The sequence below is a fragment of the Eschrichtius robustus genome, chromosome 20 (genome assembly GCF_028021215.1).
Source record: "Eschrichtius robustus isolate mEscRob2 chromosome 20, mEscRob2.pri, whole genome shotgun sequence".
NCBI classification, from domain to species: Eukaryota; Metazoa; Chordata; class Mammalia; order Artiodactyla; family Eschrichtiidae; genus Eschrichtius; species Eschrichtius robustus.
In genome coordinates this window covers 26,449,041-26,516,301 of record NC_090843.1, presented here as the reverse complement: position 1 = coordinate 26,516,301, position 67,261 = coordinate 26,449,041, and the positions used below count along the sequence as shown (strand labels likewise).

At 44.4% G+C, this 67,261-nt stretch overlaps 2 protein-coding genes across 6 annotated transcripts in view; one reads left to right on the top strand and one right to left on the bottom strand.

The window, feature by feature from the left end:
- CBX1 (chromobox 1) overlaps window positions 1–287 on the bottom strand; it is a 21,951-nt gene extending 21,664 nt beyond the window's left edge. Inside the window, exon 1 of the mRNA XM_068529622.1 lies at window positions 129–287. The gene's annotated coding sequence lies outside the window, so the exon portion shown is untranslated. The remainder of the gene's footprint in view (window positions 1–128) is intronic.
- A 9,515-nt stretch (window positions 288–9,802) lies between these two features.
- On the top strand, window positions 9,803–36,639 carry SNX11 (sorting nexin 11). Of its 5 annotated transcripts, XM_068531085.1 has the most exons (11): window positions 9,818–9,884; window positions 11,701–11,877; window positions 12,000–12,049; window positions 13,013–13,067; window positions 13,515–13,601; window positions 13,897–13,997; window positions 15,571–15,666; window positions 15,899–16,111; window positions 18,024–18,268; window positions 22,560–22,634; window positions 24,563–24,620. In XM_068531085.1, exons 2-10 carry the CDS (start codon window positions 11,797–11,799, stop codon window positions 22,607–22,609), a joined length of 978 nt encoding a protein of 325 aa, XP_068387186.1. In that variant the 5' UTR covers window positions 9,818–9,884; window positions 11,701–11,796; the 3' UTR covers window positions 22,610–22,634; window positions 24,563–24,620. The 5 variants fall into 5 exon arrangements, with proteins under 5 accessions (XP_068387188.1, XP_068387186.1, XP_068387190.1 ...); XM_068531089.1 differs by lacking the exons at window positions 11,701–11,877; window positions 24,563–24,620 and adding an exon at window positions 36,425–36,639; XM_068531087.1 differs by lacking the exons at window positions 11,701–11,877; window positions 12,000–12,049; window positions 24,563–24,620 and adding an exon at window positions 36,425–36,639 and having other exon boundaries at window positions 9,803–9,884.
- The last annotated feature ends 30,622 nt before the right edge of the window (window positions 36,640–67,261 follow it).

Below are 67,261 nucleotides of genomic sequence, written 5' to 3'. Positions count from 1 at the left end.
GCGCGGGATTCGGGCGCGCTCCCCGCTCCCGACCTCCGCCGCGAGCGCGCGGCCCCTCATCCAGGGCTCCCGCCGCCGCCGCCGCCGCGCGCCTCCCCCCCGCTTCCCCGCCTCTAGCGGCTCTTCACCTCAGAGCAGCGCCCACGAGCCCGAGAGGAATCGGTGCCGCGCTTCTGGCGCGTCTTGTCGGGCCGGCCAGGGGAGTGGCGACCAGAAAAGCAACAAGCCGGTTGACCGCGGTTGAGCCCCTCACTGAAGCGGCGTACCGCAGGCCCCGGCCAACAACCCTCCCCTCAGCCGAACAAAAGAGCCTCGCACTCTGCGCTGCCCGCCGGCCGCATCGCGCAGGCGCGACGACCCGCCGCACAGCGCTGTGGGACTCGGAGTCCGTCCCAGACTACAAGACCCGAAGTGCTGCGCGCCTTCCACGGTGCCACGCACAGTTTGCGAGGGTTTCGAGTTTTACTTAGTTCTTCAATAGCTAGTGCCGCCGAAGCGTCTGCAGTTTAAGAAGCTGCAACCTAGAAAATTAAAACGTGTGGTTTTACAAGCGAGTCTCATGCTTGGTGTGAAAAATCAACCACTTCTGGACAGTTCACATCCTTGAAAATTTTGAATCTTATAACAGGTTTCTCACCAGATCTCTGTAAGGCTCCTACTTCTCGGCGTTGAGATTACAGTACTTCCCTTTCGAGGCCTTCCCTGACCCCTTAGGCTAGGTTAGGTCCGCCTGGTAGGTGTCATCATGGTATCTCATTGGCTGCACCAATGGGTGGCTTTAGTGCCAAAACCCCCATTATCCATGAACACCTCTCCCTCACCCAGCCTCCCCAAAGAAACACAGAAATAGGCAAAAAAACATGTTTCTTATTCTTTGAGACAAGTGTTCTAGTTCTTTTAATATCAACTAGATTGCTGTCCCCAAACCTGCTCATGTGGAAATTTGGTCTCATCATAATATTCACCCCACTTTATTGTCATGTCTGTCTTCTCTCTTGGACTCAAAACACCACTCCAGTAAGGGCAGAAACCTTGGCCCAGGACAGCCCCTAGCATACAGTAGTCAATCCCTAGCATTACAGTAGTCAATCAACATTTGTTGACTAAATGATTAAATGAATTAATATGTTCTTCTCCTACCTGACAGAAAATGTAGGTGATCAAGAGTTCCTTCATCTCTTTTCTTCACATCAGATTTGTAGGGTTTTTCGATCTCCCCCCTTACTCTACTTTTCCTTATCCAATCAGGAACTAAATAGAACTTCTACCACCAAGGTGATGTTTTCCCCCTTACCTGGAATTCAAACATCCTCCTAATCAGAGGGAAAGGAAAAAGGCAACTAGTCTACTGCACTCCACCCCAGAATGCAGGAGTCTGCATTTATATAACAGTTTTGCTGAGCCAGGTACTGTGCAGGATTCTGGAGAATTGCCATGTAAGAAACCCAGCCCAGCAATATCATAAAAGAGTTTTGCTAAAAGAGCTGTGAGAGCAGAGAAGAGGCAGTTCTGGAGACATTTTTGGGTTGAGTGTCCATGAAGAGGCAAAAATTCATCTATTTGTTCCCTCCTGAAGTGCCCTATTCTGTTTTTAATAATTTTAATGATGAGAAACTTAGTTGTAATACTATTAGCTACTAGCTAGGAATTTTGTTAAGTCCTTGATTAATGCTATTTAATCCTGACATCAACCCCGGAAGGTGGAATTGCTATTTCCATTTTGCAGAAAAGTCTCAGAGGCTGTGTAACCTGTTCAATGGCATTCAGCAAGAAAGTGTTGGAATCAAGATTTGATGTTATTTCTAACTCCAAAACCATATTTCTGCCTGCATAAAATGCTGTTATCCCCAATTCCTCATACTGAGCTGAATTCTGCTTCCCCATGTAAATGCCACCTATTTCCTTACTTCTGGCTTCTGTAGCAGCACACAGTTCTCTTCTGTTAACCTAATTCCTCTTTCATATTGTACTTCTAGTATTGAAATTCCGCCTTCATGTTCCTTAAGGTCTCTCTTTTCTAAGCTAAATGTCACCATTTTCTTAAACTGTATATCATAGAACAACAGTTTCAGATCTAGCACATCTAGTTTGTTAAATTCTGCCTCTTATAAGCATATTTCAAAGTAGAGGGAGCCATCATGGCCCTGGTGCTCTACATCATTCTTGAATTGAGTCAAAGGTCACCTTCTCTTTTTAGGTAGCAGAGCGACACCGGTTTATGCTAATCTGCAATCAACTAAGAGCTCTCTTGTTAATCATCTGTTCTGGAATTCTGCCAGGGATGGATGTCAAACTCTCAAGCCTCCAAGTTTCTGCACTAACAAAATCTTTTTTGAAAGTCTTTTGGGATTAAATGGATTTAGTTCTTTTCTCTTCCCATAAGAATGATGACATTTTAAACTATTCAGACCTTCAGGGTTTCTTTTCTTTCTAAGGGTAATGGCAACTCAGTCATAATGATCTTGCTCAAGACAACATTCGAAGTGACATTGCTCATGCCTAACAGGAAATATGTCTGTCATATGAAGTTTCCAAAATCACAGGAGTTAGGGGAAAGGAGGAAGTGTGATGTTGCAAAAAAGAACAAGGACTTGGTATCAGGCTGAACTGGATTCAATTCTGTCTCTATTATTTGCCTGCTGTGTAACTTTGGACAAGCCGCTTAACTTCTTGAGCCTCAGCAGCTTCCATGAAAATCTAAAATATGAAAGTATTATTTAAGACCTAACATACAGCATTTCTGTAGGATTAACAGTAATGTGTAAAGGGAATGGCACATAGCTGGCCCTCAGTACACAGTAGTTATTTTAAGTACAGTAGATAGCTGCTTCTGAAATGTGATTTAAGGAGTGGAGGAAGTACAGGACTTATAAAATATTTTCCTCTGCACTGTCTGAAATTCTTTGTTTAATTTTTTCCACAATTTAAAAAATTATGGTAAAATATATAAAACATTAAAAAAAATTAGATACATTCATAATGTGGTGCAACCATTGCCACCATCCGTCTCCATAACTTTTTTCATCGTGTAAAACTGAAACTATACCCATTAAACAATAACTCCTCATTCCTCCTTTCCTCCAGGCCCTGGCAATCACTATTCTGCTTTCTGTCTCATGATTTTGACTACTCTAAGTACTCATATAAGTGGAATCATACAGTATTTGTCTTTTTGTGACTGGGTTATTTCATAAGCATAATGTTCTCAAGATTCATATGGACATATAGTATAGCATACGTCAAAATTTCCTCCTTTTTAAGGCTGAAGAATGTCCCATTTAAAAAAATAATAAATTTATTTATTTTATTTATTTTATTTTTGGCTGCATTGGGTCTTCATTGCTGTACATGGGCTTTCTCTAGTTGCGGCGAGTAGGGCTATTCTTCGTTGCAGTGCACGGGCTTCTCATTGCAGTGCCTTCTCTCGTGGAGCACGGGCTCTAGGCGCGCGGGCTTCAGTAGTTGTGGCTTGTGGGCTCTAGAGCACAGGCTCAGTAGTTGTGGCGCACGGGCTTAGTTGCTCCGCGGCACGTGGGATCTTCCCGGACCAGGGCTTGAACCCGTGTCCCCTGCATTGACAGGCGGATTCTTAACCACTGTGCCACCAGGGAAGCCCCCACCGTTTGTATATATCAAATTTTGCTTATCCATTCATCTGTTGTTAGGCACTTGGGTTGCTTCCAGGTTTTAGGTAAACATGGGTGTACAAATATCTCTTCCAGACCCTGCTTTCAATTATTTTGGTTATACACCCAGAAGTGCAATTGCTGGATCATTGGTAATTCTATTTTTAATTTTTTGAGGAAATCCATAGTTCTCCAGTGGCTGCACCATTTTACATTCCCACCAACTGTGCACAACAGTTCCAATTTCTCCATACCCTCACACGTTTGTTGTCTTGTTTTTTGTTTTGTTTGATAGCAGCCATCCTAATGGGTATGAGATTCTTTGTTTCATTTTGACTACTACTTGAGATTCTATTGTTAAAGATTTTTATTCATTTGGGGTTAACAAGCATTCTCCTTTAAAAGGCAAATATACTTAAGAGCGATCTGTCTCTCTTACCTCCCCTGGTCAGTCTGATTCTCATGTGACTTCCAGGTAGTAACTGAACTCTAATTACCTATACTTCTCAAATCATGCACCCATAGCCCTGACATTGATTGGTTTTTCTCACGTGAGTGAAGGGATCACTGCTTGGAGTGCTGTGATTTGCTAGCATTTCAAGTGCAACAAAGATGGGCCCCATTATCAAGTATTAGAAATTAATGTTGAAAAAATGAGCCAGAGATGGGGCACTGCCTATTTGTGAAACCTATATTTCATTAAAGTTATTTAATGAATTTATTTTAAAACACTTATTGAGTCAAGCTCCAGCAGATCAGGGTACTTTCCTATTTGGCTCACTGCTTTACTTTTAATGCCTAAAATAGTGCCTAGACCGTAGAAAGGGCTCAATAAATGTTTGTTGAATGAGTGGATATATTCTACAGATATATTCTGTGGTTCTCCAAGTATAGTCCACACACTCTGGGAGTGCCTAAGATGGCTTCAGGGAGTCTGCATGGTCAAAACTATTTTCATAATGATATTAAGACATTATTTGCTCTTTTTCATTGTGTTGGTATTTTCACTGATTGTGTAAAAGTGGATGAAACTGCTGGCATATTAGGATGAATCAAGGCAGTGTGGCACCAACTTGTACTATACTTGTTGTTTTTTTTTTTTAATTAATTAATTTATTTATTTTTGGCTGTGTTGGGTCTTCATTGCTGCGCAGGCTTTCTCTAGTTGTGGTGAGCGGGGGCTACTCTTCGCTGTGGTGTGTGGGCTCCTCATTGTGGTGGCTTCTCTTGTGGTGGAGCACAGGCTCTAGGCGTGCGGGCTTCAGTAGTTGCAGCACGCGGGCTCAGTAGTTGTGGCTCGCGGGCTCTAGAGTGCAGGCTTTTAGTAGTTGTGGTGCACAGGCTTAGTTGCTCTGTGGTATGTGGGATCTTCCGGGACCATGGCTCGAACCTGTGTCCCGTGTGTTAGCAGGCAGATTCTTAACAACTGTGCCACCAGGGAAGTCCCTGTACTTGTATTCTTCACTGCCACACCTAGGCAGTAAAAGAATTAAGAAGCCACTTTCACTTAAGACTATCCTTTTTTTAAAAAATTAATTGATTAATTAATTTGGTTGTGCCAGGTTTTAGTTGTGGCAGGCAGGCTCCTTAGTTGCAGCACGTGGGCACCTTAGTTGTGGCAGTCAGTCTCCTTAGTTGTGGCATGCAAACTCTTAGTTGTGGCATGCATGTGGTATCTAATTCCCTGACCAGGGATCGAACCCAGGGCCCCTGCATTGGGAGCACGGAGTCTTATCCACTGCACCACCAGGGAAGTCCCACTTAAGACTATCCTTGATGAAGCAGTACAAATGATTAGTTTTATGAAATCTCTCTCCTAGAGTATGTGTCTTTTAATGTTCTATATGATGAAATGTGACATGTACATAAAGCACTTCTGCGAATTACTGAAGTACACAGTTGTGCAATTGTCTGAGATGTGTGAATTGAACTAGCTGCTTTTTTTCATAGAATACCATTTTGTGGGAAAGAATGACAAAAACTATGGTTATTCGACTTGGGTATTTGAATGAAATGAAACTGTCACTTTAAGGAAAAGAAAGTATTTCTGCCAATGATAAAATTTGAGCTTTCAAGCAAAAATTATAATTTTAGAATATGTGCTGAAGGGGAGCAGAATATGCCACCCCTAAATATGGTACTTTGGCATGTGGATTATTTCGAGCTGAAGGCAGTAACACCCAGCAGACTCAGGAAAAACTTTTACCTGTCCCTAACTACCTAATAGAATTTAGATACAGGGTCTGTATCAGAAAAAGAGCTACGACCAGGGATAACTTTTTTATCTGAAAGACTTACCAGCATGGTTGGGCAAACTTCTAATTACCAAACATCTGCTCTTCTTCTAGTCCTGTGAATTGCCCTCCCCCTTTTGAAGCCCCAGGCCCCTATCCCAGTCTTCAGCTCAGGATGGCATATAAGTCTCAATTGCCTAACTTGCCCTTGGGTCTCATTTTTATGGAGCTCCCCTAAGTACGAAATTGTATTTTCTCCTGTTAATTTATCTTACTTCAATTTAATTAGCGGACCAGCTAAAGAACCTAGAAAAGAAGGGAAAACTTTTCTGATCCTACAGGAAAATGTGGTATCCACCAGTGAGTTTGACGGCTTCACAAGAGGGATGAGATCAGTGATGATTTTAATAAATGTGATTTTTAAAATACTGAATAGGGACTTCCCTGGTGGTCCAGTGGCTAAGACTCCATGCTCCCAATGCAGGGGGCCCGGGCTCGATCCCTGGTCAGGGAAATAGATCCCGCATGCCGCAACTAAAGATCCTCCACGTGGCAACGGAAGATCCCCCATGCCGCAACTAAGACCCGACGCAGCCAAATAAATAAATATTTTTTTAAAAAAGAATCTATCATTTCTTGAGTTTTGCTAGTATCAAATAAGAGTATCCAGAGGCCCTGCTTGGGTCAGCACTGAGCTGCTTTGCTTTAAAGTGGCTCAAGCAGCTCTCGCAGCTCTGGCCATCAAAACGCACTTTTGCCCGGCCATAGCATCTTGCTCTGTCTCCGCTGATGGTCGAGAATTAAGCGCTCCCCCGTGTCACGATGGAAGAAGTGAGGAAGACCGCTGTCCAGATGCAAAGCCCTATCAAGACTGAATGGAATTCCTGCTGTGTCCTTTTCACCTATTTCCAAGGGGACATTAGCAGCTAGCAGCGTAGTGGACGAACACATCTCCAGAGCTCTGGGCAATGTCAAGAGCCCACAGGGACTGAGCTCTTCCAGCCAGAGTGGAGATGCGATCCTGAGGAATGTTAAGGAAATCTATTTCCCCCTTGATGGTGGACCTGCCAGTACCAGCCTTGCAGTTGAAAAAAGCCAGCCTCCAGAGAGAAGAAAAGATCTGTTCTTTTACTGAAAACTTCGGTGTGAGGAAGGGAATTCTTTTTTCCAAACCTGCTTATGGTTTTCTACTGTGAATCTATAGGGTCTAGAGACATCTCTTTCTGCCACGAAAGAGCGCTGAGTCCAGAGCAAGTTTCTGTTCTCCCTGAAATTCTATACTTCTCTTCCTTGGCACCTATGCCCCGCAGCAGGGTTTGTTTGTTTGTTTTTTTACAAATTTTTTATTTTATTTATTTATTTATTTATATTATTTTTTTTGGCTGCATTGGGTCTTCGTTGCAGTGCACGGGCTTCTCATTGTGGTGGCTTCTCTTGTTGCGGAGCATGGACTCCAGGCGTGTGGGCTTCAGTAGTTGTGGCACTTGGGCTCCGTAGTTGTGGCTTGCAGGCTCTAGAGAGCAGGCTCAGTAGTTGTGGTGCACAGGCTTAATTGCTCCGTGGCATGTGGGATCCTCCCAGACCAGGGTTCCAACCCGTGTCCCCTGCACTGGGAGGCGGATTCTTAACCACTGCGCCACCAGGGAAGTCCCTGGTTTTTTTTTAAACTTGTTAAGTGAATCCTGAGCATATAAGATGTTTAAAAGAGCTGCTCAGGGGTGGGGAGCATAGAGGCTCACACCCCCTGCACCGACTGCCCTCCTACTTAGAAATCAGCCACCATCAGTGGGGCCTTCCACATCAAGACTGACCTTGTGGTACCCAATGGGGTTGTCCCACTCTTCCAACTGAATAGAGATTCCAGGAACAGCCTGATGCTTTCTAGCCCTAAGCAGACAATGGCCAACTTCCCTCTTGCCTCTAACAAAAGCAAAATGGAAATGGGGTGGGCAAGACCCACTGAGAGTGGCTGGAGGCTAGACACTCCCTGCATTCTCCAAGTTTGGAAGAATGCTGAAAAGGTCTCTGGCTGGCCCTAATGAATGAGATACTTTCACTCGGAAAATTTGATCCCTCAATTCCAAAAAAGTGATTCCAAATGAAATGGCTGAGCAATCTGAGAAGTAACTTGCAAGTTAGTAAACAAACTGCCCCATCCCAAGCGGGGCCTAGAGTAAGTTCTGTATCCAGAACACTTCTTAGATGAGTTTCATGACTTCCTGGCTGCCCTCCCTCTGAGGAGGAGGACGCTGGCACCCCACACCCCACAGGTGCTCATGCTCACCTGACAGCCTTCTGCAGGGGCCCACCTGACTGCCATCACCACGGAACCTTTCCTGTAGTTCTTCCACTGTTAGTAGCATCTGGGAAATAGTAACTTTCTTTTCAGCACAGAACCATTGGGGCCACCTGTGTGGATACCCATGGCATCTCATACGAATTGGAGGTGAAAGGCATGGCTGGCTCCAAGACTTGGCAGGAGGACCTTCCCTCAGATCGTTCCAGATAAAATGACAAATTTCTCCAAACTCCTTCATCTCTCCAATCTGGTAGACAGCCTGGTGTCCAGTGTGAGCTTGGTACTTACCCCTGGCAACCCGGAGGCCCCTGCCGTCAACGGTCCCCATGCACACCCCACTTGCTCCCATGTAACAGCTCAGAGAGTGACTAATAATATGACATTTTTGGATTAAAAAAGAAGAGTATCCACAATTATCAGAGAAGGCTAAAGATACTTCTCCATTTTCCGGCTATGTATCTGTGCGAGACCAGATTTTCTGCATTTCTTAGTCCAAAACAACAGCATAACAGAGCGAATGGGGAAGCAAATATGAGAATCCAGCTGTCCTCTATTAAGCCAAACATAAGAGATTTGCAAAATTGTAATATAATGCCACTCTACTCAATTTTTTTTTTGGAAAGTGTAGTTATATTTCATAAAACATATTATGTTCACATGTAATGGTTAATTATTAGTTTTAGGAGAATTAATAAATGTTTTTTAATTTCTCAATTTAAATTTCTAATCCGGTGAACATCCCACATAAACAAAAGCTCTTTGGGGTCCTTAATCTTTTGTAAGAATGTAAAAGGATCCTGAGAACAACACGTTTGAGAAAAGCTGCTTTGTGGTACGTGCACCTTACCTTATGAGCTAGCTCCACCTTACAGAAGAGGAAACTAAGACATAAAGATTTAAGACCAGTTTAAGGCCACATGGTCAGTGTAGTGCTGGTTATTGTACCCCGGTCTTCTAACTCCAGAGCTTGTATTTGTGACTATAACTTTTTCCTTGAAATTACCTTTGCTAAAATTATCTTTAAGCAGATAGTTAAAAGACATTTCAACAACATTAAAAAAAAGTCTTCATCATAGTCAACGGATATTTCTTTCTTATTAAGTAGCTGCACGATCCTTCCTTAGGTTTGTATCGCAAGGGAAACTGGTGATTGCTGGAACGTCCTCAGTTCGGTTTTTGTTTGGACAATCTGGTTTTCGAATCTGAGTTGGCGTCCCCATTGGTAACTCCGCCGGGGAACTGGCAGCTACGGGTTCCAGTTCCCCGGGGACTCTCTCCAGACTTCGCGAGGCTTCCACGCTCAGAACCCTCCCACGCTCAGCACCATCTCTGCCCTCAGACCCACTTTAGGACCTCTAGGGACGCTTCCTGGCCGCTGATTGGCTGGGCCTGACAACAATGGGAGGGACGCGGCTCCGGATTGGACGTCAGAGCCCCTTCTCCTCCCTCGCCCGCGTTCACCGAGCAGCGTCCCAAGTGAGAGGGGGATCCGGACTGCAACCAGGGCCTGGGCGGGGTCGAGCGCTCCGCCCCGGGAGCGGGGCTGCCACTAAGAGCCCGGGCCTGCGGGGGCCGGGCGTCCTGGGCACCCGGGATTGGCTTGCCGGCAACCTTCTCCCGTCGTGCACCGGGGCGCCGGCCGCTCACCCGGAAGGAGAAGCCTAGAGTCTTACTGTATGGTGGGGCACTGGCGGTGTCGCTGTGGGGAGTGGGTGCTGCTCTCAGGTGAGGGGGCGTGGGCGGGGCCGCGGGGAGTGGGTGCTGCTCTCAGGTGAGGGGGCGTGGGCGCTACGCCCAAGCTGCGGGCTTGAGAGTCAGCAGTGGCGCTTGGGTTGGCGACCTCGCTGGCCATCCTAGGGAACGAGCAGTCTCACCTCCCGGGATGAAGGCGGGTGCTTACTTGGGATCCAAGGAAGGAAACCCGGCTTTTCCATTTATTTTTAAAGTATAAAGCATCTTTCCTTCCCACTCCCCAAGCTTAGTAGGCAAAGGAGAATAAGGACCACGTGGCCTTTTTGCTCCTAGTTCGTTAGGAATACGGGGTGGGTGTGTGTGTGTGTGTGTGTGTGGCCGGAGTAAAAGAGTTTGGCTACATTTACCCAAACACTAGGACTAGGAGTAATGGCAGGTATTTTACGGGGACACAGAAGGCTCTTGTGCTAGATTGTGGTTGCCTTTGTTACTTAACCTGCAAGTGGAAAGACTGGCAAGTTACACATGAACAAAAGAATGGAGCAAAAAATAGCTGAGAATAGGCAGAGCTTGGTCAGACAGGGGATCTGCTTCTACCACTTGTAGGTGTTCCGGAAGGAGAGCTTTTTGAGTTGCCATCTGGCACCACAGGGCTGAAGAATGAGTAAGAAAGGATGGGAGTCTCGGTGGCTCAATATAAAAGTTATCACCTGATTTGTTTTTTTAAGATGGCTCTTTAAGTAGTTTAAATGGGAGTGAAAATGGTGGAGCTAAAGCCTTGAACTGTTGCCTTGAATTGTTGAGACATAGGAAAGCTTTACAAGGAATCTACTTTGTAAACAGCAAACAGCTGGATTTTACCCGGAGATACTGGTGCTGGTACAGGTGGAGAAAGTAAAGGAAACTTCAGATATGATTGAAAGGGCCCAGGAAATGTAGCTAGCGCTGAGTGAGTTGCATAAGTAGCTGAGAGGATCACTGACTCTATCCTTAGTTGGATGACACATGGATGCATCTCCCAGATCATACTGCTAAAATTAAGAACTTCCTCCTTCCCCTCCAAGGGCAGAAATGAACTTCATTTCCTCCTGAGGAGTGGCATCTACAGGGAGGAAGCTGATGGAGAATAGTAGTTGCTAGAAATTATTACTTGAAGTATAGGTTTTTGTGTTTGTTCCATTGTTTTTAAGGAAAGTTACAATTGAAACTTTTTTAGTGCCCTTTAAACTTAGTTTTAAGTATATAGCATCTTGGGAGGTCCTAGGGTTTTTTTTAAAGCCAGTTTATAGCTATTTGTTTCTAAGTGGTATAAGCCCCAAAGGAAAGGAGAGGAGCTTGCTTTCGGAGCCTTAGGCAAACTTTTCTTGAGCCTGAGAATGATGACCATTTAGTTACTAAATTATTGTTCTGAATTTGGCAAACCTTTCAAGGCACTGGAGATGTGTGAGCTCTACTGAGTGTGTGGATTTCCTTGTCATCATCTCTCCTATCGTTACTTTTGTGGAAAGACACTTCAGTGTATTTGACTCTGCTCCTGTGCTGGTAATTTACCAAATGCCTGAAAAGAGAAGAGAAAAAAAATTTTTGTTTAAATCTTAGGAGGTTGATTGTTCACAGTGAGTTGGCCTGCTCTTTTTGATCACAGCCATTTGCTTACATCCAGGATGTTATACATCAGTTGTTACGGAATTGGGATTTCCCGCCTTTCAGTTCAGGACCCCTTTGCAGTGGTGACTGCATCAGCTGAAAAATCAGAATGTCAGCAAGAATACTGTTGAAGATGGCATTGCAATCACAAAATTTCCAGTTTGCTCGACTGTGTAGCCCAATTTTGTCCTATATCATGCAGCTTCATCTCTGCGTGCAGTGTCTGTGTGTGAAGAGACCTTCTGGTGTACTGAAAAAGACTGGAAAAGCTGTGTGCTCTGCTAATTTTATGGTGTAAATGAGTTCCCCTTCTCTTGAAATGTTAGCCGTGTTAGCACAACATAAAGTAGAAGGAAACTCATTACACACTCTTCTAATGGTAAGGCAGAACTAATAAGAGAATGTGTTTAAAATTAATTGTGGGACTGTAAAAATGAGTGGGTGTGTGAATGGGCATGGGGAGAGGAGAGGGAGAGCTCAGAGATAGTCTTGTTTTCCCAGGATCCAACAAATGGCAGTACATATTGGCTGAACTCAGTTTTCATTTCAAGGTAAATTGGAAAGGGATATTAAACCTTATTGTTCCACTCTTAAGAGAGGAGAATGGGGTGGAGGCGGCAGCCAGAGTGGATGCTGTTGGAGTGGTTCTAGGAGTAAAAAGATCAGTGCTGTATTTTAACAGAAGGTGACATCATGGGCCCCTTTGGACTTGAGTAATCCTGTGCTGCAGCCTTCATGGTCCCCTTGTTGGAGTGGGCGATGCCGCTGCACATGTAAACTGCCACACTGGGGGAAATCAGTGGCTTAGGCTTTAATGAATCTTTGCAAAGGAGCGGAAAACATCCTGAGTCGACCTGTGCAGCTGTGGGGTGCTTGGGCAGTGGTATAAACTGCATGTCGAGAGAGGAAATGATCAGAACCATTGGCTTGGGTTCTGGAGATGGGATTAGATAAGGGAAGGTCACAACTGGGCAACCCACTCAGGTGCCCCCGGAACTCTCCAACTCTGAGATCTGCCTCTGGGGCGGTGACTGTGCTTAGCAAGACAAAGAGAGACTTAGGAGCAAAGGCGTTTGTGGGGTTTTGGTTGTCTCTAAACAGCTGGGAGGGGGCAATGTTAGGCTCACTTAGAGAGCCGTGCTGTGTGTGCCCATGGACACTGCTGTGCCTGCAGTTCTCAGGCAGAAAGGTTTTATGACTCAGCCTGCCTGTTCTGGCTGCCTGAGGCGACAGTGTGTAGACCTGAACATGTTTTGGCTAGATGTGGCCTGGTTCAGGGTCCCCGCCATGGTCTGAGAAGGGAGGCAAATCCCCCAGGGCTTTTAGCTTGGCACCTAGCTTATGTAGCGGAATTGTTTTGCTTCCTCTTAAGTTTTACACAAGAATAAAAAAGTTGCCTGGATTTCCCCAGGGGGGCGTCGATTAAAAATTTTCAGGGTTTTGCCCTGGCCAAGAGAGATAAGAGTAGACGCATACTAACAGTGATTGATCCTGTGTCTTCTGTCCCTCATCAGATGTTTTCTTCCAATGGGCTTTTGGTGTAGAATGTTGGAGAACCAAGAGCAGGAGGTAAGCATGTGGTCCCCGGGGAACAGGTGGGTAAAAGTTTGAGGGGATTTGGGAGATTCAGATATTGCTTGGTGGTGTTCTTCTGAGAGTAATACCTTGGTGGTTCTCATGAGCTCAAGGTCAAGCCAGGATAGGGAAATCAGTAGTAAAGGCATTACTGGGAAATGAAGTTCCATTTTCACTAACTTTTCCATTCGTTGGAATGTACTAGAATGTAAGCTTCATAAGGGCAAGGATTTTTGTCTCTTGTTCTTGTTCTACCCCAGTGCCTTAGCACAGTGCCTGCCACATACAGGGTGGTCAATAAATATTTGCCGAATTGAATGAATAAATGAACAAATGAATGAATGAAAGTTGGTGTTGAGTGGAAAAATCTGGCAACCTGTGTGTCGAGGCCGCCTTACTGTGTGGCTGAGCTGAAGCTAAAGGAGCCTTTCTTCCCTCCAGGAGGTGATCACCGTGCGTGTTCAGGACCCCCGCGTGCAGAATGAGGGCTCCTGGAATTCTTACGTGGATTATAAGATATTCCTTCACGTAAGTGCATCCAATTTTGATACTGGGGTCAACACCCTCCAGGGCTGAGGGCCAGTCTTGAGGCAGAATCTGTTTATGGATGTTTTGACAGAAGTAAAGGAGGGAGGAGAGGAAAGAGAGCCTGGGGTTTGCCTGAGAGTTGTTTTCAGGCTGCCTGGTGGCACCTTGCTCTGCTTGGAGCCCTCGATCAGGACTGTGGCCTGGTGGCTTGGGTCCTTAGTGAGAGTGACGATGGGGAGTTCATGTGAACTTGGGCGTTTCCCACTAAAGCCTTTTCATGTGCTGCCTCCTGTAGACCAACAGCAAGGCTTTTACTGCTAAGACATCCTGTGTGCGTCGCCGCTACCGAGAGTTTGTGTGGCTGAGAAAGCAGCTACAGAGAAACGCTGGTTTAGTGTGAGTTTGCTCTTGTTTTCTTCTTGTGTCTGAGGCTGGCTTTTTAGGTGCTTACTTGGCAATTGGAATTTACAATGAAAAAAACTTGGCAACTTGCCAGGTACTAAGGACATTGAGAAATGTATTATTAAATTATGTTTTCAAGTCAGTGAAAAAGGTAAGACAGCTTTCTTATTTCTAATATTTTGACCTAACAAAGCCAAATAAATCTGAAAAATATTTTTCTTTTTTAACATGCATAGGGCTAAATAGTCTAGGGCTAAAGAAAGGTACTGCTGGCTTTTTAAGTGTGCTGCACTGGTTATGAGAAGCTTTTTAGCCTCTGGAATAATTTGACAGGTGGTGTTCCCGTCCATTTGATATATAAAAAATTGTGATTTTTTTTTTTTTTTTCCTTTTTGTGTAGAGACCTCTATCCAGAGTTATAACAGACTGAGAGCAGTATTGTTCACTCCTCACCTGCGTACTTCAAATAAGTCCTAAAACTTGAGACAGTTTAGGACAGTGATTCCACCACAGTGTGGTCACTGAATGCTCTGGTGACCCTGTTGATGACATAGCCAGTTAACATGTGGGACTGATGAGGCCATTATCATGGGTCAGGCCCTAATAAGCCAGTTGGAACTTCCTCTGAACAGACCCTGCATCCTCTAGTCTGGCCTGCCATTTTTAATTTATTTATTTTATTATTTTTTTTTTTTTGCTGTGTTGGGTCTTCGTTTCTGTGCAAGGGCTTTCTCTAGTTGCGGCAAGCGGGGGCCACTCTTTATCGTGGTGCGTGGGCCTCTCACTATCGCGGCCTCTCTTGTTGAGCACAGGCTCCAGACGCGCAGGCTCAGTAGTTGTGGCTCACGGGCCTAGTTGCTCCACGGCATGTGGGATCTTCCCAGACCAGGGCTTGAACCCGTGTGCCCTGCATTGGCAGGCAGATTCTCAACCACTGCACCACCAGGGAAGCCCTGGCCTGCCATTTTTAAAGCATGTGCCATGCTTCACAGGAGAGGCTAGGGAGGCTTGAAGAGTTTGTGGATGATTTGCTGCAACTCGACTACTTTTAGAAAATTCCAAGCATGTGACCTTCCAGGGCTGGAGAAGGTAGTCTTAATTTACACAGAAGGACCCATCATTCTCCATGTCTCTGTGTCCAAGTTTCTTCCTTTTTCAGTAATAGGTGATGGTGGGAATGGGCTTTGTAAACAGTGTAATCCAGCAGCATGGAGTTTTTAAGTCATAGACTTGGTTCAAATACCAACTCTGCTGCTTACTTACTAGCTGTGTGACACTGGGAAATTTACTTAACTTCTCTGTTTCTATTTCCTTACCACTAAATTGGGGACACTAATATCTTTCTCATGGGGTTTTGGGGAGTGTTAAATGAAGTAAGGTTAAATTAAAACATTTACAGTGCCTGACACACGCATGCAGTCGGTGTTAGTCTCCTTCCCCTGCCACCTTATTAAATGCTGTTTGTATTGATTTGCGCCTCTTTTTAGGGGATTTCCTTGATCGGGGACTGGAATGACTGTCTTGGATGTTACTTATCTTGGGCGTGTTACATTATGTGATCCCACAGGCCTGTACCTGAACTTCCTGGGAAGTCAACCTTCTTTGGCAGCTCAGATGAATTCATTGAGAAGCGACGACAAGGTCTGCAGCACTTTCTCGAAAAGTGAGTGGACTTGGCGGGCTAGCACTTGCCTCCTGGGGAGGGGCTGGGGGGTGAGGTGTGTGTGCCGGGCAGGATGGCCCCTGTGAACATACAGGCACATTTGTGTCAGATGCCTTTCTTGCACCCTTGTGCCTTCAGTGCTCACTCAAGCCACAAGGCCTTCAGAGGATGGGCTGGGGAGAGCCACTGCTCGGGGTGATGCTCTGTGTTGCCCTACCTGTGTTTGCCCCAGGGTCCTGCAGAGTGTGGTCCTCCTGTCAGACAGCCAGTTACACCTCTTCCTGCAAAGCCAGCTCTCGGTGCCTGAGATAGAAGCCTGTGTCCAGGGCCGAAGCCCCATGTCCGTTTCCGATGCCATTCTTCGCTATGCTATGTCAAACTGTGGCTGGGCCCAGGAAGAGAGGCGGGGCTCCTCTCACCTGGCTAAAGGAGACCAGCCTAAGAGGTAACTGAAGTGCTCTATTTTGAGACACCAGTGGCTAGGATTATTGTAACCTGGGCCAGTGACGTGTCCATTGGTAGAGAAAGCAGTAAGGTCACAGCGTCGGTGGCCTTTCAGAAGGGCCTCGGCCTCCTTGTGCATGGTTCTTTCATTCCATGCACAAAGGTCTTGTGTCTTTACTAACTCGTCCCTGGGGAGCGTGCTCTCCTATTGGAACCTGAGGAGAAAGAAGAGAAGGCTTTCTTATTTGTTTTGTTCTTTATCCTCTCCCCCAACCCCCGTTTTCTTTTACTTTTTTTTTAAAATAAAGTGCATCGTTATTTTTTTAATTAATTAATTAATTTTTAAAATAGCGTTAGATCTCTCTCTTTTTTTAATTTATTAAATTTATTTATTTTTGGCTGCGTTGGGTCTTTGTTGCTGTGCACGGGCTTTCTCTAGTTGCGGCGAGCGGGGGCTACTCTTCATTGCGGTGCGCTGGCTTCTCATTGCGGTGGCTTCTCTTATTGCGGAGCATGGGCTCTAGGTGTGCGGACTTCAGTAGTTGTGGCATGCGGGCTCAGTAGTTGTGGCTTGTGGGCTCTAGAGCGCAGGCTCAGTAGTTGTGGCACACGGGCTTCGTTGCTCCGTGGCACGTGGGATCTTCCTGGACCAGGGCTCGATCCCATGTCCCCTGCATTGGCAGGTGGATTCTTAGCCACTGTGCCACCAGGGAAGCCCTAAGTTAATTTATTTTATTTATTTATTTTTGGCTGTGTTGGGTCTTCATTACTGTGTGGGCTTTCTCTAGTTGCAGCGAGCAGGGGCTACTCTTCTTTGCAGTGCGCGGGCTTCTCACTGTGGTGGCTTCTTTTATCGTGGAGCATGGGCTTTAGGCGCACAGGCTTCAGTAGTTGTGGCGTGCGGGCTGTGGAGTGCAGGCTCAGTAGTTGTGGCACACGGGCTTGGTTGCTCCACGGCATGTGGGATCTTCCCGGACCAGGTCTCGAATCCGTGTCCCCTGCATTGGCAGGCGGATTTTTAACCCCTGCGCCACCAGGGAAGTCCCCCATTTTCTTTCTTTCTTTCTTTTTTTTTAAAATTAATTTTTTTTTTAAATTTATTTTTTGTTTTTGGCTGCGTTGGGTCTTGCTGTGCGCGGGCTTTCTCTAGTTGCAGCGAGCGGGGACTACTCTTCGTTGCAGTGCGCGGGCTTCTCATTGCAGTGGCTTCTCTTGTTGCAGAGCATGGACTCTAGGCGTGTGGGCTTCAGTAGTTGTGGCATGTGGGCTCAGTAGTTGTGGCTCGCAGGCTCTAGAGCGCAGGCTCAGTAGTTGTGGTGCACGGGCTTAGTTGCTCCGTGGGCTGTGGGATCTTCCCGGACCAGGGCTCGAACCTGTGTCCCCTGCATTGGCAGGCGGATTCTTAACCACTGGACCACCAGGGAAGTCCCCCCCCCCCATTTTCTTTAAATAACAACTTTATTGAGATATATTTACATACATAAAGTTCACCCTTTTAGTGTACAATTCAGTAGTTTTAGTTTATTCACGAAGTTGTGCAGCCACCTATCACCACAGTCAATTCTAGAATGTTTTCATCACCCCCAAAGAAACCTTGTGCCCATTAGCTGTGACTCCCCATTTTCCCCAACCCCCAGCCCTTGGCAACCACTGTCTACTTTACGTGTCTATGGATTTGCATATTCTGGACATTTCACAGAAACGGAGTCAGTCATACAGTAAGTGGTCTTTTGTGACTGACGTCTTTCATGTAGTACATTTTCACGGTGTGTCCGTGTTGTAGTGTGTATCAGCACTTAATTCCTTTCTACGGCCGAATAATATTTCTTTGTATGGATAGACCTCCTGTTGTTGTCCATTCATTTTTGTTTACCTGTTCATGCCCTTTGTTTCCCTTTCCCACTCTTTTCCAGTTGCTGCTTTCTCCCAAGATCGGGCAGGAGGAGCTCTCTCTCACCGCCTCCCGGGGAAGAAAAGGACAATTTCGAGGTGTGGGCTCCTGTTGTTGACTCTGAGGCTCCTTCCTTGGAGAGCCCCCCTCTCCCACCTCCTTCCTTTCCGTCATGCTGTGGTTTTGCAAGACCTGATGAGGGAATCTCTGCTCCTCAGCCTGTGAGGAGGGCCATGGGAGGGGACCGTGCAGTGCGTTTGGATCCTGGTCAGTTGGAAACAGTTTTGGAAAAGTGAGCTCTGCTTGGAGCTCTGGGTTCTGCTCTGAGGCGGGTGAAGGAGATGTGGGCCGGGAGACTTGCTCGGGTGGGGCTGGGCCCAGGCCGGTGGTGGGGAGGCTGGGCTGCTTCGTGTCTTACCATGGCCTCTGCTCGCGTTGGTTGCGTGGAGGTCGGTGACAACTCGTAAAGCTTTTTCCATAGAAATAGACACTGTGCGGATGTTTGTAAGTTGAGCACAAGGCCTACGGGTTGTTGGTTCCGAACCAAACCCCATATTTACTCTCCTGGGAGCTGAATTTCTTTAGATGTTTGTAAACGGGCCTAGGAGCACTGTCTCAGGTGACTGGTTTTGGGGACCTGTAGGTGGCAGATTTTAAGCTGCCATATCGAATATTGTTCAACAGAAATGCTTGTGTCATTGTATTCCCACTGGCTCTAATTTTGCTGCAGCCCCTGGAGCACTTGGTTTCTGGGAGGCTGGCCTCTTGCCTACCTCCTTGCATGGACAGGGGGGTGAATATTCTCCCACCTCCTTGCTTTTCCTCCACTAATACCACTGAATGGAACGGTGCTGTGACTCCTGTCACTGGGGTTTCCTGCGCATCCCAGGACCTCGGCCTGGCTGTATGGGGCCAAGACCCATGAAATAGCTCATGGCCATCCACGAAAGAGAAGGGTTTGGTCACAGCCATAGGAAAGGGACCGGTTCAGGGGCTTTGTTTTGGAAAGGATGCCCTGGGCTGTCACCGTCTCTCTGGTTATAAAGCGGAGACGCGTCTGTCTTCTCTGCAGGGTAAGCATGGGCTCCTTTCTTTTTTGAATCCTTTTCTTCTCCCTTAGTAACAGCTCCCTGCCCCCAGGCTTCAGCCACCGCGTGTCCCTCTGCTGTGTTGCCGTATGTTCAATCCAGTGGGGTGCAGGGGCTTTGTTTCTGCCTGGAGAGAGGGCTCTGGGGATGGAGATGAGGAACAACACGCCTTCCTTCAGACAATGAGGCATTCTGCCCTCCTGCTGCCATAATTCTCTCCTCTGAGAGCCAGAGCTGGTATGAGATGAGTGCCGCTGGCATTCTGCCCTGCTCTGCCCTTGGGTTTGTGTGTGTGGTTCTTCCCCTTCTCGCCCACTCCTCCCTCCTCTGGCCATCGCACCCTGTCTCTGGGCTCTTTTACTACCAGCCTATGCTGTGGGACTGTCATGGCATTTAGTTCAGAGTTGAGGGGTTTTGGCCTGAAATAAAATTCAAGGATTTAAGACTGTTGTTGCAATTGGTGTCTAACAAGCTGTAGCAGTGGAGGAGGGAGTGAGGGCTGGCAGTAGTTACTTTCATAAATCATGAATTTATCAGCGTGGAAATAATGGTTCAGAACCGTGCACTGCAGCTCTCCTGCATTGTGTGTGCAGCTCAAGTTCACCACTGGAGGAAGAATTGCCTTCCAAAGAGTCAGGATCCAGCTCCTCTCACAGTTATGGGCACGAACCTTGTTAGGTATAATTTACCTGATGCTGCTACCATCCTCGCGGCCTGTCTGAGGTGCCAGGTGCTGAAAGAGAAATAAAGTTTGTCAACAGGCAGATGCGGAGCCCTTGCTGGGACTCATTTCTCTTTCCTGCCCGCCCTGGGTCTCTCCTTTATATGATGCAGCAGAGCAAGGCGAGGATAGAAAACCTACAGAGGCAAATCCAAAATGTCAAAAGAACTTCATTTAAAAGGGGAAAAAAACTCCATACACAAACCTCACAGAAACCCGACAGATGCTAAGCTAATGGCATCCACTCTTCCGATTGGTGGGGATGACTCATGAATATTAATGAGTCCAATGCTCCAAATGGTGCAGCTGTGAACCCAGCTGTGCTTGAAGCTCTCTGATTTCAAAACTTCCAGACAGGAGCCGGAGGTGGTCTGTGTCAATTCCCTACTCAGCCAAAAAACAGCAAGCTGGGTTGGCCTTCTTCTGTTCACTCCTTTTCTTCCTGGAGTTGGTGCTCAGCAGCTAATTCTGCCAGCAGGGTAGGCTGCTGGGACAGCAGGAGCTGCTCAAAGACACGGATGCCATTTTTCTGACTCTTGGCTTTTTTAATGATCCATTATCAGCAGTGCATACAACAGCACCTCAGTTAATCTAAGGCCAGGCACCATCCCTGCACTGTCTTGTGCAGAGTTGAGTGTAGACCATGGAAAGAGGTGTCCTGAGAGGGGAAGAGTTTTTCTAGTAACATGGGCCTGGAATTACCAGAAAAACAGCAAAGATGGATTTTCCTCTTCATCTAGGCAGTGCCATCTGCCTCTCTCTCATTTTGCTCTGTCCCTGTGTGTACTAAGGGCTGCCACCATGGCTGATGACCTCTGTAGGGAAGATAGGGAACTACTGGGGGGAGTGGCCTACTGAGCTGTTTTGTAGAATGGAAGTATTTTTGGTTAGAATTTGGGTTTGAAGTAGGTTCTGTGCCTGACTTACAGTCACTTAATTTTTTTTTTTTGGCTGTGCCGTGCGTCATGTGGGATCTTAGTTCTCTGACCAGGGATTGAACCTGTGCCCCTTGCAGTGGAAGCACAGAGTCCTAACCACTGGACTGCCAGGGAATTCCCTAGTCACCTTTCTTCTGACAGCTAGTTCCGTGGTCCAAGTCTAGTCATCTCCTGTTACCCAGGATAAGTGATTCCAATCTCATGGGTTTCCTTTTGTTTGGTGGAAGTGTGTGTGTGTGTGTGTGTGTGTGTAGCAGGAGATGGGTTTTCTTGTGTGAACGTAATAAGTTTCATATGCATCTTTTTTTTTTTTTAATAAATTTATTTATTTATTTATTTTTGGCTGTGTTGGGTCTTCATTGCTGTGTGCAGCCTCCTCATCGTGGTGGCTTCTCTTGTGACGGAGCACGGGCTTCAGTAGTTGTGGCTCACAGGCTCTAGAGCACGGGCTCAGTAGTTGTGGCACACCGGCTTAGTTGCTCCGTGGCATGTGGGATCTTCCCGGACCAGGGCTCAAACCCATGTCCCCTGCATTGGCAGGCGGATTCTTAACCACTGCGCCACCAGGGAAGCCCCATATGCATCATTTTATTTGACCACAGTGCCCAGTGAGGAGGGCAGGGCAAGTATGACACTCATTTTCTAGCTGAGGAAACTGAGCTGAGCATGGTTTTTAAAAAGCATGTTTTTAGATGGTGGTAGAATATATTCATGTAAGAGGTACTTTCCAAGCTCTGTAAAACAAGGTGTTTTCTTCCCCCGCAAAAAAAATTAAAAAAAAAAAAAAAGCTAGAATAAACCCACCACTATTCAAGGAGGAAAAAAAAAAAAAAAATCCCCCTGCAGAGCTTTTCAGAGTTGTTCTCAGAAATCAGAGCTCCTCCACAGTCCAAGGTTTTCTAACTGCTAAGGCCTTAGAGCCACACCAAGTCCCAGGCTCCTCGTAGCCTGTCTGGTATCTTTGCTTAGGAGGTGATCGTGACTTTAACAGTCTGATTGGACATTAAGTTAGCTCCACGTTTGTGAATTTGTTTACGTGCCTCAGCTCTTGCTGAATATTCTTAACACCCCAGGGGTGGGGAGGGCAGTAAGCCAGGAGGATGTGAGGTTGGAGGTAGTAATGGAAACGGACCAGCTCCTGGCCTGCCTCACAGAGGTCGCAGGAGCGTTCAGTCGGGGGCTGGAGTGGCTTCTGCGGATTTATGTGCAAGCAGCCAGCTGAGGCACAGCTAAAGCCAAGCAGATAACGACCACAGCGCGAGGTCCTGACACCCTCAGTTGCGCCTGGGCAGTGATCCTAAGCCACCTCCCTGGGCGGTCCTCTGCCAGCAGGGACTCAGCTCTGCAGGGAGAACGTCACCTGGCTCAAGGTAACCTTTCTTTGAACTGTGGATGAGTGTCCCTCTTCCTGTTCTCTTTACCAGTATACCTTCTTTCCTGACGGTTTCCTCAATCTGCTTTGGAAACCCACCTCCCCTCCCCCCGCTCCTGTCTCTCGTCTGCTCCCTGCCCCACCTCTTCTCTCTAAGGAACTGTTTTGGGCACTGCTACAAAGACCAGATATGCGTTTGGCTTACCAGCAGGGCAGCAGGAGCCAGTCCTAGCATCTTCTAGAGAAATAACTTATTGGGGAAAACCAGTTCCACCTTAGTAATGGCTGGATTTGGAGCTGGAAAGCTGGAACCTCAAATCTCAAGATAAATAAACACGGACCATTTATGTTCAAAAGGATAAAAGGTGCTACATTTTTAGGAGACAGAGTGCTCCTGACTCAGTGAGCAGAGTCAATAATTTACTTCCCTTCCATTCAGGGGAGACCTGGTCCACTTCCACAAGCAAAAGAGGAGAACAAGGGTACTGACACAGCAGTGAAAGAGGCATGAATGGTAAGTAGGGCGAGATGGTGAAGTTACAGTGTGAGGACGAAGGGACTACCTGAAAGTCTTCAAGGGTTTTTCTCCAGAAGGGCAGTGACACGAGGTGCTTCTGTAATCTTTGGATTATGGGAAGCCACCAGCCAAAATTTCTTATCATCTGTGGCTGTCAAGTCCCTCCTTCCTGTTTTCAGTCAAGCACTTTTTCCTTCAAACCATCCTTTCAAAGGGGCTAGCTCGTTAGATCCTTTGTAAGTGCTCTAGCTCTGTGTGTGTCCCTTCGCCTGGTGGCCTTGTTGGTGTGGGAAGCCAGGCCCACCAGCAGCCTGACCCGAAGCCCTCCAGCAGAAGGCCCAGAATAGTGAGAGCCTGTGGTGGTTCGTTGGAGGCAATGCAACCTGCCTGCTATAAGCTACGAGACTTAGATATATTCTACCAATTAGGGCACATCTGTTAGCAGTGCTGAAAGGCCGGCACTGTCTCTTTAAGAGCCATCCCACTCCTCTCCTTGAGTGATGAGGGCTGGGGGCACAAGGGAGTCAGATGCTGATTAAACAGTCCTGCTGCCGAGCTCTGTTAGAAAATTACTGTAATTATGATCTAGTCCCAGCAGAGGGATGAGTTCCAATCCTGCTAATAACCCTTCCAGGTGCCTCAGATTCAGGGCCCATGGGAGGCAGCATGGATAGGCTCTGGCTGGCAGCAGGGCCAGCGAAGGCCCTCCTGTCTTGCCTCTGCAGGCAAAGACAACAAAGGCACTGGACTCCTCATCCTCTCTTGGCAGTGGGTTTTGGTTGTGTTTTGTTTTATTTTTTTGATTCTTGGCAGAGCTCCTGGGAGTCATTTTGTATGAGAGAACTTTCCCCTAAACTAACACGAAGGACCAGGAAAATCACAGTCGTGAGATGACTGTCCTGACTCCCCACTTCTGCCCCGATCTGCAGCTGGCACCACACCAGTCCCACACAAAGCGCAGGGAACCAGCGCAGGCCCTTGCACCGCAGCTGCTTCTACACTGTTTCTATGAACCTGGGTTTCTTGCTCTGAAGTAGTACACCGTGTTAAGCTCAGTCCTGATCGAGACTTTCAGGGCTCCCCTTTTAGATGTCTGCTACAGAAACAGGAGAAAGGTAGTTACCACAGGGACTCGCTGTGATGCAGCTCTCTAAATCGGCAAGCACTGGTTTATTCATTTGAAAACATCATTCTTGTAGTGCAAATCTGCAGCAACGCAGGCGAGCAAATCTCAGATCCCTGTGGAGCATGGCGGCTGGCTTGCTGGTTCTTAAACCCTGAGGAATTCATGACATTTATACTCTCTGTCTTCCCAACTTCATAAGCCTCTCTCTGTCACTGTAATCCAGTAGCTAAAGCCCAGACTTCTAGAAGGCAGGGCAGTTTCTCTGTACTTGGCCCTAAGCACACCCAAATGCCCTGAGACAATGGTTCTTCACCAGGGGTGGTTTTGTTCCCAGGGCACGTTCGACAATATCTAGAGACATTTTTGGTTGTCAGAATGGGTGGGGGGTTTGAGGGGAGTAGTACCGGCATCTAGTGGGTAGAGGCCAGATGCTGCTGAACATCCTACAGTGCCCCAAGAACATAAAACTACCTGGCCCCAAATGTCAATAGTGCCAGGTTGAGAAGCCCTGTACTAATAGAATGAGGCAATAAGCTCTAAATCCCCCCTTCCCGCCAAACCTCCAATGCACTGCTTTGGTCGCAAATCTCCAGATGGCAGGTGCTTTCCTGGAGGTGGAATATATTAATGACAGGCTTAGCAGGGTGCCCACCGTGGGAGGCATCCAGTGTATGTAGGTGGTGTGCATGTGCCACCACCTTGGTGATTCAGGGCAGAGCAATGCCAGTGCCTGACCGTGGTTAAAAGGGAGGTTTTGTATTCTGTTTTCTGTTCCATGATCGCATGTGGGGCATAAAAGGTGCCCAGCTGCTCACCATCAGGCTAAGAGTGTCTACAGTGGACCCAGATGCCTTCTTTGAGGACCAGCACTAGAAGACTCTTGGAGCTAACTCCCGTAGCAGGAGGCAGGGAAGTGGCATACTATTGCCCAGTGCCACAGAAATGCTTCCCTCAGTGGCACTCTGCCAGGTGGCGGGTGGTGATGGGCCCCATGAGGGAACTGAACACACACAGCTGCTGATGACCAGCCAGCGCCCGAGCAGCTTGATGCCAGAGACACCAGGTCTCTTGGAACAGCCTGGGCATCAGGAAAAGAAAGCCTAGTTGGCAGGGTTTGCCTAGAAGCCAGGCCTGCAGGGGAGAGGACTTCATTAGGAGGGATGTTGCCAAGCATCAGCCAGGAGAACCAGGCTGTCTCTATCTACTGCCCACTCTTCTGGTGACTAGGCAGCCCATTTTGCCTTGTTTTCAGGGTGACCACTCATCCTGGTTTACACCTACGGCCATGGCATCCTTATTAATAATGCCCCCTTTCATTCTCAAAAGTGTCTCCATTTGGAAAATAAACTACATAGTTGCCTATTAATTGTATTTTAGTTTCCTCTAATACTATAGTTTTTTGCGGGGCGGGGGCATCATATTTAGAAAAGATATTGGTGCAAAATAGGCTGCATCTTAAAATATATCACTAATTGAATCTCAAGAGTTGCAAAAGGGTGGTCATCAATTCATACTAACTGAAAAGAAAAAGAAAAAAAAAACGAAAAACATGTTTTCTGAACAGTGTTTGATAGGAAGATAGGGAGAATAATTCAAATCCCTTGAAGAAGAAAAATCTCTTTAGTTTTACGTTTCAGGCTCCCTACCCGATCTGTGTAAATTCTAATGGGAAATGAAATAGCTGGGCAGGAGGGAGGGGGAAGCAAGGGACTGTGGTAATCCACAAACTAGAAAATTAGTTTGAGTCACTGGGCTGTGTAACAGGGATAATCCTCTATGTAGACGGCTGCTTTTTCTAAAGTCAGCTCCACAGATTTTGCTGGTGCTCTGGGAATTAGCAAATCAGTGCCACTCAAGATTTATCTTTCCAGAGTCGCTCCTGGTGGAGAGACCTGCAGGGAGAGCTTCCCTTTGGTCAAAGGTTAAAGCACCTCTGTCCCTGACATTCAAGAGTTTTGTTCTCAAGATGAGAAGGAACAAAAGAAAAAAAAAAAAAGAAGAAGGAGGAACATACAAACATACGTTGGATTCTTTTTTTCCTTTCTTGCTTCTCTTCAACTCCCTCTTACTCAGACTGATTTATGAAGGCAGGACTGCCCCCCGCTCCCCAGCCCACCCCCAACACAGACACATGCTTTATGACACCACTGCTTTATTGTGATGTAAGTGACTGGTGTGAAATGTGGATTTTGGAGATGTGTCACTGGAGGTGTCTCACTGCAACAGAACTCAAGCAATTCAATAAGCAGAGCAGCAGCCTGAGATTTTCAGGAGTCCCTCATTTCATTTCCTCTTCAACAGCAGATTTTGTGTGATTTTTGTTCAAGTCACCAACTTTCAGAGCCTCAGTTTTGCCACTTGCAAAGACTAACTGATTACAAATAAGGTGGTGCAACTGAGCAAGCTAAAGTGCTAAAAAAGTTAAGGATAACTTGAAATCTAGGCTATCGCTTACATATTATGTTTAGATAAAGTATCTAACAGGAGGGAGGACATTTAGTTGGCCCCTCTTTAAATAGAGTCAAAATGTCTGGGTTTAGGGAATGAGACTTAATAGGAATTCTCTTCTCTTTCCCATTTTTATTCACCAGAGGCAAAAGATGTCATTGGTTTTGAATTAAATACAGATTTCTAAGAGACATAACAGACCATTGTGTGGGAAAATTTAATACCGAGGTAATTGTAAAACAATGTCTATGCTATTTTGCTGTATGGATGACAGAGGAAACACACTGGAAAAATGTATTTTTAATGAAATGTAGCTGAAAGAGTGCTTTCAGAGCATTTAGTATTCTCAGATTATCAGCTTGGATGAGGCAGGCCAAACTGTACCCACCTTAGGTCAGGTTATCCAGTGGAAGTCAGTAAGTTCTGTGTAAATTACTATTTATCTGTGAAGGGCACATATGCATTTGCTTCTTAAACATAGGATTTTAGCTTTCTTATTTTCTCTCCTTTACATAATATCAAGGAAGGAAAAGGGCCTCCCACCTCTTAACCCTCTCCAGTTTTCATGTGCTAGAGCAATTAGTGGCTGTTAAGAAGCCATCCTACATATAATGTGGTTAGTTAAGTGGTCTAATGCCCCAGTTATCCAGTTAGTCACAGGCAGTAAGGTGGGGATTTGGTTAGTGGAGTCAAACAGAGAAGCAGTAATCTGATTAGCCAGTTGCTTTCTGAGGCTGTTGGCTAAGATGGTGGCTGTGGAATTGAGCAGGTCCGCTGGGTGAGGTTTAGCTTCAGGCAGACTGTAGGAATCCACTACTTCCCAGAGGTCTCCTTTAGAACTTGCCCCTAACAGAGAATGCCCTTTGTCTGTAGATAGTCTCGAACTTGCACTATCTTTTCCAGCATGTTGTAAGGTCAGAAATAGCCAGATGGCTATGGACCAGATTCCCAATTAGTCCATTTGTTTATATCTTTTAGGGCCAATCTACTTTTTCCTCTTAAGTTTTACAGCTAGAATGTGAGTGTGGTGCAGTAGACTGAGGTGCCAAAAGACCTTTGCAGTTTGGCAAGTGGTTGGTTTCCTCAGGTCTGGAGGTATAGAAAGGACTATTGCACTAAGGGGGTTTTGTTTTAAATACTGGAAGCCAATGGCCATGCCACTGAGAGAGTGTTGAACTGTGCAGAGTGGAGAAGTACCTGACCTTGCTCCTTTTTCATTCCCCTTCTTACCCGGCCCCAGATACCCCCTCTTCCTCTTCTGGTTTCCCCTTTTCTGGTGTCTTAGTCATGGAGCGGTGGCACAGTGGTATTCTCTCCTGTTAGCCACCCAGCCTTCCAGACTTGGGTCCCTGAGGGTTCTCTAGGGAGGGAGCAGTTGGGCACAGAGGGGTTTCTGTTTGCTCCTTCCATTAACCACTTTAACAATGCCCATTGTCTTTACCTGTAGGCTGGGATTGGTGCAAAGTTTCCTAAAACGGAAGGCAATTGGTTCCCTTTGGTTCATCTGCTCATGTGCTGCCACCTAGTGGTTGCTTCTCCTTTGGCACCCTGTGTAAAGTGGAGGGGATGTTATGGACAGTTCTGTAGTGCCTTTTCTCTCTTTTTTTCCCCCTCCCAGACTTAAATTGTCCCCTTTTGTTACTTCTTTATCCATCACATATAACAAAGCTTTCTTTTGTTTTACTCCTGGGTCAGAAAAATCTGGAAATGAATAGATGGCATAGGATCTTTTGAGAAACTTGGAATCCACTGACAACATCCCTGTTTGCTCCCAGTTTCTCTCTTTGGTGACATGAAATGGTGTCTTACTGCAGGGCTATGATATGGTTGTTAAGAGGTGAGGAAGGCTACTGCCAAGCCAGGACAGCTCTGAATAGAATAGGCAGCTTCGAAGATAAAATTTCTATAGCTGCTCAGTTGCCCATCTCTCACAATTTCTTGTGTAGAAAGTCAGGCAATAATAATACCTAAATCTTACTGAGCAGTTACTATGTGCCAGGTGGTGTTCCAGGTACATTACACGTTAACTCCTTTAATCTCCTAATGACCTGGTGAGATGAAGTATACCCCTTCTAAGGTGAGGAAATTGTGGCGTAAAAGGTCAAGTAACTTGCTCTTAGAGAACATATGTAGTATACAGGGAACTGGGACTTATTTCCAGGTTGTCTGGTCCTAAAGTTTATGTTTTTTTTTTTTCTGGGCTGCGCCTCGCGGCTTGGGGAATCTTAGTTCCGGCGACCAGGGATTAAACCCGCCCCAGCAGTGAAAGCCTGAGTCCTAACCACTGGACCACCAGCGAATTCCCTCAAAGTTTATGTTCTTTTTTTCTTTTTTAAAGATTTTTTTTTTTTTTGGTGTGGACCATTTTCAAAATCTGTATTGAATTTGTTACAATATTGCTTCTGTTTTATGTTTTTTGGTTTTTCGGCTGCGAGGCATGTGGGATCTCAGCTCCTTGACCAGGGATGGAACCCGCACTCTCTGCATTGGAAGGTGAAGTCTCAACCACTGGACCGACCGCCAGGGAAGTCCCAAAGTTTATGTTCTTAACCATTATGTTTTGCTGCCTCTTGAAGGCACAGATAACCCGAGTGCTAGGCACAGGCAACAGGAAAAGGAAACAGGGTCGTATGGACACAAGCCCTCCCCACAGCACTCCCTCAGCCTGCAGGACACAGTGGGGTTGTTAACTGAGGCCCAAAAGGGAACTCTCCCATGTGCTGACTCCAAGGACTCGCTTCTAGCCCTGTCTCATTTCAGACAGAGTGAACACAAAAGAAAAAATAACAAGTAGGCAATGAAAGGAAGTCTGAGAAGCCAACCAGAAACCGGGCAAGCCTGGGTTCCAGAGATGGTTCTGCCCTGAAAGACAATTGCAAGCCCTCTTCTTTGTCGGGGCTTTTGTTTTCTTTCAGGCTCTCCCTTCCCACTTTGTGGTTTTTGTTTGTTTGTTTGTTTTTGTTTGCTTTTGGCTGCGAGGCATGTGGGATCTTAGTTTCCTGACCAAGGGATTGAACCCACGTCCCTTGCATTGGGAGCGTGGAGTCTTAACCGATGGACCGCCAGGGAAGTCCTCCCTTCCCACTTTGTTTGGAGGTGATAAGAATGCCCAGAGCCAGCATTTTGATACCAGTACAAAAAGAAACACAACACCATCACACAGGGCAAGGAACCAAATCTGAGGTTTATTCGTGCTTTTCAAACCAGCCAAAGCAACCAGCAACTTCTTCCTCCAAAGGTTTCTCTCTCTCTCACCTTCTCTGTGACAAGCCTGTGGAAAAGGCAGAAGTGGGTATGTGGAGATGTTTAGAGATGGGCTCAGCTATGAGGAGGCAGGTTTAGTAACAGGTCTGCTGAAGATGCCTCTTCTCACTTGTCTCATTGGTGGTTTACAGTTACTACACGGTGGGTGTCAGAGACTTGGGTCTCTTCTGTACAGGGGAGAGCCCATGATGTTGGTGGGCTGGCTGGGATAGGGAGCGGGAGCGCTTGATCATCAGTTTCTTCGTAAAGGCAGGATAGAGAGAAGGATATGTGTCCTAAAGGAGGAAAAATACATAAATTTGCTTTTATGATTCGAAATATAGAAGCTATAAAAGGGCATAGAGGAAAAAAAGTGCCTCCCTCCTACTCTGTGTCACAGTCATGCTGTTTCTCTGTCGTTGGAGGCAACCAGTGTTATCATCTTTTTCCTTCCAGCAGTAACTCATACGTATATAAGCAATTGGAGACTCCCTCTTTCCGCAAATGGAGCGAATTAGACCTACCCTTCACTGCTTTTTTTTTTTTTAAACTTACCAACATATCTCATAATGTATTCCATGTGTGCAGAGCACTTCCTTTTTTTTTTTTTTTTTTTTTTTTACTGTGGCATAGTATTCAATTCCCTGAATTACTACAGTTACTTGGCGAGGTCTCTATTGAACATTTAGGTCATTTCCAATGGTTTGCTATTACAAACAACCTTGTGTGTATATCACTTTGCATGTGTGCAAGTGTAACTGTAGGATAAACTCCTAGATGTGGAATTGTTGGGTCAAAGAGAATGAGGAGATAAACAAGTTTGTCATGAAATAAATGACAGAGTGAAGTAGGGTGAATTTATTTAGATTTGACAAAAAAATTCCAAGCCTTTTGCATTCATGGGCTGGAAATGGAGTCCTCATTCGGAAAATCATAAGGTCAAACCTTGAGCGAGAGGCCCGAGCTGGTGCTTCATGATTGTACAGGGGCATCAGAGAGTAAGATCTCTCCTTATGTATTTTCCTAAATGAACCACTCAACTGCTGCTGCACACTAGAGTGGGCCCTGGCCTGAAAGATTCCAAGGCCAGTTTGTATCACTGTCACACATAACATCCTTCACCCCATCAATAAAGGCTGCTTCCATTTCAGGCCAGAAGATGGAGCTAGTGATATCATGCTAGTCTTGGTGTCCTCCATCACCATCCTAATTCTAATCCTATTGTTACCCCACCCAAAGCAAACACTCACTCCCTGTTTTAAAGTATGATGTGGTTCTTGCTGATAAAATGCAATCCATATTCTTTGTTACCTAAAAGTTAATTTGATTATGTTCCATAGGAATCCTCATACTGGATTCCTAATCTTTGCCAGTCATATTGCAATACATGGGCATTTGGGGGAAATGGTGCTCTGGATTTGAGAGCTGTGCGTAAAGAAACTGAGACCCATCCTTGTGGCACAAATTCCTAATTCTCCAATATTCATTCTCCCTTTTAAATTTATTAGTTCCACCCCCACCCACCCACCCCCGGCCTTATCCTGCCCCACTCCACTTTTAAGCTGGACACAGATTCTACCTAGAAGAAAGCTTTCTTTGCAGCTTGGTGTCTCTGTATGTCCAAGTTCTGGCCAATGGGATGTAAGCAGAAGTGGTGTGTGCAACATCTGTGAAATGTCCTTAAAAGGAGAGGGTGTGCCCTTCTCCTGTCATTTTATCTTTCCTGCTGGGTAGGATACAGACATGATAGCTTGAACTGGAGCCTCCATCTTGGGCCATGAGGTAACCTTGGGAATGTTGACCACACACAGTAGGGCAAAAAGAGAAAATACCTGGGACCTAGATACCTTGGATTACTTACCTCCAGATTCTTACAGAAGAGAAAAATAAATTTCTGTGTTAATTAAATCACTGTTATTTTGAGTTTTCTGTCACATGTAGTTGAACCTAATCCTGACTGACACAGTCCCCCAATTTAGGAAAAACAATTACAGCCTTATCTTCTTTCAATGGTGAATTACCAGCATCACTTTTGGAAATGAAGAAAAGCTACTTCACTGGCAACTCTCATTCTTCACAAAGAAACGAAGGTATGGCCAACAAAGTCATTGGCAATAGTTCTGATACCTGGGCTTCATCTTTCTTCCACTTCAAAGGCGGTGGTGAGATACTCCTTTGGAACAATCCCAATGAGGCTGTTCAGTTCTCCAACCCACCAGCCATACATGTTATATTCCTGAAAAATGACAAGAGGATGGTTTCAGTTGGAATTTAGTCATGCTTCTGTTAATCTTTGTTAATCTGTTAAATGATCACATGGGAGATTCTGTTGGGTGGTTTCTTTGTAGGCACTGTCAGTACAACTCATTAACACCCCTGATGGGATTACTAAATTTAAAAGTTATCTGGAAGGAAGAAAAACTGCTTTTCTTTTGCCATCTTTCTGTCTGCATTGTAAATTTAGCACATTTGGTGCCATTGCTGAACCTAAAGAGCATGTCTTTCACCAAGCAGAGTGGAACGGCTCCTTTGGGGAAAGTTGGGCACACCCTAAAATGCCAGAGCACTAAAGTATTCAGGGAGTCAGGTCATAGTTCAAATCAATAATATTTACCAAGCACCTTCTATGTGTAAAGTGTTGAGTTCCCATGAGATGGATGATGAATCAGAACACTGCTTGCTCCCTGGGAGTTTACAGCATAGAGTAATGGGCTTCGGAGTCAGACTGGGATCTCGTCCCCACTTGGTCATTTAGTAGCCATGTGATCGGAGGGTCTCCTGGCTTTAACTACCTCTTCTGTAAGAGTAGGGATAATATCACCCCTCTGTTGTGGGGAATATAAGTGACGCCGCAGACATAAAAACAATTCAAAGTGCCTGATACATAGTAGGTACTCTAAACATTAGATTCCTCCCCTGGAAGAGGTCAGAGGTTGACAGGTCCATCAATAATGACAGGCAGGACGTAAGAGCCACAGGGAGGGGCAAACAAGAAAGGGAAAGAGAGGGTTTAAAAGAAGGGTTTGAGAGTGGAGCTCACAGGGTTGAGAACGGAGCTCCTTGAATACAGAAGAGCTTCTCAAAAGCACAGCAGATGTTGAACATTATAGGACTATTCCTGAAAGCACTAGAACATGTTTTCCTTCTTTTGAAGGAAGTGAAATTTAGGAATACATGGAAAATATATGTATTCCAGTTCAACTGGATTTGGGTACCGTGGAGCCAACTGTCTGCCTTTTGCCCACCCGGCTGCTGAGTTCTAGGAAAAAAAAGAAAACTAGGTTGCTGACACACTAAAATTCTGGTTCAACTGGTTATCTTTTTGGTTTTTTTTGTTAGTGTATCTCCCCTCCTCTAACTCTGCCTCTCCCCTTCCTCTCAGCAGCTGACCTCTTTTCCACCTTCAGAGAGAAAAGAGAAGCCATCAGATCTGTCAACCTTCAGCCACCCAAACAGGAACTTACCTAATGTGCACTTGTAACCCTTCTGCTTTCTTAGAGACCAGGTTCTGAGAAGTCTGACCTCTGCCTCTAATGTAAATGGCTCCTTACGTCAGCATTGAAGTGTGTTCAAGTTTCTTTCGTCTTTGAAAATAATTATTTAGTCCCTAATGCATGTCTGCTTCCCATTTTGACTAGTCTATGCTGCCAATTAACAGTCAAATTTATTGAAAGAATTTATTTCACTTACTGCCCCAACCTCTTGCTTTCTACCCACTCTTCGAGCCACTCTAATCAGGCTTCAGCCTCCGTCATTCCACTTACGCTTCCTATAACCTCCTTATTGCTCAAATTCTATGAGCACGTTTCAATCCTTAATTTACTTGATCTCTCAGCATTGCTGGCACTATGGACCCTTCCTGAGGCATTTTCTTCTTTTAATTTCTATAATTATACTCTCCTGGTTTCCCTCCTACCTCCCTCTCTGGTTGCTTCTTTTCATTCTCCTCATCTTCCTCTATTCCTCCTTTTAACGTGGTTTTCCAGGGTTTCTGTCCTGGCCTTCTTCTGACTTGATGCACTTTCCTTGAGCAATCTTATACACCTCTGTGGTTTAGCCAGCATGCCTGTGTAAATGACTCACAACCATAGCTCCAGCCCAGATCTAAGGGTTGGATCCCAGTACCCAAGTGCATGTCCATCAAGCTTCTCAAACTCACTGTGTCCTAAATTTAACCATCATCTTGCCTCTGTATCCATTCCCATTCACAAAGTATCTTGACCACCTGTGTTCTCTGTCTCAGTGAGTGGTACTGCTATGCTTGAGTAACTCAGTTACTCAAGCCAGAAACCCAAGAGTCATTCCCAATTTCACCCTCCTCTTCCAGTCAGTCCTTGAGTTCTGTCAATTTCTCTATCCAAAATATTGCTGGAATCCATCCACTTCTCTCCATTCCCATTGGCAGTAGCCTAGAGTCATGTCACTGTCACCTCTCCTGAGGACTACAGAAACAACCTCCAAATTGGTTTCTGTGTCTCCATTCTTGTTCTCCTCCAATCTGTTTTTCATTCTGCAGCCAGAATCTTTCTAAAAGGCACATTGATAATATCATGGCTCTGCTTGAAACCTTAGTGAGAGCCTACTGTCAACTTCTTAAAAAGGTGGGCAAAGCCCTGCATGACCTAGTTCCACTCACTGCCCAGCATTGCCATTTATCCCCTAAATCTAGTGGACCCTTAGTAAAACAGAACTTGTCTTTGCTACTCCCATGGGCCTCAGGGTCTCTCACCATGGAGCCTTTCCTCTGCATGTTTAGCCTCTACTTCCCTCCTCCCTTCCATAGGGCTGACTCCTAAGCAGCCTTCAGATTTCAATTCCTGAGTCTCTCTGGCCTGTCCAGAAGCTTCTCCTCGCCACTCTCTAAGTGAGGGCCCCAGCTCTGTGGTCCACAGCGCTGTGCCCTGTGCTTCCCTGGAAATGAATCATCACGCTGCCTTGTATCTGCCGGCCTTTGTCTCACTGCCAGTCACTGGGTGGAAAGTTCTGTGGGAGCTGGGACCTTGTTGGTTTTGTTTGCTCTTGTATTCCTAGCAGTCAGCATGGTGCCTGGCACAGAATGGGGCCCAAAAAACTTTGTTAAATGAGGTTATGAAGAAATGAAGGGAACAGTGGGGATTTGTACTCTCAGTTGAGCAGATTTAGTTACAACCAACTCCAAGATATTCCCTGGTGATTGAACTGGTTGTGGCAGGAAGAGAGCAATTGCCTTTGGAGACAGTTTCTCCAAATGGCTCCCTAAATACCATGAAGAGCATCTCAGATGCCATAAGAAGTGAGACTACTGAGCTTATCCTAAAAGGAACAGGGAATTACCTTTTAAAAATCTGTCATAAATAAATGAATGTGTCCACTCCCCTCCCCCACTGTCCCCACAGCACCTTCTCATTGCCCCCCTCCCCCAGGAGGGAGGCCAGCTTCCCCCTACAGTCTGCACTGCTGTGTGGGAGATTACCCAGAATTCCTCAGCCTATGCCTGTCAGGACATTTTATTTTATTCTTTTATTATTATTATTTTTTGGCCGCGCCACAAGGCTTGCAGGATCTTAGTTCCCTGACCAGGGATTGAACCCAGGGCTGGCAGTGGAAGTGCCAAGTCCTAACCACTGGACCGCTAGGGAATTCCCACGTCAGGGCATTTTAAAGCTCCTCTTGGTACGAGTTACGTTACTGTCCATTTCCCAACACTGAAGTTAGGGCAGTTTCTGCCTTAAGTAAGTTTTCTGGTAGGGTTGCCTTGCATTAGTACGTCGCTGCAATGGCCGTGTCGACAGGGCCTTGCTGGGCGGGGGAAACGCATACTCTATCTTAAAAACTCTAGCTTCAGCTCTTCTGCTACCTCACTGGCAGAGGGTGGGCACCATGTTGTCTGACAGTCTTTTGATTAAAGTCCGCTTGCTTACACATGTGTGAGGTGTGGTCTTCTACTGCCACGTGCCGTCCTCTTCGTCACCTGAGGGGCTCAGCTAGGGCAGTCTCTCCCCAGGGACCGTTCAAGACTTCCGACTCTGACGCACGCTTGGCAGCATCCCCCTTTAGCCGTAAGGCCAGGAGCAGGGACGGAGCCTTGGGAAGGTGCTCTCTGCCAACTCGAAGAGGGTGCAGACGGGAAGCAGATGAGGCACAGCAGGACACCTGCAAAGGCCGGCTCCCAGTCAGTGCGCTCTTGCTCGAGGGGAGCACTGACCCTGCCGACCGCAGATGTGGCATTCTCACCACAGCGGTGGGAACCGGGGTGCGTGCAATCAACTCTCTGCCCTTCAAAACAAAAGAGCAAGCAGAAGTGTGAGGAGGATGGCACAGTCTCAGAGACCATATGCATCCTGCTGTGGTAGCCTAGGAGCTTAATCAAAGCACCTACAGGTCTCGGGATCTGACTGTCTTTTCCAGATTTCATCCCTTGGCTGGGTATCTGAAAAAGCCTACGGGGCTGAGATGTTTAAAGCATGAATGGGAAATTTCTAGCCTTTTCTTCTCCTATCACCACCCCACCATGCATTGCTCCAGCCCAGTCTGAACACCACGAGGTATTTTAAAATAATTTCTACTTTGATGAATTGCTGGGGAGTCCACAATTGCTCATAATCAAAGGGAGAAAAATGCAAATGAGATCCGGCCGAGAACTATCACCACCAAACGTTTATTTCACTGCACAGTGCCAAAAAGAATTAAAACAACATTAAACTCACAGCAATCATGTTTAAGCCCTCGTTTCCAAGTGCCAAATTGCACCACTCTGGATCATACAGATGTTCGTTAATTATGCTAATTTTTATTAAACTATTAAAATGGAGAGAGTACTGGCTCAGCCAGGCAGACCCCAGCTCTGAATGAACTCTGCTCTTGTCTAGAGGTGCTAATTTACTGCCTTTTTATTAAGTTGCGGATTCTTGGATTTTAGTTTTGGGATGGCAGAGAGAACTGAATTCCTGGTATCAACATTTTCAATAAAGTTTGACTTCTTTTTGCCCAGGTGTTTGGAAGGACTGACTGGAAAAATGTCTAAGACAGTCCCAGGAGACCTGAAATCCTCAATGCGGAAGTGTTTCTACTTTCAAGGTGGGGATGCACACCTACAAGTGACAATGTTGGGGAATCAGAATTATACAGGCTCCCCACTCCGTAACTCTCTATTCTATACACTGTGTGTGGTAGAGCTAAGATGTTAATTATACAGAATGGTTAAGTGAAGATGATTTGGATAAGAATATAAAAAGCTATTTAAAAAAAAACCAAACCCTTTACATCAGTGCTTGCTTCTTGCCACAAAATCTTTTAAGAAGACTTTCACTCAAAAATAGTATGATGTGTGGCTTGTTCTCGTCATAAATATTTCTGGGCTTGATCAAACATCTGTTTTCCTCAACATCAACCCTGCCCCACCTCCTTGAACCCCTCAGATGAAGGAGTCTTAAAAACGAAGGTTGGCTGTTTGGACTCCGTTATCTGGTTGGAGAAGCTGTTGGCCTGGATGAGCAGAGTATTGAGGGAATCTGAAATAGGCACAGCGCTCACCATCAGCAACAATCGAAAGTGTTTATGGGGGCTTGCACACTGCCATAAAAGGATTTGTGCTGCTAATCTCCATCAACGAGGAAAAAAACCCCTACCAAACCTGCCATAAAAAGAACAGCAAATTCTGTAAACAAAAAGCAGTATGGCCACCAACCACGGGCTCGCCGCACAGCTTGACTCTGCCTCCAGTGGTCTCCTATTGCTGTTTATGGCTTCAAGACTATCATGGCCCTTCTCAGTGCTCCTCCTGTCACAGGGCCCTGAGTCCCTGTGTGGCTGCAAATACCCTGTCAGTAGGTGTCAGGGGATATCAGGGGGAAAACCAGCAGGCGCCTATCATAAGCCTTAAAAGAGATTAAATACACTTACTCCATGATTGCTACATATTAATTTCTCTCCTCCCTGCTGGTTCCTATTTGTTTAAGCTCTTCCATGGCTCCCCTGGAGTAGCACAGACATGACCTGGAATGACCATCCAGTCTTGGGCTGAGAATTCAATTTCTAGGCTCAGTGAATCCTAGGCTTTTCCAACAAAAGGAAATCACCATCCGCTAGGGCACAGATTCGTATACTGGAGTCTCTGACCCATGGCCTCTCTGTGGATGGATGTGAAGGGATCTTTGAACTCCTTAAAACTGGTGTAAAATTTGTGTGCATGTGTACATGTGTTTTGTCCCTGGGGTGAGGCCCAGACCTCTCATCAGATTCTCAGAGGGTTTATGAACCCTCTACAGCTGACCAACCAGCACTTTAGGGGGAAAGTACAATGATCTTTATGGCCTGCATCTGCTCTTTGGCCCAGTGTGGCCATTTCACCCCTACCCCCACTTTTAAAAAACAGTGGAAGGAAATCAAGAATCCTGCCATTCTGGGTTTCCAAGGCTTCAGTCTTCCAGCTGCCAAGTCTGTTCCTTCTTCAAAGGCTGACCAAGCTTGCTTATCCCTTCTAAGGCCATCTCTTTAACTGTGACTTAAAAGTTGTGGTGTCTTCTTATAGCTTCCATTCAAATCCACATGATGGCTTTTGGAGCAAGCTGCTTGACACTGCTGGTTCCCCTGAGAATGTTCCTAATGGAAATGTTCTCTTTTCACATTGAATTGGGCTTCGATAAGCCTCTGTGGAACAAGATTCACAGAAAATGTCTCATACTTTTATTCTTTTAACCATCAAAGTTCACTATTTCAGTGCTTGTAAACAAGAGACTACCTCTTCAAGGGAACAATCAATCAGCCCCTAAAATGAAAGATCAATAAATGCTTCATATATGTATGGGAAAGGCCAATCAATCACAGAATTATTGGTTTATGATTGCTTATTTCTCTTATTAGTGCTTGTACATCATACATTATCGTTAGTAAAGATGGGAAATTTGAATTCCTAAGCAGAGTAGATTGTAATATTCCAAGGTCAGCCAAAAACATCATATTTTTACTCTGGGTTGGCCTACAATTTCTCTACTGAAATCCAGCTTTGGAAATTTAATGCTGTCTTAGGCTATCAAAAGTTATTAAGTAAATTGAGGGCTCTAACTCAGCACCCTTCCAATTGCTGAGAAAAACAATTGCTCACCACAGACAAACAGGTGCCCGTTTTTCAGGACAAATGGTTTTAGGAAGAGATTTTACCAAAGGAGAAAGCAAGTGGTCAGTTGGGTTGACAGTGGATTAGTTCTGTTGGAACCTGTTAAAGGATCAGAGCACAATGCTTGGCTGAAACCTTGGGTAGCTTGGCGGCCTCTCCAGGCTGTTTCACACCAGGTTTTAAGTTCTTGGCAATCATTTTCCCTTTTTTCCATTATTCAGAGTTTTGGTCTATAAATCATAATAAAAATGTATCATTAAATTTGCCTCAATTGAACTAGTTTTATTTATTGCCGCGTTTCAGGGAACCTGCTAACCTGGACATTGGTGAGACTGGAGCCGGGGCCAGGGATGGGGGGCTTTGAGTCTAAGAAAGGGGACATGGAAAGGCTGGTGGCCAGCGACAGCAGCTGCGGTGGTGGTGGGGGGGGCACATGGCAACAACTCCACAAAGCTCACCCCCGGCAAAGAGCTGAGTGTCCTGAGAAGAGGAATGTGTCAGCTAGATGTAGGGTCTGGGAGCCCTGAGCGCAGGGGACTATTCAGCCTCAAGTCTGAACTGATGTCGTGAACTGGGCGTGAGTGGATAATGACCAAGTCAAGGCTAGGGAGGGGTGCAGGACCCGCGCACAAACTGGACATTGTTGGTGATGGAAGTGTGGGCAAAATACGGAGTGTGCATGACAGAAAAATCATAAGCTGTGAAGGTAAGAGGGAAGGCGGAACAGGGCTGTATGGAAAAGAGAAATGAGAAACACACAGCTTGAACTTTGACTAAAAAAGAGAGGAAGGATAAAGGGAAGGTAAACACTTTGCAGACAGGAGAAAGCAAGGTGCCAAGTGCAGAATTCAGGAACAATAGAGACAGCACCATTTCGGAGCTATTAGAATTGTGATACCATGTGAGACGGGCGTATTAATATGTATTCCATAAACTGTGCAGCTCGCAGCTCTGCACCACTCTGTTTTGCTCTGACCGCAGTACCAGCCTCAGGCACCACAACACAATTTGGAAACAATGTGACGGAAATGTTTAATCTGCTCGGCCCATCTGTGCTGCGTATTTCTCCAGATCTCCCTGAGAGAGGCGCCTTGAATCTCCACATTGCCTTTAATATTCTCCTAAATCACCTCCCCACTGCACTTCAAGGGCCATTGCTACAATATCACAGGTTCATCTAAAGTGCAGTGGGGGTGGGGTGGGGGGGAGGCGCAGGCCAGGGTATTTTTTATTTTAAAATAATTTCCAGAGATCGTCTTTTTTGCTTCCTTTAAAAAAAGAAGAAAAGTTATTCTACTGTTGCTGTAAGGTTATTGAGGTTGTTCGGTGCAAAACAGGGTAGGATAGAGTGGAATCATTCTCCAAAGAATTATTTTTATTAATCTCGATTCCCTCAATTGGACATGGGAGGGGGTGAGCAGATGCTCCTTTTCTCTTATGTTTTTCTCTTATCCCTGCACCTTGCTATGGTGATGTGTTCATTTGGGGCTGGTGCCTGTCTGCTTTACACGCTGCATCAGGTATCACTTTGACCCTGTCCCGCTCCACACAAAGCCATCTTGTTCAGGACAGGTATACATTTAGTCCCTGGTCACCATGCCCTCATCAGAAAGGAACACTGTCTATATTATTAATTTTTAGCTTAAAATCTTATATTTTCTCTCTATAAGTACAGATGTTGAGCGTCAGATTTCCACTGCCTTTCCTCCACTTGCTTTTGTCAGATTCAGTGATTCGGGGCTAGAATGTAGGAAGCTGGGGTAGGTTTCAGAGAAAGAGGGGATGACAGACCTTAGACAAATGGAAGAGAGTTGCACATCAGCAAGAAAATTAGGATTCCTTTTGCTATGTGAATTAAAGAAATGAATAATTTAATCTGTGAGATTGTTCCGGCGAGGGAAAGGCAACGTCCCAGTTGCGAAGCCTACAGCCTGTCGGTGTGTTACATCATCTGCACACATAGGCGTTTCCGTGACAACCGCTTATAGCTTCATTTCCTGGATCCCTCTAGGGGGTGTCACAGCCAGATCCACCTGCTTTTCACCCTACCCTCGGCGGGGTCATGGTAAGGTCGCCAGAATAAATGAACGCGGGTACTAATGATCTGTTTACTGCTGTTTATGCTCTGTGTGTGTCAGGGGCACGCACATTTAGAGAGCTCATTATGGTTGCAATTAGAATGCACCATCGCTAGATATTTAACTCCTTTTTCTTTTAAATTAGCATTTTAATAACATTCTTTGAGCAGAGAAACAAAATGACCATTTTTCACGGACAAACTTCTAGCTGTAGGTGCAACTTTAATGGCAAAGTTGTGAAGGGAAAAGAAGGGAGGAAAAAAAGGCCATTTTTACTACTTTCACCCTCCTTCTTACCAAAAGGATATTTTTATTTGCTTTCTAACACACTCGATTTCCTAAATTTGTTTTGAATCCAATTATATTGGGTGGTTTAAAGTACCTCACTCTCGTTGGATAGAAATTAGCAGCTATTGAAATTAACTTTCTATGTGACCTGTGAAAGGGGAGAAAATAATTACAAGTGTGTGTAAGAGACCCTTCTCCAAAAGACCCTTGCTGTAGGATCGGACTGTGATCTGATGCTACCATTATCAAATATCTTTATATAGTAATTGCAAGGGCTATTTTCTTTAAAAAGGTGGTTGCAATTACTGTTTTTGTTTTGTAATTCTTAGGATTATCTTACAGAGGATAAATGATGACAAAAACTTGTCATTATAAACAGGATAAATAAGAAGCAGAAATAATGACAATAATAACACAGCATCATTTGCCGTTTAAAAAGGTGAGCTCTTGGGGCATCAAAAAGTGAGACAGAACAGGAAGAATACAAGGTAGAGACCCACTGGGTCAGAATGTTCCAATAGGCACTGATTGCTTTTTAGGAATCAGCGAACACCTTTGCTAGGTGTTTATAGATCCTCTGTTTGTAGAAAGTACAGTGAAAAATAACAATTTGAATGTTTCGATTATCTTTCCCAGTCTGTCCCATTTTCATTATTTATTTCCTATAAATCGGGACCTTGCTGAACATAATTCTGCAGACAAGGAGGTTGATGGGACAGCCAACGTGAACGAGGAGATAGATGGTGGTTGCGTATAAGATAGATGCTATGTGTTTATGGAAAGGAGCAGTATGTCTGCATGTGAACATCCACAAAGTAGAGCAAGCAAGCGTGTAAACTGTAACGGGTATTTATAGGTGGAAAAAAAGGCGCAAGGAAGATTGTATGGGAACAAGCACACTGAGCCTGAAAAGGGTTTGCTTTTTTCCTACCCTCCATGTCCAAGTTCCGCTAAGATGTCCCCTGCTTGCTGTGGCTCCTGTGAAACCTCACAAGCCTTTCCATGACAACAGATGGGGGATTTCACAGCCAGAAGACACAGGAGGTCAATAGTTGAAAAGCAAGAGTTAGAAAGAGAGATCTTTATCGACATCAAAACAATCCCCCCGAAAGATAGAAGAAGGAAAAATTTAAAGACGTAGCAGGAAAGAAAAAGAGCCTTTATAAAAATGCAGGTTAAAATGTTTAGGCTTTTGTATCAGCCTAGTTGCACCTTAGACTCTGCCATTTCATAAATAAAATGCGGATAGCATAGACTATAATCTGGTGATAGCTAGCCCAGGACATATCCAGATGCACTTCTGTTATTTTAATTAAATACTGCATTATGGTTTGTGACAACTACATAGCTACAGCGTAAATGAATTTGGAATTAAAGTGTTACTTAGGCATCCAGTAATTTTTGTTTCGTTCCTCAGTTTTACAAAGCAAATAGCTATAAAATCAAGATGTTTGTTCATTTACAGATGGAGCAGGATTGTTGTGGCCGTTCTTTTTCTCCTTAATCCTCCTGCACAAAAAGAAGACAGAGCTCAGAGTCTGGCTCCCAACACCCTTAGCTTATGAGACACATCACAAAGAAAAACACATCCTCTTGACTATACTGTGAAGCGCTGAATATTAATTGCTGGTATTTCGCTTATCTTTCTAGCTGAGTTCTGTCTTTTAACAATTATTCTGATGGGCTGCAGTCTTGCACTGCCAGGAGATTTTTCTCCTTTGCTTAATATTTAGAAACACATTTTATGTTATTTTAATTTAAAAAAGTCTTAAAGTTGATAATCCTCCTTGGAAGTTTTTAGTATCTGGAACTCTTGCCAAATACAGAATATTAGTGGGAACAGGGAAACTCCCACAGCTCTTTGCTGAAAAGATGATGCACTTTCTGAATCTAAAAGAAAAAATATTTTTGATTCTAGGAATATTAATATTTCCTTAATGAAACTTGAGAGGGTATTACAATTTGATATAATCAATTGGTCAGTTTAAATGTCACTCCACTAGCAAATTATGAGAAAGAATACTCTCGTCTTACAGGCACAGACTTTCACTCAAAATTTATATGTTAAAGTAAAAGGATTTTTGTTCGAATCTGAGGATTTAATTGTATCTTGAATGTGTCATATGTCAAGATTAAAGTTTTTAAATAGTAAGTTTTCTGAAATCATTGTCTATTATTTCTAGTGTGAGAATCAATATAATCTTCTCATTAGTCTTAAATACCACAAGTCTGGCAATGTCTGCTAATGCCAGCTTTTCTGTGTTCTAACCAATTATCCCAAGCCCCCTGTAACTAATCCTATAAGCATAGAACTTACTGCTCTGTATATCTGCAATGAGGTTATAATTTGCTTCAGTATTTTGCTAGTTTGGTTGGAGAGCTGGATCCATACACTACCAAGAAACACTAGCAGACAGAGGCTTGGGGAGGCTGAGTTCCTTTTGAGAAAATAATTACACAGAAACAAAGCTTTTGTGACCCCTTTTAAATAGAGCATCTCACCGAAATGTCATGCAGCCTCTTTGGCAGATTAGTGAGGAGTTTATTACTAAATCTCTGTCTAATAAACGTGCAGTTGACTCTGGAGGAGCTGCTTGTTATAATACTGGCAGTGGGAAATGGAGGGAATGTCACAGTTAAAGACACAAATTTTCCCCATAATATATTCGAATGGAAACCTCTGAATCCAATACTACATGGGCATATCTAATAAATTTACAATATTTCAGTCTCAACAGCCTTCACCGGTTAGTTTTAAAGATTTATGTGGTAAAAAATTACTCAGTGATGAATATGGTTTATTCTGTGCAGTATTGGAGGTATAAGGAATTAAACTACCGTCTTTAACAGTGAATTTATTATTACCTCTGTCAAAAGATGAAGCCTTTAAGAGCATTTGTTATAAATTCACCGCAAAATAAATGGCTGGAATTTTTTTACACTGGAGTTTGTAAAGCATTGGGTGATTGTGAGCATTAACCTAACCCTGCCATGGCTTATATGGTTCTAGGTAAACATTTCTGTCTGGGTCTCACAGCTAATTATCTGATCTGGGACTTTCCACCTGACTGAAAGGGGTGTGTGTGTGTGTGTGTGTGTGTGTGTGTGTGTGTGTGTGTAGAAAGTGAAGGGTCTTGTTCAGGACAACAGTTCAGGACTAAGGAGATTAAAGTGGAAAATGCCAATTTTACTCTTTTTTTTAAAAAATGGGTTTTATAATAAATGGCCAGGGTTTAGAGAATAAGGTTGATATGTAGCCGGGTCTCTTGTCTGCAGGTTTATATGCACGCATTTGCACACACACATACACGCATAAGCACACATACACACACGCACACTCACAAACACCCTCTCCCTTTTGTCCTCTCTTGGAATGGGTGTCCCCTCATTTATAAAAATTACCTGGAAGGAATGAGGCTGCCAGGGTTTGTTCTAGACGATTGGTTCCTGTCTGGGGGAAAGGAATGGCCTCTACTGAATTTGACCGGTGTATGACCGTTGCCTTCCAGCTGACCCCAAATCCCATTCCCATCCTCCTAACTCTATAGCCTCCCATAGGGGTTATTAATGAGAGAAAATACCATCATCATCATCATCTTCGTCATCACAGCACAGTGTTGACCTGCTTGTTAACGTGAAATGGGGTTATGGGGACAGCTTCTGCTTCTCTTTTCGTATCATCATAAATAAGAAAAGATATTTTCTGATGGTACCCTCCCTCACCGTCCCCTTTGGTTAGGTCAGAGGTGAATGATAGCTCTTTGGCAGGCATTGATCAGTTTCATCACTATGTTTGTGCAGTCTGTGCCCCAGGCCTGTATTCTCCCCACTTCCTACCCCCGAATTACCTCCCAAATTACCCTGCCCATCCCCCAGTCAACCAAGCGGAGGGTAATGGTGCCTGAGGAAGTCCTAAATGGACACTAGATGTCACCAAACACCTCCTTTCCCTCAGAGCCCTGAAATTTAAAAAAAAAAAAAAAAAAATTCTTCATTTAAAGCAATTGAAGGAATTAACTTATCTGTTTTTATGAGGGTGTTGTCACATTCAACTAAGCACACTGAAAAGAGGAAGTACTGCTGCATTCAGATAATTTTTACAACATACAAATCTCTTCTGGAGGGGTTGGGGTCAAGGGAGGGGAAAGGTCTACATTCTTTAAGTAGTCCTTTGAGGGAGCAGGTGAAGAACACCGGGCTTTAAAAACCCCATTATAACAGACATGGTGTTATGTTAACATAGTCCAGGTGTGCCAGGGACAGGCCTGCTGCATTCGGATAACTAGGAGCTGGGTTTGGAGCCAGGACCCGGCCTGAATTTAAGTAGCTCCAATCCAGTGCCGGAAGCTAACTGTCATCCAGGATGATGAAATCGGTCCATCCTCATCCACATAAGACCCATGGCCATCTGACAGCATCATATGTTCAATGTTAAACTTGACCTTGCCTTTAAGGCTCCCTGTTTCCATACCAACTGTACCAGCAGAGAAGACAACCAAAGCATGGTGTGTTTGGGCAGTGAGAATATCTCCCCACCTTGGCTAAGCCACCATGTAAGTATAAACCTTCTGTGGTGCCCAGCTTGTTGCTCCAACGCTGCCTTCCATGGAAATAAGTAGCTGGAAGAACCTTGGAGGAGCCCAGGGCCAACTCATGAGTCACACAACATAAGCTCAAGAGATGTAGCCTATCAACTCTGTTTACCTTAAATGGTAAACAGGGACCATTTAAGGGTCATTCAGGGACCTCTTCTTCTTTCTAGACAATTGAGAAAGAGTTTCTTTCTCTCTCTCTTTAATTCGCCCTTATCTGCTGGACAGCTCATGTTACCACTATAAATTACTTCTGGAAGAGGAGGCCTAATTTTAAAATGGGCGTTTATTTAGGTTATCTCGAAGAGTAGAACACGCACCTTTATTATTTAGAAAAAGGTTCCCTAGTGAGAGGCCTTTAAGCCAGGAAGACAGAGTCACTTCTCTGAAACATGGGAACTGTGGCTCGTCTTATCCAAATAGAGACTTCTTACCTCCCTTTCTCCTACTTACAGTAAATGCTCACAGCAGTGCTGGTCCACAGAAGGGCCTTACGATCCTCAGATGAAAGGAAGTAAGCCAGGGCGCAGTGTTCCTGCACCGAGGGTGATTCAGCACCTACCCTGTCATGCCTGGTGCCCAGGCTGAATGGATTTTTGGAGTACACCTGTTGTTGAACCCCTGCCAAGTGCTGATGGCCACTAAACCCCAAATCACTTTTCCCCGCTGTTGATGTTTGGAATGTCAGACAGGACTGAGCAGCAGCCGGCGTGTATTTCAAACACAGCAGATGGATTTTTATATTAGCTCCTATTTCATGTTCAGGCAGAGCGACCGCCACACTAAAACCGCAGCCTCTGTGCTGCCGAGTTTGCTTCTGTGAGATTAATTTTGTGAAATTAATTGGGACAAGATTGAAAAGGAAATTAAAATGTAGCTGAGTGAATAGGCCTTTCAAACACCTTTTTCCTGCTCTATTCAAACTTGAATTCTGCGGTGGTCTCAGGCATCGTGGGAAGTAATTTACGGGAGCCATCGGTTACGTATGAGGAGACCTGCACAAGCACCACAATCTGGAGCCACTGAAGAGCGTTAAACACCCCGCCGTGGCCGGAGCTGCGTCCCTGCACCGGGTGGAAGCGAAGTTCGGTCCCTGCACCAAAAATGCTGTTCAGAAATATCTGGGCCCAAAAGGAACGCGGGAACGTCCACTGGATGCACAGATCTGCTCCATTATTAAAATCTCCTTTTAATATATTTGCGGCCCAAATTGGAACTCAGTGCATTAAGTGGGCATGCAACTTTGTGGGGCTTAGTAACGGATAGATGTGTTAGGGGAGGTGGGCGGGGTCCTGCAGACTGTGCCATTGCTTACTGTTTCAGAGCTGCGATACATGGCTCTGGCCTCTCCTCAAAGAAGTTTGAGCAATTGACCAATTTTGCCAGTGACAAACTCTCTCAGACCAGGAAAGGCACAGCGCATTTCCATGCAAGGCCTCTTCACTGGATGGCCTTCTATTTCCAAGAGAGGACTTTCTGAGCTTTCGAATATCTCCGTGAAGAGTTCTTGGCAAGACAGGCTACCTTTTTTTTCCTCTCAATTCACTAATAATTTATTGAACTCCTAGTGTGTACCCAATATTGACCCCAAAAGTTTACTCTATTGTTAGTGGAAAAGAAGGGAATATAATAATAATTATCATCCTAGATGCCAGGCGCTTCTTTACACAAATTCTCTAATGAAAGTATCACAACACCCTATAAATAGAAATTATCCCATTTTTACAGATGAGGAAACTGAGGATTAGCAAGATTAAGTGACTTTGTTCAGGGTCACATAAGTAACCCACCTGTTGACGATTTGCTTCCCTAAGAATAGGACAGGTGATGGGCATTTGGTTACCTATGGGGGTGCAGCTTTCTTACCCAGCCAGTCATCTTCTCTGGAAAAATTTTTTTAAAAGGGTAAATAGCTCTCTTTCTGGGATCATTCCTGTCCAAAGGCCCTAGACCCTAACAGACTCTCTTGGCCCTAGGATTCTAGGATTCAGGGTTGGGTCATACTTTTGGGCAACTATTAAGAAACAGTAGGTGTGGTGTGTGTGTGTGTATGTTTTTATATATATATATATATATATATATATATATATATATATATATAAAATGAATATTATTAATCTATAAAAAAGAATGAAATAATGCCATTTGCAGCAACATGGATGGACCTAGAGATTATCATACTAAGTGTAGTAAGTCAGAGAAAGACAAATATCATATGATATCACTTATATGTGGAATCTGAAAAAAATGATACAAATGAACTTAGTATTTATAAAATAGAAATAGACTCATAGACACAGAAAACAATCTTATGGTTACCAAAGGGGAAAGGGGGAGGGAAGGGTAAATTAGGAGTTTGGGATTAGCAGATACATACTACTCTATATAAAATAGATAAACAACAAAGTCCCACTGTATAGCACAAGGAACTAAATTCAATATCTTGTAATGAACTATAATGGAAAAGAATCTGAAAAAGAATATATATATATACATATACATGTAAAACTGAATCACTTTGCTATACACCAGAAACTAACACAACATTGTAAATCAACTATACTTCAATTAAAAAAAAAAAAAACAAATAAATACCAAAAAAAGAGAGAGAAAGAAACAGCAGGGAGCAGCAGGAGCCCAAGAATAAAGTTACTACCCCCCAATTCCCACCCCACTTCCCCATCCAGGGGCCACTTCTGTTCTCTACCTGCCACCCCCTGCCCCTCAGAATATTTCTCTTATACAAAGAGAGAGGGAAAAGCCGAATGCATTTATGAGGGCCCAAAACAAAATAACTTAGAATTTTTTTGTTTGTTTAATCTGAATAAATAATTAAAGCTAAGACACATTTTTGTGCGGAATTTCTTTAGCAGATTTGCAAAGTCAGCCTCACCATGTTTATTTAGACCGGGAATGTTTGAGGTGGAAGGAACCTTGGAGATCTAACACAACTCCCTCATTTTACAGGTAAGGAAACTGCTCCAGGTAAGCTGAGCTGCACTCAGTTGCATCTTGTCTTGTGTTTCTCAGGGACATAAACTTCTCTAGGTTCCTAAGAAGTGGGCTTTTCTTGCCTGACAAAAGTTCTACTGGCCACAGAGACAAGTAAAATGGAGATTTCTAGATACCATTTTTCTGGACTAACCTCAGCTTGGGTCAGTTCTGTCCCTGCAGGTGTGAGAGGCAGGCTGCAGAGTGTAACTGACTCCAATAAAGGAAGCCAGCTGGGGCTAAATATGAATAATATGGAATAAATTTAGGATCCATATGAGAGAAAATTCCTGAGATTAGGAGTTACTGAACATCTGAATAGACATACAGCTGATAATGGCAGTGGAATCTCCTTTTCTATCTGTCTGAATTGGTTCATTTGTGCTTTTTAGAGGCAAGGGAATGGATCGGGTGGCCTTTTAAGGTTCCGTCCTGTCCAAGGACTCTTATTGAGTTACGTAATATAATAAAGGTAAATCCAATCTGAAATGCTCCCCAAGCCAACGTTAACTGAAATGAAGTTTTATGAGGGAAACTTCAGTTAAGCTTCTAGCTTCTCATTTCTTCCCTTGCCATGCAGAGATTAGCGATGTGGAGAAGGGTGGCAACTGGTGTGCTACTACCAAGGTAAGGGATGACTACGAACTCAGGACCTTCCAGGAGATGGAGAAAGATGCCCGATAGAACCAAGGCAGCAAACTATTCCCTGTGAATTAAACTCTGATATATTGGCTTTTAGTAATGGAGGAGGGGAAGGGGGGTTGGTTAAAAAAAACCCAAAACAGGTTGGGGAAGGTCCCCATGTTCTTTGGTATCTCAAAATTACAACAGTCCTGGTAACCGCAGACAGCTCTATACTGCAGGGCAAGTCACCGCACAGCCCCTTCTAAATGGAGGAAAGGGACCCCCAGTGAGAAGTCATTAACAAAGGCAAAAGACGTGCAAAACAAACAGAATAATCATGACCGAGAGAGAAGGCCAGCAGACAGTCTGGCTCTGTTCTCCCCTCCTCCTGCTGCAGGCACCTCAGACAATGTAAACAGTTAATTTGTTCACCTGCAGGCTCTGGGCAAACAGAGGCCTGGTCACACCTGAGTGGATAACTCGATTACCCCAGCCTGGTAATGTACACAAATTCCATTACTCGGCAAACCTTGCTTTCGGGCATTTGAAATACCAATCAGGCCAATGTCCACTCCCTTCTTTGCTTCCAATTTATTCTTGGTGTATTGGAGCTGCACCGGAATGGCACTAGGGTGGTGCTGAATTAGGAGTCTGGAAGAAATCACTAGAAGATTGTGATCTCACCCAGCAGGGATTGCAGGCCTCCTGCTCTCTGGAAAAAGATTGGGTCTGAATTTGGTCCTAGTTCAAATGGGACTCGTTGGAACAGCTGAAAGGTACCTTCCGTCAGCCCTGGTCTGTTTCTTAAGGAGCTTGTGGTCTATTTCAAACTGAGACAAACACCTGGCCAAGGTAATGACATTTACAGAACAAAGATAAATTGCAAATGATGGGTTAATAACACAATGGGTTTTCAATTTTCCTTTATGGAGTTCACATACTAATCAATTAAAGAGCAAATTGTGCCTCTTTCAAAAATGTGTTTGTTGATATTGATTGCCTCATAGAGGGAGAACTTTTTAACAAGTTTTTTAGGGACAGAATCGATTTCCTTAGCCCACCTATACAGAATATGTGCAGTCTTTCTTTACAAGGATGGTGTTACTGATCCCTCAAACAGTAGCCCATGAGTTTTGAAGCTTCTTCACATTGGTGATGGATCTGCAATAATATATCCTTATTTTTGCCCATTTTTTTGTATCCAGCAATACCATTTGTGAGATGGTTAGCTGTGGCTAGGGGCTACCTCTGTGACTGAGGAAGAGAATGAAGTTAGCTGGCCCTTGAGTTGGATTCACTATCTTGGCCTTGTCAGCACTTGCTCAAACCAACTGAGCTAACTAGCTCTGACTCCTCCCCCCATATATAACTATGTTACAGTGTTGTTTATCTATAGATGAAATAAGAAGGCGGCTGACCCAGCTAGAATATTTTCAAGAGTATTTTACGGTAATAAATTATGTACGTGGTGGTGACCTTTTAAGCACCACAAGACCCTTTTAAAAAGATCAAATTTTGATTGGCATAGTTTTAAGTATTATGTCTACTTTATTTTATTTTTAAATTTGAAAACTGGTTCCTGAATCTGAATTTTCAATTAAAAATTTCCCTGACAATTATAAGACAATTGAAGTTTACGTGTGAGGGAGCCATGTGATACACACAAGAGAAGAATATGACATGGGATAATTCTGGTTATGGTGACTACATCATCAAGAGTGAGAACATCGACTTTTGATCCAAGCCCCACACTCTAATCCTTACCTTGCTCAGAATGCGGATGAGGTCACCCCGTTGGAAGGACAGTTCGTCTGGCTGGTCACCATGGCAACCCCATAGGCCCTGATAATAATTGGCATAGTCCACTGATCAAAGAGAGGAGAAATCAAAGTTAAAAGGACCCTGTCTTTTTCTATGGAGCCCACATTTTTGCTGCAAATGGAAACCAAGGTTCTGATATTACCCCTAGGAAACCTAAGATTCAGGGGGTTTGGGATGAGATACAGCCAGACACTCAGCATGAGCAAAGGACTGTGGGAGAAGGAGATCATTAACTAACATTAAATATTTACAGTTCACCCTTAGTCAGATGCTATTCAGTAACATGATAAATATATTCGTTTATTAATAAAAGAAAATCAGGCAGGTAATTTTTCACTTGGTTTATAAGTAAGCAGCACAAAGAGATTTTCTGCCAGACTTTCTTCATCCAGGGCATCTAAACTATCCAGTGCTTCTTTTTATTACCCATTGAAGGAATGAGATAAGTCTCCGACTTCTGCCTGTTTACGAGAGAGGCTGAGTCAGCCAGCACAGATCTGCGTTGCAGTCTCACAGGTTGGCCTCCTCTGTTACACAGGAACTTCATCCTGGGCACTTCCCACCCAGGTACTTACTATATGAGGTAATTACCAATAAATGTGGAAACGAATAGCCCAGTCTTTAAGTGGAACCAAGGGGGTGTCTCATCCATTACAACTAAATTCTGGGTGGGCTGGCCCTTTTCCAGCATCTCATTTGTAGACGCTGAACATGTCTGCCAAGATTTATCTGCAAGCCCCCAGGGGAACAGAAACCAAAGTGATCTGCATTAAAAATGAAAGCAACGGAAGACGAAGACGACAAACCAAGCTTTAGAAGCAGCTGAAGAGATTTACTGGGCTTCTCAGCAAGACTAGATGGCAGTGATGCCACAGGACAGTCATCGATTCTTAACAATGAAGGATTCGTATTGATCTTCTTCTACCCGGAAAGGTTAAACACTAGAGTACAAAGTGGGAGAGGATCTGGGGATTTGAATGGCAGGAGAGCGAACGCCCACTGGACCAGGGATAATGTGGCAGTGCTCCCCGTTCCTTAGGACACTATGTATGAGAGTGATATGCAAAGCACCTACAAAAGATGACATTCCTACTGATGGGAGTTAGGAGTCCTGGGTTCTAATTAAAATTCAAATGATCTGGGGGGACCTTATTCTACAGTTTCCACCTTTCCCTTCATTTGTCTTGACCCTCCCATGAAGAGTGATGGTGCTAGTTGCTGAGGATGGGAATAGACAGAGGGCAAGTGGGCAGTGGGGGGACAGAGGCCCTGGCTATATTTGCTTTTTCTCCTTGTTCCTAACTTACGAGCAATTCAAAGAATAAAGGCGCAGAGGAACAAAATCCCTATATGTCTCTGGAAAAGAACTTTAGTAGGAATCTTAAAGTGCACAAAAACAGAGGGGGACAGAGCTGTTTAGTTAAGATTCAGATATTGCAAACAAAAGTAAAAATGTTAACCATATAGAAACTCAAGCATGTTTTCTTTACACAGAAAATGTTTGTATATGCAGCAGACAACAGAGGGTAGCAAACAAGACAACTACACTGGAAACATTCTCACACAGACTTAAGAATATGTTTGGAAAAAAAATTCATTAGGAAAAAATGCTAACTATTGAAAAGACAAGGCATGTTTTTTTGGGGGGGCGGGATATCAGTGCATGAAATAATAGAGAAATATCAGTTCCTGAAAAATGAAAGTAGTTTTCCCAGAGGATATAATGCTTTTTCAGTTGTAATGGAGTTGATTATTCACCCCAAGATTTTGCCTAAGTTTAGGAATGAAAAGTATATTGACATCAATATTCTTCATGCATTTATATGTGATAAAGAAAATAATTTTATAAAAATAGATTTTTTAAAAACATAACTTGATGTTTCCAAATTGTAAGACTGACAAAGTTCTCTTGGCTTTTTCTGGCCTAGCAGATGGTCACTGTGGTGTACTGCTCCCCACGTGCCTGGGTGTGGGACAGCTCCTGAGATTATGAGTACCTTTTGGGTATATATGTAAAAAGTGATTTGATATTGGGTATATAAGACACCTGGGGAGAACACCTGGAAAAAGAGCTATTCTAAAAGCACAACAGATCATAGGGAATGCAAGAAGCTAGCAGAAAAACAAAAGCCTTCCAAGAAAAACTAAAGATAGAAGATGCCTTCAATTTTTCATAAGCTAAAGGCCCAAAGAAGATAGAGCTCAGGAATCCAGGAGATAGTTTAGCCTAGCCCAAGAACTGGAATCGTCAGAATCATAACAAGGCTTCTTTGGAAAATAAAGGGCTAAAAATGGGGAAAAGGTTGGACTTGCTATCTAAACAGAGGTATTCTGGTATTAAAGAAATCAGGGAGAGGAACGTCTTAACTGCATTAACTGGATTCTGTATCGCAGACTCCCAGTTTAACACATGTGATTGGCTTTAGGTATATGTGTGCACACAACTTCACTACATTCATTCTTTAGCCTTCAACAGACATGTACACAGAACCTACTGTGCCAGGGACTATGCTAGATGCTGGGAATTCTGCATCAGCCACGCACACGGTCCCTGCCCTTAGGGCTGCCATCCGGCAGTGGAGGCACCATGAAACAGTCACACAACTATTTATTTATTTATGATTGCGATATGTCTGCAAAGGAGAAGTTGAGGCTCCTGTGTATAATAGGGAATCTAACCTAGTCTGAGGGGTCAGAGAACATTTTCCTGAAGCTTTAGTTGTAAAACAAAAGCCTGATCGAACCTTGAAGAGGTGAAGAGGTAAGGCCAAGGAGGGCTTTATTCTTGAAGCTTGGCCCCAGGAAGAGCTTGAAGGCTGGGAGGTCTGCTGGGCCAGTCCAGCTTCTCCCTATGCCCAGCATGTCCTATGAACAGAGGAAGCATAAGGAGACTTTGATGTCTTTAGATCAGTAAGGAATTGGGAGCCTGAGAGGAATGATTGCCTCTGTGGGCTGGACTGAAGTTCCTTTAGGTTTACACTCCTCTGGCAGCAGTCTGAGATCAGAAATAGTGCAGCATTCTGACCATTTAATTAATTCAAAACATCTTCATTCTCATTTTGAGGACATTATTCCATCTAATTATTTTTTTCCAGTCTGTCCATTTGGAATGAAAAACAAAAGAATAAAGCTTAATGCCAGCATTTCTCAATGTCTCTCCAAAAAACGTAACTCTGCACTAAATAAAGCCTGGTAATTCAAAAGCAAAGCACTAATATATTCAGCATAAAACAGACAGAGGACCTAGAGCAATAATGACACCACTAATAACTAAAACAGTTATAACAATTAACAACAATTACAATGATAGAGAAGCTAATGGGTACGGTCACAGCATTTAAATTGCCAGCAGAGCTGAGGAGGACTTTTTCTAGAGAAAGAAAAAGGGGGGAAGCATCTTATTTTCTTTATCCCATGTAAGAGAAGCTATGCTCCCAGCAGGCAAAATGTCATAGGAAGACTAGCAGCAGACCAAGTTAAAAAATATATTGTTTTTCTCTCTTTTCTAGGTATTTATTGCAAAGCATCTGTCATTCCACACCAAGTCTTTATAACCAGTGACAGTCATTTCTCCTGTAACTGAGGCCAAGTTGGTGCTACTATTGACAGAGTCAATATTTGAAAATGAGCCTCCATGACGGGGAGAGTTCTAAGGTGAAAGCAGCAGACACCATTCTGCCTTTCTCCCTCCTTAGGGACAACAGAGCCTGACTGTGTTCTTTCCAGAGTTCATATGTCACCTTGGGCTTCTGTTTGGGGGATATTGGGTAGCTGCAGAATTCAAGCTGTGACCAAGGAAAAGAGGCAAAAGGCAAGTCAGCATGTTGTTTACATTTTCTTGATAAGCAAAAGGACTGTGCCAGTGTGGCCCTGGGTATAACTACTTAACAGATTATAGAAAAGAGAGACAAAAGGAGAAGACAGATAAAGCCAGTTCTTGCTAGAGCATGAGAAATGGACAAAGAAGGCCAAAGCAATGCCCCATTGGAAGGGACTTGAAATGTTCTCTAGGCCAGGCCAGAAAGGCCACCATGTTCAGTCCATTAAAGCAGACTCAGCCTGATACCTTATTAACCATTTCAGAAAGAAAGGCATAAAAAATTTTGCCAAGCTCCACTGACTATGACACCAGAACAGGAAGAGCAACTGAACAATACTATTTGCTTGTTTTCATAGCCCTTCAGTCTTTGAGTTTTGAAATTACTATGGTCCTTAATGATGATCCTGAATGATGATAAGTATGACCTTGAAGTGGGGAACACTCACAGATCCTAATTTTCATCTCCTGTTTTCCTTTTATTGGGCCAAAGTTATAGCTGGGTGACGATCCACTCACATTTGTCTTGGGAAATAGGTTTCAAAAAGTAAGAGCTGCAAATACCTCTGTGGCTTCCCTCTGTTTCTTTTGTGTAATAGTTCACTCCATTGGCTGCCACTAAAGTGGAAAAAGTGCCTCAGAAATGGAATGCTCATCAGCAACCATTTTTCTGCCCTGCAGAAATGAGTGAACATGGGCTCCCCCTTGGCTGAGTTTGCCTACAACTTCAGAGCGAAAGCAACCTGTTTCAAGATCCTCCTTGGTCAGAGGTTTGACGTATCTAAGGATGATTTGTGCCTCCAGCTCTGCTTTTTGTTTTTCATGGCATACCCAAGCAGCAAACGGCCAGTCGTTTTCATACAGACAGCACAGAATGAGTTTTATTTTTGGTTACCTGGACAATGCCCTCTCATGATAGGGAAGGGAGATAAGCTGTCATCACCAAAGACACTTAGTGTTAGACTGTTAGGCTGATGGGTTGGAATTCAGTGAAAATCTGAGGTGTTGAAGAGTCACTCATTAGAATAACCCTGTTACTAACAGTCAAGCTGTAAACCGAGCTCTTTATAGATTGAATAATCAATACTACAAGGCCGTGATAGATTTTCTAGGTAACAGAACAAAATAAAAGAAATTACATCTTACAGGGTCATTAACACCCAATCAGGATAAACTGAATTCCTTTTTCCCCTCTTCTGATAAGCTCTTAGTTGGGCTTTAGAAATGTAAGCAGTTCCATCAGGGAAAAGCACAGCATTCCAGGAAAAGGATCCCTGGAATAGTGAAGAAAAGTATGTGGATTTTAAAGGTGACCCTGCTAGCCATGGTATCTTTCAGGAGAAAATACTTTTCCCTCTCAAAGGGCATGTGATACCTGACTTGCCCAAGTGAACCAAGCCTGTGTAGCTTGCCTATTACAGAAGAATTCACATTGTCCTGGAGCTCCCTGCCTTTTATATGCCTACCCATCCCTCGAACCTCTGTATTTTACTGTTTTAAAGCTAAGCGATGACATTTGGATGTTACATATTTGTTGCAGTTTCTATAGCTCCTTTGTAGAAAAGGCACCATATAAATTCAATAAATAAATAAGTAAACACAGATAATATAAATTCCTGCCTCAGATTCTGCAGAGAGAGGGAAAAGTCCTCCTCTGTTTTTTTAATCACTAAGTCACCAATCATTATAACTGGTGGGAGGTATAAACCGTAGAAACATATTTAGAGCTCACTACACTTTAACAACACCTATTTTGGAGGCAGGAAGCATGAGGAACAAAGGGTTTTGTTGTTTTTTTTTAAATGTACTTGAATTATAGCTGCTGGCACAGCTAAGAAATAAATCTCTCCTCACTCTTCAGATTGAACCTTAGAAAGAGGGGTGGAAGGAAGAAAAGAGATGAGGGAGACGTCTGAAACTGAATTTTAGGCTTTTGCCAGAAGACTGCTGCTTCCCAAGGGAGTTTAAAGTTGGCCATAGGAAGCTGCTAGTTACTCCACGCAAGCTGTCCACATGAAGTGCTTCTTTCCTGCACTAGTGAGGGAAGTTGGTTGAGAAGAGACATATGTGGGACATGGCTCGGTCAGGAAACAGATTTTTTGTTGGAATTCTGTACGGCAAGTAGAACGGTAAAAACTAAGATTCAGAATGGACTTAATCACATGTGTTAACTGTCACGAGGTCCTTACTTGAAACTACGCTAACATTCCTGTTATACTTGCCTCAGTTCTCTCTCTGGCTTTGGCACATGAATTCTGCTGCTGCCTCTTTGCTGTCTTTTCTCTCCTCATGAGAAGCTGGGTGTTTATGAAGTTGGGTCCTTCACTAAACCTGTTACATATTCTCTTCCCATGGAGAATGAACCAAGGAAAGGGGCTTTGCTGAATGGATTAGGAAGAGAAGAAAAGGCACGAGGAAAGGAAGAGAGAGGAGAATAGGAAAAGGGGAGGCTGGAGAAACAGAGGGGGAGCAGGAGGGGAAGAGGGAAAGAACCCCTAGGCTTAAAACTTCCATAGAATTTCTAAGAAAAAGTCAGCCAGTATCTAAATCAGGCACTTTCAGGCTCTGCTGATGGAATGAATGTCCTTGAGGTGGCCTTTGCAGCACATATTCCTTTACAGACAATGACAGACTAGGTCCTTGGTCCACTTAAGGAGGCTTTAGAGGGGCATCTGACCTTAGAAAGGATGGGCTCACTAACAGACTGAAACATGGTTAACAGTCTGGGATGAATAAGAAGTAATTTTGTATTCAACAAAGCTGTTACATATTCATTTCCAAATGTGCCTGGAATCAAACCAGGCCATCAGAAGTCAGCATAACCAAGCAACTCTATCCTTCACCCCATGTTCACTTTTCAGATCTGACACATTTCCATTCCCCTCTGAACTTGCAATCTCCGGGCCTCTCAGATAGGAGACTTTTCCATTCTTTCCATTCTCAATCCTCTGATCTCTTAGAGATGAGACAATTCTATTTTCACTGTACTGATTTAAGAAATACTGATAGGAAAAAAATAAATATCTGGTTTGGCTTCCCACCCTCTCTAGGATAAATCTTAGCAGTTCTGGGAACATTAATTAAAGTGAATGGGTGGCTGCTTTTAAAGTTAAGATATTTCCTTGTCCGGTCATCTTATTCAGGACTGTTGAGGTCGACACACCAGTTACCCTCTTAATTAGCGAGTCTGGTAATGTTTGTAGTCAGAGAAAGGTGCTTTCTCCAGTGGGAAGCCCGAATGTCCTATCCAGCACCTGTACATTTTTGAAGCTCTCATACCTCCTTTTTGTTGTGTGCCGCTCTCATCCTCTTCTAGATCATGCTCTTCATCTGTGGGGATAAACATGATCAGCATTAGCAATTAGTGGTCAGTAGTCTGTTATTTGTACTGACGGGTCTTCTTTCTCTGAGCTCATCACACTCTCTTCTTTAAGGCAATAATTACCATTTTTTAAAAAATCATCTCTCACCTTCAACTGGCCTTCTCTTATTTCCATCTCTGTTCATTCATTCACAAACATTTTTAAGTGCTTACTGTATGCAAGACACTGCACTAGGAACTGGAGATGCAGTGATGGACAAGACTGGCCGGGTCCCCGCCCTATGGAGCTTCCAATCCACTGGATTATTTAGGTGCCTATTACTAGGATCCTAATCCTTTTCCTCAAACCCTATTTCTCCTCCCGTTCTAGCATTCTCTTCAAAATGTATTATCTCCACGTAAGCATCCAGAATTTCTGTGTGTGAAGCTAAGCACGTGTTTAAACCCTCTGTGATTAATTACTCCTTAATGTATCAAGCTTTGTTCAGCTGTCACAGAAGCTGGTCATGTACACAATTTTATGTTCTTAGTACTTGGGGCTTGTAGTTATCTTTTTTACTCTTGTTATTCAGCCTGCTTCATTCATGAGAGTGGAAGCTCCTGAGGGCAGTTGGAATGAATGGCAGGTACACAATGAATTCTAAGTCAATGCTATTTTCTAACTCCATCCAAGTGTTTATATGGTCAAAGTCACAACATGACTGGCCTAAGTTTCTTACCCTCATTAACCTGTTTCATCCCAGACTTTGTACTATATGATAACATGGGAATTGGATCCTTATCAAGAAGCATGAGTACCAGAATCATATTAAGCTATTTTATATGTGGGGTAAAATGCACAGAAATACACTTGCTGTTCTCCTTTTCATCATTACCGCCCTCCACACACACACACACACACACACACACACACACACACACACATGGAATGAATGGAGCATAAAAAGGAACATTTTGAGGGCTGAATACTCAAGTTTCTTCCGGCCACATGTACTTTCCTTTCTCTCTGTGGATCTTAGGGCATTTACCTATCTTGCTTCCCCATAGTTATGCCATTAAATGGAAACTTTGAGGCGATGGCATAGGACAGCCCTCCCCCCCCCCACCTTAAATATAAGGTTTATAGGGCAACATGAGTTCTGGTATGTCAGACTAGGGGAAGTAAACTCTAAGCTCATAACTAAGAAGAAATGGCATAAAAATATATTAAAACACTACAGAGCATTAAAGAATTGCAATTGATTTCACATACAAAATGATATAGCTCCCCTGAAAAAATTAAAATTAATATTGTTGGGATTGATACTTTGGGAAATAAGTCACGTTACCAAGATTTAAAAATATGTGGGACTTCCCTAGTGGCGCAGTGGTTAAGAATCCACCTGCTGGGCTTCCTTGGTGGTGCAGTGGTTGGGCGTCCGCCTGCCAATGCAGGGGACACGGGTTCGTGCCCCGGTCCGGGAAGATCCCACATGCCGCGGAGCGGCTGGTCCCGTGAGCCACAACTGCTGAGCCTGCGCGTCTGGAGCCTGTGCTCCGCAACGGGAGAGGCCGCGATAGTGAGAGGCCCGCGCACCGCGATGAAGAGTGGCCCGCGCTCGCCGCAACTGGAGAAAGCCCTCGCACAGAAACGAAGACCCAACACAGCCAAAAATAAATAAATAAATCAATTAATTAAAAAAAAAAAGAGAAAAGGGAAAAGGAAAACAATTAAAAAAAAAAAAAAAAGAATCCACCTGCCAATGCAGGGGACACGGGTTCAAACCCTGGTCTGGGAAGATCCCACATGCCGCTGGAGCAACTAAGCCCATGCGCCACAACTACTGAGCCTGTGCTCTAGAGCCCGTGAGCCACAACTACTGAGCCTGCGTGCCCTAGAGCCCGTGCTCCACAACAAAGAGAAGCCACCACAATGAGAAGCCTGCGCACCGCAAGGAAGAGTAGCCCCCACTCGCCGCAACTAGAGAAAGCCCGTGCGCAACAACAAAGACCCAACGCAGCCAAAAGAAAAAAAAAGTGATATATGATATCTATCTCTCTCTCTATATAGATATAGGTAAATATATATCTGCCCTATAAGATTCTGTGGGAAAAGGACTCAACTCTACTTATCTCCATGTATGACCTTGCAGACAATTTCCTACTTACCACCTGTAGTGCTCCTCCACCTCTCCATGAGGAATAAAGATGTGAGATAATGGAGGAGTGAAATCAAATATGGGAAATAGATCACGCTGAAATAAATCATGTTAAACATCATTCTTTGCACATTGTCTTCTTATTACTTGCCCACTTCTTTCCTTCCTCTGCTATGATGCTTTTCCTTTTTGACGTGGGACCAATTTCACAGGATTGAAAACATTCAAAGAAGAGCTGGTACGTCCTCAGTTTTAGAGATACCCAATAGTTTGGACAGAGAACAGCTCTTTTGCTGATATCAAACATCTTAATCACAAAGACCAGTAATTTGCTGTGCTTAGGCACTTTTGCAGAGAGGGTTTGTTCTGCCTTTGCTGTCTGTGCGCAGATGTCTCTTCCTCCCAATTCTAATCAATGTAAATTGGGTCAGATCTCCGCTGTGAATTACAAATTGGATCCGAAGTTGGAGGGTCACGGTGCCTGCTACTCCACCTCCTTCCCACCACCATTAGATGGGAAGCTACACCAAAGATCTTTTCTAAATAAATCAGACTTTATTGTAAAACGTGGCCACTGACGAGACATCACCTCATTAGCATTGATTTTAAAATAAATTATTGAAAGTGTCTTGCCTGCTTTTGCATTTGTAAAATAGGAGAATGTAAATGTATTTGCAATGATAAAAATGAAAACTAAAACTTGATTCCTTTATCCTTTCAGGCAACAGCACTTAATCCAGTCATGATACAAAAATGGAAAAAGTAAAACTCTGCTTTATTTATGCAGTTCAATTCCAGAACAGATACTCTGATTTCCATTGCGCCTGTGGAGTCACCTAGAAAGAAAGCAGACTGTTGGCCGTAGAGCTTATATATCGTTTGCCACCATTACTAAGTGCTATGGTGATGGATGTGAACCGGGAAGCTCCAGTCCCTACATCTGTTCTATCTAACGTTGTCCTTCCTGGGTGGCTGAAAGTGGGCTCCAGTCAAGAAGCCTAGCTGCTGAAGTGAGAGGCTGGGTGCTGTGCCTCTGCGGCCTTTGAAAGAGCAAGTATGGGGACCATCATCTGGTGAGGAGAGTGCCCTCACAGAGTACAACTCTGAGTGAAAGGCACACCTCTCAGCACCTTCCCAGCTTCAGAGGGCACCATACACACAGAGGCATACAATTTACCTTGGATCCTTCAGTGAAATCAAACTGGTATTTTTCAAACTCCAAAATCAAGAAAACTGATTATATGGCAACAGAAAAAAAGTCTCTTTGCTCACGAAAGGGGGTTAAACAGCCAAATTTCTCTCTCTTTTTTTTCATCTGTAAGGTGAGGCTTTATTTTTTTTAAATTAATTAATTGGGCTTCCCTGGTGGCGCAGTGGTTGAGAATCTGCCTGCCAATGCAGGGGACACGGGTTCGAGCCCTGGTCTGGGAAGATCCCACATGCCGCGGAGCAACTGGGCCTGTGAGCCACAATTACTGAGCCTGCGTGTCTGGAGCCTGTGCTCCGCAACAAGGGAGGCCGCGGTAGTGAGAGGCCCGCGCACCGCGATGAAGAGTGGCCCCGACTCGCCGCAACTGGAGAAAGCCCTCACACAGAAACGAAGACCCAACACAGCCAAAAAATAAAAATAATAAATAAATAATAAATAAAAAAATTAAAAAAAAATTAATTAACTATTTATTTATTTATTTATTTATGGTTGTGTTGGGTCTTCATTGCTGCACGCGGGCTTTCTCTAGTTGCAGCGAGCGGGGGCTACTCTTTGTTGCAGTGCACGGGCTTCTCACTGTGGTGGCTTCTCTCGTTGTGGAGCAAGGGCTCTAGGCGCGCAGGCTTCAGTAGTTGTGGCACGCGGGCTCAGTAGTTGTGGCGCACGGGCTCTAGAGCACAGGCTCAGTAGTTGTGGCGCACGGGCTTAGTTGCTCCGTGGCATGTGGGATCTTCCCAGACCAGGAATCGAACCCGTGTCCCCTGCATTGGCAGGCGGATTCTCAACCACTGTGCCACCAGGGAAGCCCCTGGCAGGTGGACTCTTAATCACTGTGCCACCAGGGAAGTCCTGAGGCTTTAATTTTAAAAAGATTATTTTGAAAAAAAAATTTTTTTTAGGCTAGAGAGCTTGTTGAACTTCTTTATAAGAATATTATTAGGCATTTTAGCATGACATCTACTACAATACATCTTCATTTAAGAAGGAAGTAAAATTTATGTGCTAGCTCAACTTTACACAGTAATAGATTATAATGGTCCTTGCTCCTAACAGGGCATATGGGACCCCAACCCTACATAGCCTTTAAACAAATTAACCTCTAAAGATTACTGACCACTTATTACATAAAATGCTCTACTTGATTCCCAAATATCTCATCTCAATTGGGAAAACAGTTGAGGAAGATTCTGTTAACTGTGCGAACATGTAAGAGAACCATGGGGTGTCACAAATTAGCATCACTATCCAGAGAGTTGTTTTCAATCAACACTCTTGGCACAATGTCAGGGACATTAATGAGAGGCTGAGAGGAATAGGACACTGACTCCACCTCGGGGGCCCAGAGAGGAGCCAGCTTCCCATGACACCTGGCTCCTTTCTGAAGTGCTGCTCTTATATCAGCTGAACCGGGAATAAAATTCAAAAAATGACTAGATAAGAAAGAGGGAAGTCACTTCTCCCAAATAAAGCAAAGTGACAGAAGCTTAAAAAATGCCAAATGTATCAGTGTGCAAACAGATGTCAAGGTGCTCTGGTGACAGATGCAGCAGAAATACATGTGCAAAGGGAACATGCAAAAAAATGGAAATAGAAACCACTCCACAGCACACATAGATATAAATCCATGGATGCTACAGCACCTCTTCAGACAACATGGCAAATATGAGCACGATACTAATAACCCATTTAATTCTCTGTTGCATAGCTGGTAATCTCAACTGTTACCTCAAAATATTTGCATCCTATCTCCATAGTATGGTCTTGATATACTAGATATTAAACTCAATTTGTGGTAACTGCAACACTTGGAATGCACTGAATTTAATTTCACAAATAATAATTGAGCACCTACTAATTGGAGGAGAAAGACCTGAATACAAATCCCTGTGGTAAAGGCTGAAACAGAGCTCAATTCCAGCTGAGTCTCTGGGAGGCTGTCACTGAGGAGACACAGCTGAGCAGAATGTGTTGGGTTTCGTAGACTGAAGGTGCGGATTCTAGGTAGAAGAAAATGCATGATTCCAGTTTTGGTGCTGACCAAAAGCACGGTGTGCCTAGGGCCTAGGGTGCATGGGAGTGAGAGGAAGAAAAGGCCAAGAAGCTCAGAAGGGGCCTGATGACGGCGTTGACTCTTCTTTGATGTTCCCCTTATGGAGTGTTGCTTTCCTATGAAGTTGGAAATTGTTTTTTCATAAACTTTGTATTTTTGGTGTCTGCTTTTTTTCTTTCCTTAGACCTCTTACTATCACCATTCCCCCTTCCTGTGGGTCTGGACAGCTGTATGGGGGAAAAATAATTCCAAAGAATGCTTGTTTCCAACTGACTCAAATTAAAAAAAAAAACCAGTTATATGCTTTATTATAAAGCAATCTGGTTTCTGGGTCTATAACAACCCTCCAGGGCAGTGCGGGCAGCATCAGAATGTGCATAGAAATACCCAGGGAGGACTCTTTGTCTCTCTTTCTGTTTGCTCTCCTGAAATCTCTCTAGAGAACACAGCCAGATTCTGTTGCCACCGCAGCTGCTGCGAGGCCCCAGTTACAGCTCTTCAGTGGTCTCAGGTGCCTTGCTGGATTCCAGGCTTGAGGCCCCAGACAAAGAGAAACCTGATAAAAGCTGTACTTTTATGGAATTTTGAATCATGAAACTGGGCCTGTGCTAGGCTGTAAAATGATTTTGGGGAGGGGTGAGAGAGGGTTCAGAAAAGCCTCCCATTTTCCACATATTGCTTTAGTATTTCTTTGTTGGTAGTCCCCTACAGTTGAATCTACTGCAAAAGAGATCTTAAACATCAAGGGTCCCCGTATTCTTAACATGGATGTTCAGAAATCCCAGTGGATACCAACCCTGAAACCATGTTAACCGAGACTAACACTGCGGTCTTGGCTGAAAACCTCGAGTGCTCTGGTTTTCCCTCACGGGAAAGAGCGTGCTAGCCACGTAGCAAATGCAAATTTCCCATGATTAATGTGATGCTGTACATTTAGTTTGATAATCCATACATTATTTTGATTAGGAAAAAACATTTTTGTATTGACTTGGTATGTGTTACAGGCATTTTTCTTTCAGCTAGGAGGCCCATTGACATTATATTCTGGAGGGGAGGAGATCTCACTTACACCGCCTTCCACATAGAGACAATGAGGCTTGTATAGGCCCCATGCCAAAGAGGAAGGAGAAGCAAAATCATTTACAAAGCACATTTACCTGTTATCACGAGACACAGGTTAGAGGCCCAAGTCATTTGACTATTGATGGGTATGCATTGTTAGCACAATCCAACCTTACTGTCGACTGTTCCTCCACCCAGCACCTGTCCTTGCAGTAAAAATGGGGCCTGAACAGAAGGCGTGATCCACTTTCCATCTGCTCAGGATTTTCAGTTTCACCTGCTCCACACATGTTGCTGAAAATGTCCAACCGGACTGTCTCAGGTCTGGTTGGTGAAGGTGGGGAATGAGCCGATTCCCAATTCTTCAAGGAGGTAACACTTCCTATTTAAATACCACCAAATGGAGAATAGCCAGCATTTATTGAATGCTCCCTGTATGCCAGGGCTCTAAGTGCTTTACATACATCAGTTCCAGGCTTCGCAGGCATCCCTTTATGATAGCTACTATCCTTATCCCCATTTTACAGGTGGGAGAATCACACCTGAGAGACGGGGCAGATAACTTGCTCGAGGTCTCACAGCTAGCAGGTGGCAGAGCAGGTCCATCCTGACCTAGAGCCAGCACTTTTACCTGCAACACCATGCTGTGTCTCGCACGCCACTGCTCGGTGGGTGGTCTTGTGAGATGGTGGCAGAGGGGAGACAGTGTCAGGCTCCCTCACGTTCCCTCTCAATTCCTCCAGGATGGGTAGTGTGGCACATGCAAAACTAACAGCAATTTCAGCAGCAACAAGCTGAGTGGCACGGACAGGAAGCTAGCTGATGGAGACTTGTGTCTGAAATATTCATATTATAATTAAATGCCAATTTATCCCAACTTCAATGCTGTCTCTAAAAACTGTGATGGATAGAAGATTTTGGGAAAGAACCTGTTGGCTGGGTACAGCCTTGTCCTTTGGAAACTTGATAAGCAAGTTGGCTGCCGTTGCCCTAACCTGAGGAAAGAGACCCTGGTTTTCCTATGATGTGGCCTTCCTCACCTCTGAGGGATAGTTGTTGTGAGCATAGGGTAAGTGGCTTTCCTAGAGAAAGCCGACCAGTCTCCATGCCCTTGGAGTCCACTCCAATATCCAGACTGGTGTGAACTTTGGCACCGTGGGCAATGCTGCAATGGTCAAGGGTAGGATTTTACGAGGTGCGGGAAGGATGGTTGTTAAGAAGCCAATCATACATTCATTGACCCCCCTGGAGTAAGGTGGTGGTCTCAATCCCATCATATTTTCTGAGGCCTCTTTCCCTTTACCCTCCTTTACTCTGTGTGTCTGAGCATCAGCTCCCTCTTGCCTGCTCCTTTGAGGAGTAAACATGTTGCATGAAACAGCCCTTATTTGCTCCCCAGAGGTCTGGGTGGTTCTGTAAGGTTTTCCCAGAGCACTCTTCCACAGCTGTGACCCCAAGTGGAGTGTCACCTGGATATCTCCCCCAGGCTGGACAGTAGTGAGTGGGATGTGAGCGCACCAGGAATCTCTGGCCAAGTTGGGGAGTACATCTCCTTTTAGAGAGTGCTGTGAATTAGATCCATTTCTGCACCCTGCTGTTGCAATGGAGCAGACTGTGAAAGGGAAGATTCTCAGAGGAGCTGTGTTTTAATGTAGCAATTTGATTCAATTTTCCAGTCTATAAAATTACCCATCACTGCTCGTTGCTTTCTAACAGACACCTTCACTCTTAATTTAACAATCCTATCGAATTCTGCCAGGGAAATTGGAAAAATTTATCACCTGTGAAATTTTATTTTCCTTTGGTTGTATCTGTTTTTGTAAAACTTCATTAACGACGATGACTTGCTGAGGAAATTATCATTTTTTTTTTTAACTTCAGACACAAGAAATGGCTCGACCTCAACCAAGATATCATTTGCATAATAAAACACTACAGAAAGGCTGGGGAAGTTGGGACTAGCGGAGGCTGGAAGTGCTGGGAGAAGAAGCAGGCTCTCCTTGTCGGCTGGGTGGGTGGGTGAAGTCCCAGGAAGCAATGACATGGCTTCTCCGCCAGGGAGAGATGAATGTGGCGTTGCCAGGGTTGGACCCTCTTCTTAGGAAGCCTTGAAATGCCATTTGCTTACTGACAATGCTTTTTAGCAAACAGCCCTGTCTTCAGGGGCCTGAATGTTCTGTTCACCTTAGTTCCTACGTTCATCTGGGACTGAGGTTTAAATTGCTATAAATTTAGGCTTAACTTGAATTTCTCAGCAGAGCACTGAACTCCTGGCAAATTTCCACAGGAGCGATCTTCTGAATGGTCTTGAAGATTCAGCGTTCCCATGGTCTAACTAGCTCACAGTTAAAAGGCTCAGGCTTCGTTTTTTGCACAGTCTGACCCCCACTGTGCTCTGCACTGTTCAACAGCTGCTGTTACCCACACAGGAAGTGGCTGTGCGGGCGCAGTGATGACTACGCGGTTTTTGAGGTGCCGGTTATCATGCCTTTGTGAAAAAAGAAATACGTACAGTAGACCTGCTGTGTTGGTGGGCAAAGGACACACGTTAGGCTTATTAGCAAGAGATGCAATTTGATTCGTGGTATATCTAAACTAGGCAACGGTGAGCTGTGCTCTATCAGGGCTTTACTGTGTTACTGAAAAGGCTTGTCAGCGTTTATCTATATTTCTTCAGTCTACATCCTTCATCATTTGAGGTGACTTTCCATTATCCTCAC

Coding starts and splice junctions, on each gene's coding strand:
- SNX11 (XM_068531085.1), top strand. CDS start 11,797: ATGAGTTCCCCTTCTCTTGAAATGTTAGCCGTGTTAGCACAACATAAA. Junction 15,667..15,898: donor CTGCAGCACTTTCTCGAAAA/GTGAGTGGACTT, acceptor TGTTTGCCCCAG/GGTCCTGCAGAGTGTGGTCC. Junction 16,112..18,023: donor AAAGGAGACCAGCCTAAGAG/GTAACTGAAGTG, acceptor ACTCTTTTCCAG/TTGCTGCTTTCTCCCAAGAT.